Source organism: Medicago truncatula, chromosome 2 (assembly GCF_003473485.1).
Source record: "Medicago truncatula cultivar Jemalong A17 chromosome 2, MtrunA17r5.0-ANR, whole genome shotgun sequence".
Taxonomy (NCBI): Eukaryota; Viridiplantae; Streptophyta; class Magnoliopsida; order Fabales; family Fabaceae; genus Medicago; species Medicago truncatula.
This window is the reverse complement of record NC_053043.1, coordinates 50,802,280-50,862,729: the sequence shown is the minus strand read 5'-3', so window position 1 is coordinate 50,862,729 and position 60,450 is coordinate 50,802,280. Positions and strand designations below refer to the sequence as shown.

General features: G+C 32.2%; 7 protein-coding genes and 1 pseudogene across 8 annotated transcripts; 5 read left to right on the top strand and 3 right to left on the bottom strand.

The window, feature by feature from the left end:
• The first annotated feature begins 1,321 nt into the window (after positions 1-1,321).
• Positions 1,322-4,656, top strand: LOC11427205 (signal peptidase complex catalytic subunit SEC11A). Its single transcript, XM_003597831.4, has 8 exons — positions 1,322-1,534; positions 2,267-2,379; positions 2,547-2,618; positions 2,765-2,800; positions 3,400-3,445; positions 3,666-3,753; positions 4,044-4,101; positions 4,447-4,656. Exons 1-8 carry the CDS (start codon positions 1,456-1,458, stop codon positions 4,495-4,497), a joined length of 543 nt encoding a protein of 180 aa, XP_003597879.1. The 5' UTR covers positions 1,322-1,455; the 3' UTR covers positions 4,498-4,656.
• Positions 4,657-5,930: 1,274 nt separating this feature from the next.
• Positions 5,931-13,169, bottom strand: LOC11433081 (protein MAK16 homolog B). The gene is made up of 11 exons (XM_003597830.3): positions 13,031-13,169; positions 12,854-12,939; positions 12,122-12,231; positions 11,539-11,657; positions 11,338-11,435; positions 9,731-9,818; positions 9,552-9,644; positions 9,328-9,465; positions 9,098-9,212; positions 6,980-7,113; positions 5,931-6,291 (listed from the first exon to the last, which is right to left on the bottom strand). Exons 2-11 carry the CDS (start codon positions 12,913-12,915, stop codon positions 6,247-6,249), a joined length of 1,002 nt encoding a protein of 333 aa, XP_003597878.1. The 5' UTR covers positions 12,916-12,939; positions 13,031-13,169; the 3' UTR covers positions 5,931-6,246.
• Positions 13,170-19,294: 6,125 nt separating this feature from the next.
• LOC11421506 (pentatricopeptide repeat-containing protein At1g80150, mitochondrial) lies at positions 19,295-22,683 on the top strand. Of its 2 annotated transcripts, none has more exons than XM_024777399.2 (2): positions 19,295-21,004; positions 21,839-22,683. In XM_024777399.2, exon 1 carries the CDS (start codon positions 19,440-19,442, stop codon positions 20,757-20,759), a length of 1,320 nt encoding a protein of 439 aa, XP_024633167.1. In that variant the 5' UTR covers positions 19,295-19,439; the 3' UTR covers positions 20,760-21,004; positions 21,839-22,683. The 2 variants fall into 2 exon arrangements, with proteins under 2 accessions (XP_024633167.1, XP_003597877.1); XM_003597829.4 differs by having other exon boundaries at positions 21,711-22,683.
• Positions 22,684-29,014: 6,331 nt separating this feature from the next.
• On the top strand, positions 29,015-32,769 carry LOC11433580 (pentatricopeptide repeat-containing protein At1g52620). Its single transcript, XM_003597826.4, has 2 exons — positions 29,015-31,937; positions 32,270-32,769. The coding sequence occupies exon 1, from the start codon at positions 29,177-29,179 to the stop codon at positions 31,643-31,645; it is 2,469 nt and encodes an 822-aa protein (XP_003597874.1). The 5' UTR covers positions 29,015-29,176; the 3' UTR covers positions 31,646-31,937; positions 32,270-32,769.
• Positions 32,770-33,906: 1,137 nt separating this feature from the next.
• Positions 33,907-38,508, bottom strand: LOC11433579 (nucleobase-ascorbate transporter 12-like; annotated as a pseudogene).
• A 2,323-nt stretch (positions 38,509-40,831) lies between these two features.
• Positions 40,832-43,039, bottom strand: LOC11425894 (uncharacterized protein At2g34160). The gene is made up of 5 exons (XM_003597824.4): positions 42,822-43,039; positions 42,687-42,735; positions 41,484-41,546; positions 41,325-41,389; positions 40,832-41,109 (listed from the first exon to the last, which is right to left on the bottom strand). Exons 1-5 carry the CDS (start codon positions 42,951-42,953, stop codon positions 41,008-41,010), a joined length of 411 nt encoding a protein of 136 aa, XP_003597872.1. The 5' UTR covers positions 42,954-43,039; the 3' UTR covers positions 40,832-41,007.
• Positions 43,040-46,306: 3,267 nt separating this feature from the next.
• LOC11433080 (metallothiol transferase FosB) lies at positions 46,307-47,533 on the top strand. Its single transcript, XM_003597823.4, has 3 exons — positions 46,307-46,590; positions 46,728-46,833; positions 46,999-47,533. Exons 1-3 carry the CDS (start codon positions 46,436-46,438, stop codon positions 47,251-47,253), a joined length of 516 nt encoding a protein of 171 aa, XP_003597871.1. The 5' UTR covers positions 46,307-46,435; the 3' UTR covers positions 47,254-47,533.
• An 8,497-nt stretch (positions 47,534-56,030) lies between these two features.
• LOC11433079 (metallothiol transferase FosB) lies at positions 56,031-58,150 on the top strand. Its single transcript, XM_003597821.4, has 3 exons — positions 56,031-56,233; positions 56,343-56,448; positions 57,641-58,150. The coding sequence occupies exons 1-3, from the start codon at positions 56,079-56,081 to the stop codon at positions 57,893-57,895; spliced, it is 516 nt and encodes a 171-aa protein (XP_003597869.1). The 5' UTR covers positions 56,031-56,078; the 3' UTR covers positions 57,896-58,150.
• The last annotated feature ends 2,300 nt before the right edge of the window (positions 58,151-60,450 follow it).

The window sequence follows — 60,450 nt, the reverse complement described above, 5'->3', positions numbered from 1 at the left end:
CAAGGTAAAAAAGGCAGGGAAATTTTAATCTCAAAGGCATTTCCCTCAACCAGCTATCGTACCAAAACAAAATGTTAAGCCCATTACCAACTACCATACGAAGGTTGTCATCAAACCAACTCCCCACGCCCTCTCCCACCCCCTCCCGGACACGGCAAATCATCCTCCACCAATGGGATGCACGCCTCCCACACTCCTGCAACCGCCTCCCAACTCACCATAGCGAGCTTTCAGCACACGATACCACGACCCCTCCTTCTCATTCACCATTCTCCAACACCACTTCCCCAACAAAGAGACATTAAAAGCTCCCACCTTTCTAACCCCCAACCCCCCATCATCCTTTGGTGAACAAATCGATTCCCATTTTATTCAAGATATTTTCCTATTTTTCTCACCACCCCAAAAAAATCTTTTAAAGTTTTTGAAAGATGTGACTAGAAAAAATTAAAATAAAAGTATATTAGATGGACAAAATAAATACAAATTCATATATTAATGATTTCCTATTATTTGAAAATAAAAATTATGTCTATCAAACCCAAGTTAAATGAGAATGTGTGTTATTATTAGGTTAAATATCTTTGTTCGAGTTTAAACATAGAATTTTAAAATTGTATATGAATCTTGTCGTAGTTTTTGTTACTTCATATATTGAAAAAAAAAAAAAAAACTACTTTTTATGGTATTAATTATCTAAATTAAAATAATTTGATCATGCTTCATAATAACATCAAAATGTTTATTACATCCGATTATAAAAAAAAATTATTTATTTATCCTCATATCCTTTTTTTTCTTTAAAGAATTTATCTTCATATAAGAAAAATAACGAAAATGCGGATAGGTTGAAAGTGGGGTTCGAACAACGATCCTTCCACTTTGCATGTGAGTTTTAATGATTATTTGTTCTATTTAACAAAAAATTATTATCTCAATGTGTATAACTAATTAGTAAAGACACTTCACTTATTCCATTTTTTTTTTGGTTACCACTTATTTCATTTAAAAGTGAATATCATTAGATTACGTGCAAAAAATATATATTTATTACGTTTAAAAGATAAAAATATAATTAATATTAATATTTGGTACAAAGATAGTATTGTTTTTATAAAACGGTAGAAGATATTCTTTAACCGTAACTGCCTACACCATTAACATAATTATATCCAATGAGAAAACAGAGCTACTGCAAAATTAAGTAACACTGACACCCTTAACCCAATTACATCCAATCAGAAAACAGATAATAAAATTAGACATTTTTTTTCACTCTATGGTAAGAAATTAATACTAATATATATATAATAAAAAAAAGTGCGCTTTCTCTTGTTTTGTTTGGTCTTTGGGTTTCTCTATTTGTTGGTAGCAGAGAAATTTCTTGAGTCTCTCACTCACTCAAGAAATTTGTAGCAAAATAGAAGCAACAATTTTCTCAAAGAAAGAAACGCAATGGGTTTCGTTGGTGACACTGTCGATTCCATCAAATCTCTTCAGATCCGTCAGGTCCTCACTCAGGCCGTTAGCCTTGGTCAGTTCTCTCTTTCCCCAATTCAATTCAACAAAAAAAAACTGTCTTTACGCTATACAATTTCTATTTGGTACCTACATTGATCTGGGTCGACTTTGAAACCATCCAATTTTGAAGTTTTTGATGAAAAATCTTCACTTTTTTATTTTTGTATTTTTAGGGTTTATGTCAAGAATTCCAATTTTAATGAATTATTATATGGGGTATCATTTTTTTCAATTTTAGATGTGGGTTTATCATCAATTTAGGTTATAATTCAAGGTTTTTTGTGTTTTGGTTTCCGGGGTTATGGAGTAAACAAGAAATTAGAAGCTGAATTTGATCTCAGTATTACCTTCTTTAAGGATTTTGATGAGGGAAATTGTGAGGAATTCTAACGTTAAAGGGCATGTTTGGATTGGCTTATTTGAGTTTATGCACTCACATAAGTTTTGTGAGGCTGTTTGAAAACAGCTTATGACATTGTTCATAAGCTGTTTTTGACTTGTTTTTCGTAAGTTCTCGAAGATTGCTTTTTAAAACAGCTTATATGAAAACTATTTAACTTTATTTTATCTTTTTGGCTATAGAAATAGCTTATACATAAGCACTTATCACGATAAGTGTCTATGCTATATAATGTAAATAAACTGTTAATCCAAACAGGGCCTACATAGATTATATGAACGCCGTAGAATTGCTTCCAGATCATTGTTTATTCATAGAACTTATTTTCCTTGTGTTCTGCTTCAGGCATGATTGTTACGTCTGCACTGATAATATGGAAGGCATTGATGTGCATCACTGGCAGTGAATCTCCTGTTGTCGTTGTTCTTTCTGGAAGTATGGAACCTGGCTTCAAACGGGTAAGCAAATCTTATCATCGAAGCCTCGGTAATTCTGTATCTAATATTTTTCTACAACAACAGTACAGTGTCGTCAAGAAGAGACAAGCTGCATATATAGATTCAAATCATTTGTCAATATAAACTGTCTGTTTCTTTTTGTTGCTAATGAATGTTGGTTTTTGAAGGGGGACATCTTGTTTTTACACATGAGTAAGGATCCAATTCGCGCAGGAGAGATTGTTGTATTTAATATAGATGTAAGTTCACCTCGCTGTTTTATATCCTTTATGTTTTGCTTACTTCGATTCATATCTATATATCAGCCGATTCCAATTCTTTGTATTTTGCTTGATACTTTCCGTACTGACAAAGTTTGTTGGAATGTACCCTTTTTTTTCTCTAGGGACGAGAGATTCCAATCGTGCATCGTGTAATTAAGGTAAGCTCAATATTTTGGTTGAATTAGTACGTTCTTTCATCAGTTGCATCATTACTGAATGTGACTTTGAGACAAAGTGTTTTGCACCTTCTCATGTTAGAGCCTCAGACCATGAGTGATCAACTCACATAGTTGTCTCCTGGATGGAATATTAGGAAAAGTTGTTCACGGTGCTGGATGGAGGGATACATTTCATTTCTCGAATGTGTAGGATACCTATTCAAACTGTAACTGCATAACTTACATATCAGATTAAGCTTACCAAGCTTGATTTTGTATCTGGGTCCTATCAACATGGTCACTACCTGCTTTTAGTTCTTATTTATCATAGCTGAATAAAAAAAATATAAGGATCGATACATTGTGAACTGAAACCATTGAAAGTTCCGCCTTCACTTTTTGAACCTCTGGTATTGTTTGAACTACTTTCATCAATATCCTGTCATTTGCAAGTGACAACTTGTGGAAACTGGAGAGTGGAGAGTATCACTAATCTGAGGATAGTGGATAAGATTGATATTACCTGGACCGATCTTCATGTGTTGAATGATAGTTAAGATTGTCCTGTTTGAGACTCTAAATGCTTGATCATTTTGTAGGTACATGAAAGAGGAGATACTGGGGAGGTTGATGTTCTCACAAAAGGTAGTGACTATAACTGAAATATTGAGAGTGCTGAATTTACACTCTACATATACAAAACCCAATCTCAGTAGTGAATTTGATTTTCATAATCTCAGTAGTGAATTTGGTTTTCATTCTTTTATCCAATATTATATTTCCTTATTCTCGTTTAGTTGTCAATTTATATAGTGGTTCTCTGACAATGTAACACCCTTCCGTTGTATTTTGCTGTTTTTGGCAGGTGATAACAACTACGGGGATGACAGGCTACTGTATGCTCATGGCCAGCTTTGGCTGCAAAGGCACCACATTATGGGTAGAGCTGTTGGGTATGTATAGCATTTCTTGTAGAATTGTAACATAAAGATTAAGGTTATGTGCTTTTAAGTATTAAGTCTCAAACTATAATAAGAATGAAATTTGTGACATTAAGGTATTATGCATGGTTTATGCTTGAAGACACCTTGTGGAATATCTAACACTTGTTGAACCTTTGAACATACCAAGGGTTTATCCAAATTTATCCAACTCTACAGTTTGCATTCCTATAGAACAAAGCATGTTTGGAAATCATTTTATGACATTCTGTGTTAATATTGCTTGTATTTGTCAATGGCAGGTTCTTACCTTATGTTGGCTGGGTGACAATTATCATGACTGAAAAACCTATCATCAAGGTTTGTTTGCTCCACCAACCTATTGTGTTATCATTTAGCTGAAGTTGGTTGTTTACATTTATGTATGTTTATGGTGAAACATAATTATCAGGATCTTTTACTGAGGTAAATGATGACAGGTTTAAAGGTGTATGGCATAGATTTTAGGATTTGTGACCCCTTAAAAGTGAGGGATACTCATTAGTTAGAAAAGTTAGCAGTTACATCTCATGGTTTTTAAACCAATGGGCTATGATTTATCACTTTTCTCTTTCAAGTCAACTCCTTACATTAGAGCAAGTAGATCCTATAATTTGAATTGCAGCAAGTATGAAGTGTGCTAAAGCTGTCTCTTATGTTTTGCAGTATATTCTCATTGGTGCTTTGGGGTTGCTCGTGATAACTTCAAAAGAGTAAAGGAAGAATCTCAAATCAAATTATGGTCTGACCTCGAAGAGTACTTATGAGCAAATGTCATGCTTTTTTTTAACTTGAAGGTGTCCTTTTGTACCATTAACAGCATAATATTAAGAATTAATACAAAGTAGTTGAATTTTATAATTTATTTTGGTTGTTTGTTGGTTGATTGAAACCCCCCTTCCTTTAGTATCTTGGTGCAGTTTTTTGACCATGCATATATTATGCATTGTCTAAACCAATTGAGTTAAGCTCACGAGGACATCTTGGTGCAGTTTTAGTTGTGCATGTTTGGTTTCACTTTTGGAGGAGACAATTGATTTAAAGCCCCTCAAAAAAAATTGATTTTAGAGGTAAAAGTGATTTTGATATTTTTGGATGTTTTAGAGTAGAATTTATTTTAACTAAAGCTCTTCAAAAAAAAAAAAAAAAACTTATGCTAAAATTTAGTTTTTATCTCCAATTAATAGTTTTTAGATTGGAACTTATATTTCAACCCACTTTTATATGAAGATATCTAATCATAAATCGCTTGATAGTGAGTGAAATAAACACAAAAAGGAGTTGAATATTCTCTTGAAAACGTTAATTTATCAAACAAAATATCATTTTGAAAGTTTTAGTGGTTCGAAATGTATAGGTGGTTCGAAATTCCATTTCATTCATACTCGTAATTATTGAAAAAAAAATCCCGAATGCCATAGGATTAAGATGTACTTTTGCACGGAAACAATGGAAGGAAGCAGTTTTAGTCACTCCAAATTTGGAAGAAAAAAAATAACTCAGATAATTCTTGGAATCCATCAAAGATTTATAGTTTGAAACATTATAGGATATACCCGTAGCCAAATTAACTAGTTGAACTTAATTATTGTTATAGCCTGATGCATGCATGTAATGTCGATGTTGACTTTAAAAAAATATATTTTGTATTTTTAATCTATCGGAGAATATGTAGTAAGATTGTATGTATGGCCACATATAAAATAAACTCTCCGGATTGTAGTTCATGTTCTGATTAAAATTTTCAGGATTTGAAAGATATGTAAATGATGGTATGTTAAGACTCCAATGAACAATATTAATTGAAAGATGTAAATGAATAAGACTGTATGGCCAGACATATTAAAATATGAAACGAGTTTTCTTTATTACATTGGTCCCATTTTATGGCTGACCCTATTTTTCAAAAAATCAATTAACACAAAGATAGGGACCAATATGACATTATCAATTTTTTAAAATGTTCATACTAGGTGCAAAAGTGTAAAAGGTGATACTCCTCTAAAAATATGACATTAATAAGTAATAACTCACATTTACCTTACCAATCAGTTGAATCATTTGATTCAATTGTGCAAGTGCAAGACAGCAAGAGTGTCAAGCATACAGTAAAGAAGACATGCATATATGATGCATAACTCACCGCTAGGTTTGTAATAAAACATTTGAGTAAAAACTATTATAATGAACTCCAAAATCCTGATGATCCACATAAAACAAAATTTGATCAATCACAATCCCCAAACAAAGTCGGATTGAGATGCTCTGGCTCAATCAAACCAACAAAGCTACATTGTCATTCTTCCAAACAAAGGTAAAATAAATTGAAATAAACAGTTTATATTTTAAAATGCTTTCAGATATTTTTTCTTCCAGGGTACAAACTAATTTGAAGAAATGATAGTCAAAATCTAGTTTCTCGTATAGCAACTTTCCTCTCCTATCAGTAACCAACAGACAATGTAACTACCGTACCAATCTTTGTCTTTCGTAAGCATCGTCGTGCTCCACCTGAAAACAATGAAAATCAAGATTGTGATATCAGGTTTGGAAACTAAGGTTTTAGGCATCTCTAATACATCTATAAACTACATTACTGTGAGACAATGAAGAAAGTTACTCCAAGCAGTTACTTCAGCATTGCTTTTGCTTTTTAAAAGTTAAACCTGAAACTAAGGTTGGAATCAATTGCTGCCTCTTATTTATTTTTTCAAACAAGAGAACACTGCCCACAATATTACAACAAAGTGTGTGGCATGATTATCTGTTGCAACTTTCAGAATGTAATTTTGATAAGCCAGACACAGAACCAAAACTATGCAATACATCAAGCAAAAGAAAGGGAAGTCATAAGGGATTGGCTTTGTGGTCAACATACAAAACTGGAGGCATCAGCTCTATTTTCAAACTCAAACAAAATATGCACTTTACCAACATCATCTATCTCAACAGTTCAGAGCAATGCAATTCCAGTTTGTAGCATCATTTATTTAAAATCAGTAACAGGAGCCTTCAAATTATAACAGAACATTGACATCTGTATATATAAGAATTCTGATACGCCCAAAATTCCCTAAAGAAATGGTTGAGTTGTCGTACACAGAAACTGATTCATAGCAGTGCAAGACAAAATACCCAATAGCAATTAAAAGAACAGATAGTTTTTTGTAGTTTATACAAGGAAACAGTATTAAATTACCTCAATGAGGACCTTCGTTTTCTTTGATTTAGTATCAAGGGCATCCTTTTCAAGTTTCTTTGAAGCTAAAGTCATTTTCCTTTTGGCTTTCCTCTGATTACGTGCTTCAGTTTCTTCGTCTTCACTGCTTCCAGCTGCATTAGTAGATGTCAAGATGTTATTACTTCTTTAATGTGTTTCAAATTTTTAGCCATCAACATTTGTAGACTGAGCATTTGAATTATTAGCCATGCACAAAGCAGCACTCTAACGGTCTGGTAATATGCATTTGGGGGGTAGAGGGGACCATAGCCTTTTTATCATTTGAATTGCTTGTATGAATAATAACTTGAAACTACCAGAAGAGATGTGATATTAAAGCTAGAATTAAGTACAAAGAATAAAAAGATCTGACTGCAGCGGTATCTAGAAGATGTGGAGAATATGACAAGTAACTAGAGGATAAATTATGCAGCAAAATAAAATTCTAATCCAAAATTTGCAGCGGTTACTTTGAAGTTCAAAATAAACTATGATAATATCACTCATTATGTCTACCCACCAGCTCAATGGAAGTCACATAACACACTTAATCATCATACCATGTGTATCTTGTTCAGAATACATTGTATCTTGGCTTCAATTATTTAAAACCAAATAGCTTGATGAGGAAGAAATATTTTGCAAAGTATTTTCATACCTATTTCACTGTTTCACATACTTTAGCTTTAAAAAAATACTCCATATGCATATTGCTGCAACTATTTTAGACAGATTAATCATAAGACCTTTTACAAACTTTTCTTTGTCCCTTAATCTAAGACCATTTTCAAAATTCAACACGCATTAATGATTTCTTTACAAAAATATTGGAAAAATGTATACTATGTTTCTCTCTTATGATATCTTGTAAGGATAAATAAAAGAAGGAAAATGATTTATAGCACGACACATTTGTCGCACAGCATACTCGAAGCATTTGCCTCACGCATTTTGGTTAATCCTTAATTAGTTAATGGCTTTCTTTCTTCATAAGTTGCAGTAGTATTTTATAGTCTTATTCAATCACCCGGTCCTTTAATTTAATTGATTGTCTCAATTTGGTCCCCTAACTATAATTTGTATCAATTTGGTCCATTATGTTTTGCTTCGTTACTAGTTTTAGTCATTTCTGGTAGTTTCTCTCAAAAAAACGTAAACTTATGTACCAATTTAGTCCCCTATGTTTTGCTCCGTTCCTAGTTTTAGTCCTTTCTGTTCACGTTTTTTGAGAGAAAGAACTAAAACTAGTAACAGAGCAAAACATAGAGGACCAAATTGATACAAATTATAGTTAGGGACACCAAATTGAGACAATCAATTAAGTTAAGGGACCGGGTGATTGAATAAGCCTATTTTATATTAGTCTTTTCAAGAAATGAAAATGATTCCTAGTGTTTTGGTTTAAAAAAAAACGTGATTTTTTTTTTTACAAATAAAAAAAGTATCATTGTTGGGTTTTTTTTTTTAACAACAAATTTTAATAAAAACCAGATCCCTACTCAAAACGAACATAGACTGATAATTCAGAGAATACAAACAAAAGGCGTCGTGTATAGATGGAATATCCGAAAATAAACACCAAAAAAGACCCCCCTACACATAACACCTAGCCACACCCTACCTTCAACATCCTTGACTCTGGATCTCAAATTTAAAACGATAATATTCGGCTTTATGTAGTTTTTAATTCTTTTAGATTGACTTGCGGTTTTAATTTATATCATTTTATATTTTTTCTTGTTACAGTATTCAAAAAAAAAAGTATTGATTTAGATTTGAACATCAATCATCACTGCTTTATGGATAGAAACATATAAAATATTAAAAATTGTTTTTTTAATCATTTTTAGTTAAAACAAAATACTAGAATTAAAAAACAAAACGCTAGAAATCATGAAGGAGTCACTAATTAGGAAACAAAATGCAAGTAGTAAATGTCTCGTGCATATGGTGCGACAATTGTGTCGTGCTATATAGCACAACTCTAAAAGAAACACAGCTTTTAGACAGATTAATTATTGCAATTATTTTTCTAATATTCGTGATTTATGTTCAAATGGGGTTCTTATAATAAAGGACGGAGGGAGTAAATGTTACCATTTTCATGATCAGCATCATTTCCCCGTGACTCATGAATTGCAAACGCACCAAAATCTTCCATGTCATCTTCCTCTTCAAGTTCATAACCTTCTACATATTCTACTTCTGCTTCCTGTTCAATTTGTAAAGAAAAAAAGACCCAGGGTCAACATTACCAAGTTAAGTTTCTAATAACTTTGTTTTCAACACAATCCACATCAGAGTAAAATGAATTATAAAATATGTACCTCTTCATCCTCTTCATCAGCAGGTTGAAGCTTCTCCATATCTAGAACTTTATAGTACGCTTCAGTAGGATAGTTGAATATTTCACCTGGTTGCGAACCTACATTTTGGAGGCGTCCCACTATCTCCAGCTCAATTTGCTAAGTAATATTCAAAAGCAACAATGAGGACAGCGAAGATAACATATAATTTAACATGCGTGGGTAACATTAGGATTAACTATAACCTTTTCTGTCTCAACCTCCGCTTCAGTGCGCACTTCTCTTTTATCAGCATAAACTCCTTCTTCAAGGCGTTTAGTTAGCTCATTCTCAATAGCCTAAGTGAAATTCAAAAGCAACAATGAGGAAAGCGAATACAACATATAATTTCATATGCATGGGTAACATTAGGATTAACTATAACCTTCTCTATAGCAGCCGCTGTTTGAGCCTTCGCTTCTCTTCTAGATTCTCTCTTTGTCTCTTTCCTTGGTAGTGTTATTATTTGTTCCCTGTAAAACAACATACCAACATGATCAAACAGGCTGTTTTTATGGCGAAACTGCTATGAACTTTCACTGAAGACAACAACCTAAAATATAGTAGATCAAGGAGATGAAGAATTCTCACACAAATGTACATTTATAATAGTATTAGGGAAAAATAATATACAGATATATTTCGGTTGTAATACACCGAATGTGAGATCGTAAATTTCCTATACAAAATCAAATACAAAAGTTCGAAAAAAAACAAGGGAAAAATACCAATAAAATCATAACATTCACATGAAATTTAATTAAAATACTGGACAAGGTAATTCACCCTAAAATTAAATGGGGTGAAAATGATTTGGTGGAATAATACACCCAATGTGAGATCATAAACATGATATATAAAATCGGGAAGAAAAAAATAACAAAGGAAAAATACCTATAAAATCGTAACACTCATAAAATTTAATTCAAATACTTGACAAGGTAATTCGTCCTAAAATTAAATGGGGTGAAAATGATTTGGTGGAATAATAATATTAATAATATTTTTTAAAAGAGTGTTGAGGAGTTGAGATAGAAAGAGGCATGCTTAAAAACCAAGGATGATTCAATATACTACAAACAGATCCTTTAGGAGTCTTATTATTCCATATACTCCTTTGGGTGCACCATTACAGTACACTGCTTTGGGTGAACTATTACAAGTAACGAAATTCTAAATATCTAATGGTTCCTAAATAAACAAATATGGTACAAAAAGTAGACAAAAATATGCAGGAGCAGGATAGACTTTGGCAACAAAAAAAAATCAATCAGATATAGGAAAAGGGAAGCAATATCTTTCCAATGTAATTTTCCCTTTGATTAAGCAAATCCTTCATTTAAAATTACTTATCAGCATGAAAAAAGTTGTATATTTTGGAAAGCATTTAAGCATCAAATGCAAAATACCTAGTACAAAAGTTATTTAAAATATTGGGTGAATATTAAAAGTGAGGCAAACATTGCATAATTACATCTAACGATTGGGAGAACAGATTCTTCCCAAACTGAATCGAAAAAAAGGTATATCCCCTAAAATGGATGTTTTAACACCGGATTTAAGCATGGTAATACCAACAAAATATCTATTTGGGTTGTCGAGCTACCAAAAATGATAACAAAAATCAAACAGCGATCTAAATATGTGTGCACTTAATTCTTTTTTCCCTGCAATCAATTACTCATGAGGGTTCGAGGTTAGGCATCTACTGTCCACCCCACTTTTTTCATGTTCAAAAACAAGTAGGAAAAAAGTGAAAACAATATGGCATTTTTGAAATTATTAGTGAAAACAGGAAATAAAAATATAAAAAGGGTTTTCTTTTAATTGGCTTATATATTCCCCTCACACTCAGACATAATTGCCTTTTCAAATGTTCAGAATCAACATGCAGAAATTAAATAATATACAGCATGGAGCATCAGTTTCACAAGCTTCTTGCAGAATGATAAGGCACTGCTTAACAAGATGGAAATATAATTCAGTTCAAACCTTGTTTTCAAAGCAAGTTTCCTCATACGAATTCGCATCTGGGTCATTTTGGTCAATCGTTGTTTTATCTTGTGTACGAGAAGCTTTGGCCAATACATCTGTTAATGCAGAAAGGTAAGGCAATCAACCAATCTCGACAATTACTTTCACGTAAAATGTCAAACATTTAAATGTTGCAAAGAGTACATAGATATGCAGTACCAGATGTTTGTCGATGACTCCAAGTGCCTGTTCGTAATTCCTAGGCAGCTTAACTCTTTCCCACAAATCCTTTGGCGTATGAGCCCTTTCAATAGTCTTCATGTAAAGGTAAAACACTCCTACAACAGACATTGCAATTGTATCATTGCTTGCATTCTTTATCACAAATTTTCCACTTATTACATTTTCCACTCACAAGGATACAAATACAAAATTATTACATAAGGATACATGAAGAATCAAAAAGCATAAATAAAGTGAGATATCAAAATTAATATCCAACAGGGCCTCAATGTGTCCTTTTCTTCTCGTGGGTTCTCCAAAGAACTAAGCTTTAACCTCAGCTCAGGAAAAGCATGCAGATTCTTATAGACAAACGTTAGTTGTTAGTATAAGTAATCAAAATTTGAACTTGGGACCTTCTTCTCTTAACTCCTTTGGATGTCTGAGCTCAACTACTTGAGCTATGACATAGAGACCAAAAACATGGAGTTTCCATCACATCACAGAAGCATTTCATAACTACGTCCTAATTTCTAGCTGAAATCTAACACAATAAAAATAGATGTGTAAGCAAAAGCACCTTTGTCTTCACGAATGGTGGCATAGCGACTATTAGCTAAAGGGCAAGAGCTTCGGTTACAAATTCCAGTGACATTGTAAGGGTTTCTACAAAAATTCCCCGTCGTAATTCTACAAACACAAAAGAAGGGAGAAAGAAAGAGGTGTTAAATAACTTGAAAAATAAACCATCAATTTAGTCCATAAACTTCTCACTCTCTCCAATGTAGTCCCTAAACTATGTAGATATAATAAGTAATTCCTAAAGTATATAAAATCATTCAATTCAGTCCCTACTATTAAAACCTTAGGGTCTAATAGCCTCTTTGGATTGGCTTATTTGAGTTTATCTATAGACATAAGTTTTGTGAGACCGTTTGAAAGAACTTATGAAAACAGCTTTCGTAAATTGTTTTCAGCTTATTCTCACAAGTTCTTCAAGATAGCTTATGAAAACAACTTATAACTTATCTGTAAAAAATTGAACTTATCTTATCATTTGCTATAGAAACAACTTATACATAAGCACTTATCATGATAAGCGCTTATACTATAAGCTCCAAATATGTTGTTTATCAGAACAGAGGCTAAATCGATGGATTTTCAAATACAGTAGTGACGGAATTCATATACTTTAGAAACTACTTATTGTATTTAAATAGTTTAAGACTAAATTGACGAGACAGTGATAGTTTAGAGACCAAATTGATAAATTATTCTAATTTGAAACAAGGAAAGTGTAGAATTGATATACTTGGTCATGAAACTGCAATGATTGTGTCTGATAACTTGCCATATAACCTCATCGTGCTGCATCTTTGGAATCAAACTTTAAGGGTTCTGCAGAAAAAGTTATGAATGGAACAATTAGACATATAGAATACATTGATTCAACAAATACATAGCATTGAAAAGCAGCTTGTTTCGTTACCTGTGGAAACTGTTCTCCGGCAACCGTGTAGGTGTGACGGCGGCGAGGGATGAAGTGTTTGTTGATTTGAGTTTAAACGAAAAACCTCGCACTAGGTCACGGGGTCGATTAAATGAAAATACACAATTGGCCTTTTACAATTTTATCGTGAGTGGTATAGTTATCATTTTAATTTATTTATTTTTACAATAATAAAAGATATTCATTCGAAAGATATTATTTTTTTTTACAATAATATTTTTTAAATTCATTCAAATTGATAGAATAAATCGATACAATACAAATTCAAATTCGCTAAAAACAAAAAGGATAAATTTGTGAACAAACTCACATCATCCATGTTAATAGCATAAAACGACAAAATATCATTTCGTTGTGAGAGGTTAGATTGAGTTTATGTTATTTAGTTAAAATTTTATTGTATATCATTTTAAAATTGTACATAGTCATATTTTCTTTTAGGATGAGTTGGTGAGAGTGTGTGCATAGATTGTCTAACATTATTTTGTAGGTTGAGATAGAGGATCGATGAGTTTCGAAGCTTCATGAGTCCAAACGATACACAATCAAAATTGCTAATGAAAAACTGACTTTAGTTCATGTTGATTTTAATGTAGGCTACAACCATGTATTGTGGCTTAAAATGATTCCGCTTAAATTTAATATTTTTGTTTGGAAATTGATGTTGAATCGGCTTTCCACTAAAGATCTCTTGGTTTGGCGTCATATTTTGCCTACTTCTTATGACATTTGTTCGACTGATTGTGGTTCTGCTGAAGATATAGACCATCTTTTTATTACTTTCAAGGTGTTTGGTAATTTGTGGTTAGCGATCTTTGGTTGGCTAGGTGTTTCGACAACTTTTCATGGAAACATTCAGGATCACCTTATGCAGTATGGCGGGCTAGGTGGGTTTTCTGAAAATTATCAACTGACTTTTAATATTATTTGAATTTCAATTCTTTGTGTCATTTGGAAGGAACAGAATGAAAGGATTTTTCATAAAAAGGATGCTTGTATTCATGCTTTAAGTGAAAAGGTTAAATTGGTGGTCAAAAGCGTACTATGTGTTTTTTTATTTTCAACCAATTGGTTCTAGTAGACACATAACCTCAAAAGCATCATGCACAACCTCTGGTCAAAAACTATCAGCCTCAACCGAGAATTGGTTTCGTCTTCCATGCACACTTGTTATGGAAACACCTAACCTCAAAAGCATCCATCCACACTTGTTATGGAAACAAAAAATAGTAAGTTTGTATTAAATTCAACAATTTTTTAACATTTAAAAAAGACAAATATATCACTTTTCATACAATATTTATAAGTTTGTCCTCTTAATCAATGTCGTAAGAGCGCTCTTTAACATTCTCCATAAATAAAACCGAACTTGTTCCATCCAAAAATCGAATTCGAGTTACCACAAACACTTTGGTGAAGAACCACCAAAACCCAATCATTTGTTCATTAAAAAAAATGGGGTCCTGCTAACCGGTACCCCCGGGGCACTTGTTAAGCATACCATAAAAGGGAATTATTACCATAAAAGGAAACTGTTTTTTACTTTATTATAAATTAATTACACAATTTCAATGTATTAACTACTATATAATTTCCTTTTTTATATCCTTAACCGGTGCCCCGGGGGCACCGGTTAGCATTTCCCAAAAAAATGTCATGCTAAGGTGTGTTTTGTGTTAAGAAACCCCAAAAGAGCAACTTTGCATTTAAAAACATAATATTATAACTTTTAGAAAGTCAAATACACGACTATATATATATATATTAAGGTCACTATTATAAGCAAAAAACTACTTTTTAGATTCATTGAATGAGTGATGTATGTGGTCATCAATATAGACCACATACATCATTTATTCAATGAACCTAAAAAATAGTATTTTGCTTATAATAATGACCGGAGGGAGTATTTCTATCTCCAATGGAAGGGTCATAACTTTAACACCCTATTTTCCAATGATAATTATTAAATAATAAGAATATAATTAATAGTGATGATGTTGCAAAACTCGGCATTATATCACAGAATAACAATAAAATGTTTTCTTTTAAAATAAATCCACTAGAGAATAAGAAAATTATTCAATGATCTCATTAATAAATTCATACTTGTGATTCAATAATCATAAATAGGGAAATAACAAAATTTCCAAGATTCAACTCAAACTGCAATTAAAAATTAAATCGTCATCATCAACCCTAGTGTTACAATATCAGAGCTCGTAGCGACTACTTGTTTATTCAACTACTAATTAACAGAACTAAACGGAGGGCATCTCCTCATCTCCACCTTCTAAAACGTCCCATAGCTACTCCTTGTTAACCTGAGTATCTGTACTCAAGGTACAACCACCATACATAATATAACACAACAAAATAAGGGGTGATAAATCCTGCCATAACAAAATAATAGGGAAAAACACACATATTAAATAATTATCAAAATAATATAATCTCCACCATATCATCACTCTCAATGGGTATTATGCTTAATCTCTTCTTTTCACAAATCACTACAGCACATCATTTTCACACTTACAACCACCAAGCACAAAACATCATCATATATATGCATATGGACTCTCCTATCAACCTATATGAATGTGGTACCACACCTACTCATCATTTTGCCAGAGTTATGTTACTGGACTTTCACCTACATAATTTGTCAGAAGTATGTTACTGGACTTTCACCTGCATAATTTGCCAGAGGTATATTACTGGACTTTTCTCGACATCAATGCACGACACCATGCTCTAGACTCTATATGAACGTAAAGAATTAAATTCGACAAGTATTACACATATCCACTTAATCACGTAACCCACATATTAATGCACGACTCTAATGCAAGCACTCAAACACCATCACCACTCTCATCATCATAGATAAACATCATCACTCTCATCATCGTTATAGATTAACCATCAACATCATCATCATCACAACAACACAGACACCGTCATTCTCATCATTATTATTATAATTTAACATCATCATTTCATATCGTAGTAATTTCTTTACATATATATAATACTAATCGTCATCACTCTTTGTTACAGTATGGATTCCTCATCATTACTCTCTATCAACCGTTTATATCACCACCTTATCTCTTTATTAATCCAACCCTTACGCATGACTCATTTCTATGTCAACATCCCTCTATTTTATTTCATTATTCATTTTATGGAAATACTCTATTCTCTCCTTTATTATAGACTCTCTAAAAACTTTATCTCTGACATCATATCCTATTCCTCATTCTTAGGCTCAAGATGTTTTCTTATTCATTAACATTACATACAACTTACCCTCCCTACATAACTAGGTTCTTCCTCACCATTGCCATTAACTCTTTCATACTTATTCTCTTAAATAAAACTATTTTATATCTTATTAATTTGTTGTGATGTTCGTAGTCATCTATTCATCATCCATTCCCCTAATCTTAACTTCATTCTAATTTAAAGTTATTATCTCACCTCATCATTAATTTCAACTTCGATACTAGTCGTTATTATTATCGTCAACCATTATAACTATTACCTCTTATCCTATTTCCTATTCATCTTTCCCTCTTCTAATTGATCCCCATTTTATTCATCGTGATCATCATTTCTATTATCTTTCGTTACTTAATATACAACTCCTTATCTTCCCTTACATTTCATCTTAATGACCCTCTCATCGTTTACAATCATCTACATTAGACTACTATATTCTCTATTCATTTTTACACCTTATACGTTACTATCTAACATTCATCTTAAGTTCTTTAACTACATTGGCTCTTTTACTCTTCACTTAACGGTATTGCTAAACTCATTATTAGTTTATAGATATTATGAATAACCTAATCAGTTATTCGGAAGAGCACCTACTTCATATCCACTTTTATCATTGTCTTATATTCCTTTTACTATATCATGTGTTTTTAGACTCACCACGTACCCACACTATTTGCTCTATTGAATTCTCGTTTCATAACCTTAGTTAATTTGATATATTTTCTCACTGTTATTACCACCACCGACCTTGCCCAATGTTTTAACTCCTACTCGCAACTTAACCCACTTTATCAATTACTCGTCACCCTAAAAAAGATATGTCATCATCATTGCTCGTCATTCACAAACATCGTTTATTACATCATTTATCATCACCATTAAACAATTATCATATCAACATAGATCTTCATCTTGCGACAGTAACCTCTCATCATTAAACATCTTACACAAGCATATGTACACATCACATTCCTTTGTTATTCATTACTACATTTGGAATCTACTCGTTCTCTCCATCACCACATCTTTCATTCTAATAGTATACCCCATTCTCCATTCTAATTTAAGTTTTTACCCCTCTACTAATATTCCTCGTAGCGTCATCCATATTATCTTTCACTTCCTATTTTCAAGTCATCTTGACATTCTTAATTTCTCATAGACTATTATCTTCGGTTCATATTTAAGCTTGTTATTATCTTGAGGTAATCACTTCTACTTATGCTCAAACACACCCCCTCATCTATATATGTAATTTAGGGGTCCTTACATTTACTTTACACACTAATATATTTCTTAAAATCACTACTACTTTTATAGATGTTGAAGAGTCCACTAAAAGGATTGTACTAAAATTTCATTCACAACGCATCATGACCCAGGTGAGGTGTTTAAATCATAACTCAAGTTCTAGAGGGACTAGTGGATTCCATCCAATGGGAAATTAAAGCTAACACCTTTATCTACATCTTTCATGAATAAACCTAAATCCAATTCGGTACAGAGAAGGGTGGAAAGATTGATTTTCCCGAACTTAGGCAGATCACATGACCGTGATGACCCATGTGTAGTATTTCGACTACAACTCACGTTGTGGATGTCTCCTTGAGGTGAGACCAAATCCATTGGAAAGCTAACATACATACCTACAACTTTTGTGTTTACACCAAAACTCAATTCAAAACGGAAAATGGTTAAAAAAAACAATTTTTATTTGCTAAGTTGGGCTAACAAAATCGGGGGCCGAATTTCCAAAATCGGGGCCCGATTTTCGTCGAATCAAAACACTCAAATTTTAAACCAAAATCGGTGGCCAATTTCCTAAATCGGGGCCGATTTTGGCTGACAGACAATCTACCAAAAATAGTCCAAAATTGCATTTTATTCCAATTAAATCACTTTTAACTCACTTAACTCAATCCCAACACACCCCAATTGTCCCTAATCATCACTCTAGGTTTACCCTACTGTTTAGGCATTAATTCCCTCTTAACCTATCCAATTTTACACTTGTTCAGGGTCATGTTCTTAACTCTAATATCTAAACTAGGTTCCCTTAACAAAACTCTTTCAACAACAATTTTACACCCGCTCATCATAATTTTTAGTGAAGCTTTTCCTCATAACAACAATCATAACTTTAAAATTAATTAACCCCAACAACATCCTCATCACCATCATAACAACACTGCTACTATAACTCATTTACATCCCCACAACAGAATATTAAACCCTAGAGACGGAGAGATTCTCCCCCTTACCTCAAATCCGTAGAAACCTTTGGTTTGACTTGATGTTGCTGCACTAGGATTCCGCTTCTCTCCATCTGCTTTTCCTCTCCCTTTAGCAAAACTGATTTCTAATCCCTAATATTCCTATTTATATTTGGGCTCATTATTCGCTATAATTGTCTTGCTTTCCTACACACTACTCTTTTACTTCTCCCCACCCCTTTTTGTTATAATCTTACTTTCTACACCCACGACTCTTTATTTATTTTGTTAGGACACTCCTCCTCGTTCCTTTTAATTTTCTCAAACCACCTCACACTCCACCTCATTATTTCTATTTTCTCAACAATAAAATAATACCTAAGCACAAACAACATCACCAATAATATTAATGAAAACTCCATCTATTAAACATCATTGAATTAATTAAAAATAGAAAATTAGGGTGTTACACTAAACATTTAAGAGTCGGTACCTATTAGGTACTCCATTGGGGTGAATCTTTTTCGGGGTCTTACTTAAGACCCTCACTTTTTAATATTAAAAAATTGAAATGTGATGATATAAATTTATGGATATTTGATTAGTAAATTTCATTTAAGAAATTTTCGTGAAATGTTAGATTGGAAAGATTGAATTCTTATTAAATACTTATAAATAAGTGATATATACATGTGAGCTTGGTTTACGGGAAAAAGGTTGAATATCCTATAGTGTCACTATCCTATCCTATGTTGGTTGGCTTGGTTGATGGGTCATAATAGTAATTTAATAGAAGAATCCACGAATGAGAGAAATTGGGGCAAAACCCCCTTCAATCGAATTCGAATGGTGGCGTTGTTGAATGCTCTTAAACCCAAATCCAAATGTTCTTCACCATTGTCGAAGAATTTGAGCATGATCCTCTCACTCTTTCCCTGATCATGCTAATTACCTCTCTGCGATCCACTCGCACTCTCTTGAAAATTTTCGCACCTTCTTCCACCGCCATTAAAACCCTAAAACCTTCAAAACCCGCTCTTGAAGTCCTCAAATCGGATTTGGAACCTTCAAAACCCGCTCTTGAAGTCCTCAAATCGGAGTGGGTACCTTCAAAACCCGCTCTTGAAGCCCTTAAATCGGAGTGGGACCCACACAAACTCTTCCACATCTTCAAATCCAATGCCACCAATCCCATCGTCGTTGAAAACCGTTTTGCCTTTTACGACACCGTTTCGCGTCTCGCCGGTGCTAAACGATTTGATTACATTGAACAATTACTCGAACAGCAGAAGAAGTTACCGCAATCGCGCCGTGAAGGGTTTGTTGTAAGAATTATTACATTGTATGGTAATGCTGGTATGATTCAACATGCTTTGAATACTTTTTATCAAATGGGTGATTTTAGATGTGTTAGAACTGTTAAATCTTTCAATGCTACGCTTAATGTTTTGGCGAAAAGTCGAGATTTTGATGAAATTTCAAGGTTTTTAAATGAGGTTCCTAGAAGATTTGATATTAGGTTAGATGTTTATTCGGTTAATATTGCTGTTAAGGCTTTTTGTGAAGCTGAAAAGCTGAAAGAGGCTTATTTGTTTATGTTGGATTGTGTGAATAATAAGGGTGTTAAGCCTGATGTTGTTACTTACACGACTCTTATTTCGGCATTTTATGATCATAAGAGATGGGAGATTGGTAATGGATTATGGAACCAGATGGTTTTGAAGGGTGTTATGCCGAATCTTCATACGTTTAATGTTAGGATTCAGTTTTTGGTAACGGTTAGGCGAGTTTGGGATGCCAATAAATTGATGGCTTTGATGCAGAGAAATGGGGTTACGCCTGACGAGGTTACCTTAGTTTTGGTTATCAAGGGTTTTTTTCGGGCGGGTTATCCTGAGATGGCGATGAGGGTTTATTCCGCATTGCACGATAAGGGTTATAAGATTAGTGCTAATATTTATCAGACCATGATTCATAATTTGTGTAAGAGAGGTGATTTTAGTCAGGCATACACTTTATGCAAAGATAGTATGCGGAAAAATTGGTTTCCGAATGTAGATACCATCTTTATGTTGCTGGAAGGACTAAAGAAATCTGGGAAGATTAATAAAGCAAAGGTGATTGTTGCGTTGGCTGAGGGCAGAAAACCTCCCTTCTCTTTCAGTTATTTGGCTTCAATGCAGTCCATATTGTCTGGGAACTAACGTTAGTGGAACAGGGAAATTCGCTCAGTTTGGCAGCGCAGCGGTCCAAATGGATCTCATATTCTTTGTATTCTATTCATTTGTACATCTTGAATATTTAAGTAACAAGCCGGAAAATTTGACGGCATCTCATTTATACAAGCTGTCAAACACTAGTTATTTCAACTCAGTTAGCTCATTGTACCACCCTGAATAATATTCCGACCAAGGTGGTATTTCAGAAGGCAAATACCCTATAAACTCTTGTAAGTTGTGAAGCACTCCTCCCTTCAACATTCCTTCCCTCTGCCACACACATAGAGCGTTTTTCCATTGCAGGCAAATCTTGCATGGTTATGAATGTTCTAGATGCACATGTACATTCTATTCTGTTCTGTTTTTATTGAAGAAAGTATTTCTGTGGGGTGATTTATTAATGGATAATCTAATCAAATATTCATTACATTTGCAATGATAGAAAATTTTTGGGGTGGATTTTTGGTGTTTGAGGCCCTTACATATCTTGTAAAATCACTTCCCTTTTGATGTATGCATATGCACGAATAAATGCCATTATATGAATGCCAATATAGTCAAAGTTGGTTGTCTTACGATACTTATGGTATAGGTATAGTAAATGATTTCAGAATCACGGTGGTGAACACAATACTCATTTTTAACAAGCTTGTTACTTTTGGATATTAATAATCAGATATAAACCTTTGAAACATTTTGTTATTCATTTTCTTCATACAAACAAATCACATTTTTGTTATCAATGCGTCGGCTGGTTTCATGTTCTTTTATATTCTCATTCTAGATATGTCACCCATATGTTTAAACCGTTTGATATGAATAATTATAATTCTAAATTAGTTGTTGGATGATGTATAGATTTTAGGGTTGGTGTTTTCTGACTTGGTAGAATATGAATTTAAATTAGAACTGACCCCAGATTCCTTGTCATTGAAGTGAAAAGGGAAAAAGTATTCTTGACATGATCTGGAAATTTCTGGAAGTATTTTGATTTGCATTCCGGACTTTGTGTAGTGGAGAGTAGATGTCTAATGTCTTGATGTACAATGGGCACTCTTATCCAGGTTCTGATGCTGTCGGGAGAGCGTCTTTCAGCACTGTATAGAAGTCGCACCGGCCTTCTGCTATGAAAACTATTCTGAACTGTGTATGAGGGACAAATGAACGGGAAGGGAGAGAGCATTATTGCATTGGAAGGCAAAATTGAGCTTAAATTTTGTGATTATTCATAGACATGAAACGTTCGGTACACGACCATGGTGACATTGCTCCCGTTGATTATTTTCAGTCCTCAGCTAACAGCGTGGACAATTTTTGACTGAACAACTACACAGATAAAGAGCATGTACAGAAAGAGTAATGCTACACAGGTAGAAAAATATAATCAGAATGTTAACAGAATACTGGTGAGGTTGCTGGGTGTAGTAGAGAGCGGTAAGGGACATGCCTACCGGGTAAAGATTCCGACAGTATTTTTTCTTTCTAGCATTTTTTTTTTTACGTAGAAGATATATGAGAAGCTTCATTCATTTTTGAAGAAGCTTCATTCTTAATTCCTCTTTCTTTTTAAATAAATATTATCATTCTTGATTAAGAAAGAGGAGTATGTAGAAGATACATGAAAAAATAAGTTGAACAGTTATTCTTATTAATACTAAGTTTTGAAAATCATCAAAGTTACTTATCATTTAAACTATACTCTTCTCACCATATCTACTCCTTTTAGTTTAGTGAAGTCCTTTGAGTTTTTAGAAAGTTTCACAAGTGAAGCGGTTTTATGTATTGAATACAAGCTTATTTTTTACTCATCCGATGATTAATCTCTGTTTTGTTTACTCTGAACTCATATCATATGTATAATGAAAGTTGAACGGCTGTGCCACATGTAACGTGTTTTTTTGTTAGCAAACATATTCGTTAAACGTTGAGCCTCTCAAGCTTCGTCGATGGTTGAGATGATTTTTTTTTTTTTTTTATCTAAGTTCTGATGTCAAATACAATGTCTTTTTTTTGCTTTTATACGGCTGTTAAAATAAAAATAAAAATGACATGCATGTAAATTATAGAATATAAAACGTAAGAGGGGTAAAGATAAACATATGCAATGTCACATACACCATATGTGTTTTGATGTGCAAATAATCAACATGAAATTAAGTTTTTTACACAACGTATAAAACTTTTGAATATAATTTGTATTGTGTAAATAATCAGATTTTTATGGAGATGATAAAGAAATTAACATAGGTATAAAAAATGGGCAACCTACTCTCCCAAGAGTTTTAAGGGTGATTTATGCTTAAACTTTAGGTTCAAATCAAAGACCTTATTTAAGTTAGAATAGATTTCTGGCATCTCATCTAAACAAAATAGGTATAAGATAGACAAAACTTTGCACTTAAACATTACTCCTCCGGTCATATTATTTATAAACAAAAAACCATTTCTAAAGTTCATCAAATATTTAATGTAGTTTGTCTATATTATAGATAAAATACATTAGATATTGGGTTAATATGTCTTTATTTCCCTGTAATTTGGGCGAGTTCCAGTTTACTCCTTCTAAAAAAATTTGTTTAGATTCAAACCTTGAAAAATGAAGATTCTCTTAAATAGGTATAATAAGTCATGTTATTCGAAAAAACTTTTTAATTTTGAAAGAAAAATCTGAACTTTTTTTAAAATATTTTGAAATATATTTTCTTATTATATTAACAAATTTCAAAATATTTTAAGTTCCTGAATTTTTCATTTTTTTATAAAATAAAACTTCTTACTTTCGAAAAAAAAATATGGTCTTTTTTCATTTTTCCAAAAATTTTCTATGAAAAATACCATTGATAGGTATTTCAATTTGGACGGGGACTTCCAAATACATCGTAAGCTAAACCCATGCTAACAAATAACCAACCCGCAATGAATAGGGAGGTATATCGAATTCAGAATTCTATTTTTTCTTTTTTATACTTTATACAAAATACAAATAGAATTCGTTTTCAAGAATGATTCTCGAATCCTATTGAATCTAAGGACATATGTATAAAAAGAACATATTTCATCTAGTTTCCTTATGCCCACTATAACCAATTATTTCGGTTTTCTACTAGCAGTTTTAACAATAACCGCGGGTCTTTTTATTAGTCACAAATATTTTATTGGATCTCTAATCTTTGTCACCCCTTTCCCGTGAGGTTTTATTAACTCCTAAGTTATGTCGAGTAGACCTTGTTGTTGCTAGAATTCTTAACTCATGAGTTGTAGCGACGGGTTTTGTTATGACTTTTTATTATCGTCCGACTGTTACGAAGGCTTTTGCTTTTGTTCAATATATAATGACCAATTTTTTTAAATTTTTCCGGTATTTAAAAAAATCTAGAAATATATTAATTTTTTCATTTTTTGAAATTTTTCCATATTTTTTTCATTATTTTTAATTTTACCTGATTTTTTTTCATTTTTATTAATTTTTTCAGATTTTTAAAAAATTTTCAGAATATTTCTCATATTTAAGATTTCTTTTTATTTTCAATAAAAAAATCATAAATGCCACGTGTACCCCATAAAAAAAATGAAAAATAAAAATAATTATACAATCAGCGTGCCACATCATCCAAAAAAGGTGACGCAGTGTGCCACATCAGCAAAAATGTACAGTCAGTTGGCGCCAATGATATTTTTTTTTAGAGAATCTTCATTTTTCAAGGTTGGAATCTAAACAAATTTTTTTACAGGGGGGATACATACATATTAACCCTTAGATATTTAATGAACCCAATAAGTTATTTTTTTGCTAACTGCAGAGAGTATTATCTAAATTGCACAAAAGAGAAATAAATATGAAGATACAATTATGATTCAAGTAAAACTCTTGTCCGGTATATATACAATTTGAATAAACTCCCTTAACCAATTATCAACCTTAACCTTAATCCTCTCAAAAAAGAAAATCTTAATCTTAATATCGCCAAAGGTATTAATATTCCATGTTTTGAATTTTTAAGGGATTTCAATTTTTGGAAAATAAATAAATAAAATAGGTCAACCTATTATAGGAGTATTCAAAGTCTCTTTAACTAAGTAGACACGGTCTAGATGATTAGTACACATGCTAAAGTGCTTAAAGGAGAAAGTCTTCATTGAATTTTGAAGCGTGAGTAACAAGGGATAGTGATCAATATAATGGGCTCCTAGGATCAGAGTGCGACATGAAACTTTATTCCAAATCAAGGTCCAACCCAGTTTGTGAAATTTGATGAAGCAAGCATTCTAGTTCACCATTGAAGTGGATGAGGTCTATCTATGAGTTTGAGCCTTAAAAACCTCATGAGTATGTAGTGTTAGAGAAAATGAGAAGACTAAGCATTCTAGTTTGTAATGTAAACGAATTGCTTGCAGACAATATATTGAAACAAACTCCAAATCATGTCTTTGTCTAAGGAATTTGAAGACTGATTCCTAGCATTCTTCAGGAAAAAAATTTCACTAACATATTGATGCGATAAATATTTGATCTAACAAGTAGAGAGAAACAAGACTCCTAGAAAGAAAAAGTTATTGTAAAGAAGTTGAAGAAATGGGAGCCTTGTATTGTATTTGACTAGCACCTTTTCAAAGCATGAAATCTTTGATCAGTCTTTTGCTTGTTAGGTAAGGCACCATCATATGTTAAGGTGGTCTTTATTCAAGTTGGTCTAAGGATACCTATATAGTATATACCAAACAACATTTAGATGAAATCATCTATTTTATCTTTCCATTGATGAATGTTTCTTAGGTGTTGACAGGATCTCATGCAACCTAGAATTTAAAAGCTACCAGAAATTGTTCTGAACAATGAATAACAAAGTTTGGATATGATTTCAGAAAGTTAATTTAGTCAATAACCAAACTAGGGGAGTTTGAAATGCATAAATAAAAAGCACCAAACATTAAAAGTTTCAAAAAACTAAATACTAGAAGGAAACATCAAACATGAGAAACCAAGTTAGATCCAACAAATGCTAATTTTAGCTGCCTGCCAAACTCATTGACATCCACACCAACAGGATTCCCCTAATGCATCACAAATCACAATGCCACAAAACCAAACCAAGGTTGCATTTACATCTTTAATTTCCTTTAGGTCCTTCAAATGTCTTCTAATGGAAACTAAACACAATAAGTTCTAAAACATAACACAATGCAGTACGGATTATAGATAGGGACGCAAAGGGCAGTTTGCAACCTTTATTCTAAAATTTCGACTCGTTGATCCATAGAAGGCCTCATTCATGTATCCCCTTTCTCTAGTACAAGACATTCACAAAATATCCCAACATTACAATTGCAAAGGGACTACACTATCATGTTCCAGGCACATAAACTGTCAAAAACAAATACAAGGACAAGAGTTCTCAAAAACTCATACCATAGAGCTCCATACATAATTCAACCTACACTGAAGATAATTACTAAAGGATGAATATTAATGCTCACAGAACCAAGCTCCTATACAGAAAACAAAAATTCTCCACCGAAGATAAAAAATAGTTCTCACAATGATCCCTCCTTCCTCCCTCCCCATATCCCTACAACTGAATACCCTCACACACATCGCCTCACTCTCTATCTACCGTGTGAGCATGATATTAGGCAGCTGATGTGCTAAGCCCAATTGACTGATTGTAAGTTTTTTCCAAAAAGAAGTAACATAATTAAATTGATTCTTCAAAGTTGGTAGGAACTATAGGAAAGGAGAAAAGTGTGCTACAGTTATGTATATAAAACCCATGCTGCTGGGTAGACAAGGAAAAGTGATGAAAAGCAATACAATTTGAAACTGCTAGCATTACTTAGGGAATTATGAAGCTCAAATTGATGAGTAAATAAACATTTGTAAGTTTACATTTAAAACAAAGTAATATCTCATAGAAGTAAATTTAAAGTAAAAAAACATCTTACATTTAAGAGTTCAAACTACAATGAAGCAATTTTCGAATACTAGCAAACAATGCATCCCTTGACGTTGACGCGATAAGAGTTCCATCTCTTGGTCACTGAAATCATCACGATATGGAATTGTTAACTTTCTCAATGATGGCCTTGAAAGTATCAACGAGGCAAGAACATCACGATGCACATTATCACAATTTCTCAAATTGAGCTCTCTCGGTTGTGTGCAGTTTTCTACCACATGATTCAAGCCTTTATCGGTAACATAATGACAATGTGCAAGATCCAGTTGCAAAAGCTTAGGACAACTCTTTGAGATCACATACAATGTGTCATCATCAACTCTTGTTTTTGACAAATTCACAAATATCTTCTATGGATATGTAATAGCAAAAGCTCAAATCAAGTAATTGCAAATTGGGAAAAATGGAAGAGAACATTTTGAAGTGTTGAGTTCTTAACCAATAATTGCCAGACAAATGGAGATACTTTATTTTTAAGTTAGGACATACAACAAAATCCATCAAAGAAATAGAATTATTATTGGTTTGTGTTAATTGCAAGAAGCAATGATAGCTCATGAGGGTGAGGTTTGGGGAACCTTTGGAAGAGTTGACCGAGGAAAGGGAGTGTGGTGTCACGGATCATGAGTGATAGTTTGAGACGATTGGTGATTGAGAGAAACTGTTTTGAGACGATGGAGAGAGACTTCAAGTAGCTGTTGTAGTAGTTGTCGCTGTAGCCGTAACAGTTGAAGAATTTGAAGATGTGTTCCCAACACTCATCAGGTAAATATAAATCTGTTGCTGCAGCCATTGAAAGAATTTCTCTACGTACGACGATTGGTGAATGATAAGAGTGACGGCGTTGGTTGCAAAAGGGAGTGACTGAGTAGACTTGCGGGTTAGGTTAGGTCAGAATCATGCGATGTCCTATCAACGTAATATATTAATCAATCGAATTTTTTATTTTATTTTTTAAAGCAAGATATGATGAACATATAATAGATTGGTCTAAATGTTAAGAAATTTAGACTTCTTAAATAAGTGATCTGAAGTTTGATCTTTGACTATGGAAAAAATTTGATTGAGAGGGGAGAGTTTAACTTGTTTGCTCTACAAATTTCTTTATGAAGATTGATCACACTATTAAAGAGTGATTGGAACAAGTTAGATGGTATGAGTTAAGCTATTGCAATGTGTTTGAACTAAAATTTGAAACTCAAATGTTTAAGGTATATTTTACTGTGCGATATGGCTCAAATAAAGATCTTTTTTGTATTTACATTATACAAACACGACTCTAAACTATAAAACGACGAGCTAGGGTAATTGTTCTGAACTGATCAAAGGACCAAAATTCTATGCTTATTGAGCTCAAAGACACATTGGCCTAATATAACGGACAAAACATAGGTCCAAGCACTAGAAAGGCCTATTCACAAAGGAATCTGACCCATTAATCTTAAATTTCTTTTGTCTTGTCTCAACGGGTAAACCATCAAATTCCTCCATTTTGTAATGTTTCAACAACTCCTAACTAACACCGAAGTTCTTTTTTGATGGAGCGTCAGTCATAACAATTTTTCACCAATCCCGCAACGACACTTTGTCAATGCCCATAAAAGACACCTTTCACCCTAAAGTTATGGTACACAACTTTTATCATTTCAATACCTCTCACTTTTGCTCCCTTACTAATTTGATTGTTAGAGTGCTTGTCATTTAACTTATTCTTATGAGTAGCATCTCAACAATGATGTTTCTACAAGTGACATGCATAATAATCCTCATCCAAATCTAGCATCATACCTACAAAGGAGAGCAAAATTTAAGATAGAAAAACTCATCTTTAAACTTCAACAAAATCTCGTGGACCATATTCGTCAACATTTTCCTCACACACTAGTCAACAAAGTTACGTAAGTTTGTCACCATTTCAAATAATCTGTATTTAGTTCATCTATAGACAATACTACCTCCGTCCTTAATTATAAGACCCTTTTGAGAATTTTTTTGTCCCTTTTTATAAGACCTCTTTGCTATTTCCAACTACATTAATTATTTCTTTACATACATGCCCCTATTAATTATACATCTTTTTCTTCAATTAACAATAAATAACATGTTAAAACATAAACCATCCATCTCTTAAAGGATAAAATTGTAAAAACAATACTAATTACAAACATATTTACAAATATTCAGTATCTTAATTTCCGTTATTTTTTCAAAAGGTCCTCTAATTATGGACGAAAGTAGTACATAATATACAATGTATAGTTTTGAACTCTGGCCACCACAAAAAAATTATAAAATTTCAACATCTTCACTATATCGGTTCCATGGCCATGGCTCTTTCCTACCAAAAGAATGAACAGGAGAAGAATGCTAGTTCTTCTTCTTCTTCTTCATCAACTTTCTGCTTTCATATAAAAACCCTATGACCCATTTCATCCCTTGAAAAATCCAATGTCAAAGTCCATTCTTTCTCTCATCAAACCTCATCACCACCCAAAACCTTCATCATCTTCCTCTCTTCCCCCACACATCAAAACCCTAATCCACGACGTAATCCAAATCCTCAAAACCAATCAATCTCACCATTCTCTCCAATCCCGTTTTGCCGAATCCCAAATCATCGTTTCCAACGTAGCCCATTTCGTCATTGATCGAATTCATAACCCTCAACATGGTTTATACTTCTTTCACTGGGCTTCCACATTACCCTTTTCTTCTCCTCTCAATAATGTTGCTTATTCTTCACTTCTCAAGCTTATGGTAAAGTATAGATTGTTTTCCGAGATTGAAATTGTGTTGGAGGATATGAAAAATCGAAACTTTAAACCTACGCTTGAAGCATTGAATAGTGTTATTTGTGTTTATGCTGAATATGGGTTTGTTGATAAAGCAGTGAAGATGTTTTATATGGTTTGTGAATTGTATAATTGTTTTCCATGTGTTGTTGCTAATAATTCTTTGCTTAATTGTTTGGTGAAAAATGGGAAAGTTGATGTTGCCTGCGAACTGTATGATAAAATGCTTGAGCGGGGTGGTGATCATGGTTTGGATTTGGTTGTTGATAATTATAGTATTGTGATTGTGGTGAAGGGTTTGTGTGATGTTGGGAAGGTTGAAGAAGGTAGGAAGTTGATTGATGATAGATGGGGGAATGGTTGTGTTCCGAATGTAGTGTTTTATAATGTGATTATTGATGGGTATTGTAAGAAGGGTGATTTGAAACGTGCTACTAGAGTTTTTGAGGAACTGAAATTGAAGGGTTTTTTGCCGACGCTAGAAACTTATGGGGCTTTGATCGATGGGTTTTGTAAGGCGGGAAAGTTTCAAGTAGTTGATCAACTTTTGAATGAAATGAATGTGATGGGATTGAATGTGAATGTAAAAGTGTTTAATAGTATTATTGATGCGAAATACAAGTATGGTTTGGTGGACAAAGCTGCCGAGATGATGAGAATGATGACAGAGATGGGCTGTGAGCCAGATATCACGACTTACAATATTTTGATTAACTTTTCATGTAGCGGTGGAAGGATTAAAGAAGCTGAAGAGTTCTTAGAGAGAGCAAAAGAAAGGACGTTGTTGCCAAATAAGTTTAGTTATACACCCCTCATGCATGCTTACTGTAAACAAGGGGATTATGTAATGGCATCCGATATGCTTTTTAAGATTGCTGAAACAGGAGATAAACCGGACTTGGTTTCTTATGGAGCTTTTATCCATGGAAGTGTAGCTGGTGGGGAAATCGATGTTGCACTGATGGTCCGAGAGAAAATGATGGAGAAGGGTGTATTTCCTGATGCTCAGATTTACAATGTTCTGATGAGTGGTCTCTGCAAGAAAGGAAGATTTCCTGCTGCCAAACTACTACTTTCAGAAATGCTTGATCTAAACTTACAACCTGATGCGTATATGTATGCCACCTTGGTAGACGGGTTTATTAGAAACAATGAACTTGACAAGGCAACAGAGCTTTTTGAAGTCGTAATGAGTAAGGGTATAGACCCTGGCGTTGTGGGATATAATGTCATGATTAAGGGTTTATGTAAATGTGGAAAGATGACTGATGCTGTGTCATATGTAAATAAGATGAAAATTGCAAATCACGCTCCAGATGAATACACTCACTCCACAGTTATAGATGGATATGTAAAGCAGCATGACTTAGATAGTGCACTCAAGATGTTTGGACAGATGATGAAACAGAAATACAAACCAAATGTAGTTGCCTACACCTCCTTGATCAATGGATTCTGCAAGATAGCAGATATGAGCAGAGCTGAAAAAGTTTTCAGAGCGATGCAATCTTTTAATTTGGAGCCTAATGTTGTCACATACACTATACTTATTGGTGGTTTTAGTAAGACCGGTAAACCTGAAAAGGCAGCATCTTTTTTTGAGCTAATGCTGATGAACAACTGTCTTCCAAATGATACTACATTCCATTACCTGATAAATGGTTTAACAAATATTACAAACACTACACTTCTTATTGAGAAAAATGAGGAAAATGACAGGTCCTTGATTTTGGATTTCTTTGCAACGATGATATCAGAGGGATGGAGTCAAGTGATTGCCACGTATAATTCTATTATCGTTTGTCTATGTAAGCATGGAATGGTCGACACTGCCCAGTTGTTGCAAACTAAGATGCTAAGGAAGGGGTTTCTTATGGATTCTGTATGTTTCAGTGCCTTACTGCATGGCTTATGTCAAACAGGAAAATCAAAAGAATGGAGAAATATTATATCTGGCGATCTCACTAAGATTGATTTCCAAACTGCATTCGAGTACTCCCTGAAATTAGACAAATACCTGTATGACGGAAAGCCATCAGAGGCTTCATATATTTTACTAAACTTGATTGAAGATTCCAAGCTTTCTGATCAACAAGGCGAAGTTCAAAGAGTTACAAGCACATAGTAAAGAAATTCCCATACTTCATTTGGAAATTCTACAAAGATATAGGCTGATCGACTCAACAGTCTCATACATCTCATATATGAATGCGTACAAAAGGAGGTTTACAAACGTCCATTTTTCGTTATGCTTGGTGAAAGCACTTGGCGAAGAGACAATGCAAGTTATCTTCTGCTAAGCATTTTGTGTGAAGAGGCTATGAGTGATTAATTTATAGTGCAACTGCCAACTGCCAACTTTTTGCTTGCAGCGTAACTGGCATGCCTTATGTTGTGCTTCCAAGAACAGGAGAAAGGTACTTGCTATAACAATATAAATGTTCTGAATCGATATGAATTGCACAGATGCGATGCATATATACCAGAATGGTATGCATGACAGTACACTTTCCTCCAAGTGAAACATCAGGGGATGCTCTGTATTATGTTATGTACAATTTGTTTGAAATTTAAAATTCAACGGAGAAGCTCCTTCCCATTTGTCACAAATATGGAAGGAATTTTTCCTTAATGTTATATCATAAGTTTTTAGCAGTTCCTTGGTTAAACAAGGGAGATCCCTTCAACATGATAACAGTTCCCTTAATGTACCTACACAGTAATATACTAACATCAACTAATTTTACAGCCATGGCTTGGAATTGGATGTGCTATGAAGTCTAGTAAAAGGGGTACTGGATTCAACTCCACGTTGACAGATAATTTGATGGTCATGCATGGATTCTCATTCTGATATGGAAAGCTAGCTGAAAAGGAACCTGTCAAGTTATTTGACAGCAAGAACTGAGCTAAGGGCAGAGAAGACAAGTTGGTTCTGCCTGGGGTCTGCTAGTCTTTGAGCTCCAACGAATACTTTGATGTTGTGGAGGCATGCGTGCAAATGGTTCTGCTATTCTTTGGTTAGTAGAGATTAGCTCTTGATCTAAACAATAGAGTTAGCTTAGTTGGATTACATAATCAATTATTCTACTTTGATTGCAAACATGAAGCATAGTATACATACTCATTGAGCTATATTTATCAATTTTTTGTAGTTCTAAAGAATAAGTTGTGTATGAGCACGCACAATCTCTATTAAGCATTGCGAATCAAAAGTATAAGATATATATAACTTTGAAATAGTTTGAATACGAACTGTGATATCTATTTTGTTATTATGATTATTATTTTAATGTATTTTTTAGTTTAAATTGATTGTATCTGTATACATATTATATTCAAGCTAGAATTGTACCAGTAAAAACAATTTTTCTGAAAGCACGCGATAAACAACTATTATTGGTAATTTTTTAAGTGAAAAACTACATAACTAGCCAAATAGAAAACCCTTTATTTTTTAACATCAGGCTTAGGCTATAGGTTTCTATCAATTAATCTGTGACTTATTCCCACCCCTGACTTGTTATTAAGCTCAAATCAGGCGTTAGAGTAATATAATTGGTGTCTTTAATTTGGATGGGTTAATTGAACTTCAAAAACTAAATTGGTGTCTTCAACTCCGCCTATAAAAGTTTCATTTTTCACAAGTTAATTTTTCAGACAAGCAAAATATCATAAATGATTTATCAGAAAAGGATTTCAAATGGATTAATAATATTCTTTCATTTTATCACTTGAAACAAATTAGTAAAATAAATTAATCATTTGAACCCCACAAAATTTGTAAAACTGCAAAACAACAAACCAAAATTTTATTTTTAAAAATACACTATAAAATCTGAAAAAATCAAATTGAGTAGCAATTATTTTATTTATTTTACCATATATTAGAATTATCAAAGCTTAAAAACTTCATTTTTGCATTAAACTTATAAGGTGAATCCATGTTTGATCCTTAGTTTGATGCTTGAGAGACTGCATACATCTTCCCAACCAAACTCAACTGCCAAGCTTGATCATACTCGATTCAGACATGGGAAAACCTTTGGAATCTACATTCTGATCAGCCCATACTCTCACACACAGCTACCTTTTGGATAAGATTTAAATATTCTAATGCAAACTTACAATTCATTGTTGGAGAAGACAAACATGTCATGCTCCCTTAGGTTTAAAGTTCTACATCAGATTTAACATGTCAATTTTGGCATCAACATAACTAAAATCACACTTGACAGAAGATGAATTTTTTTACACTGAATCCAACACATGCTTGGTGTGAGTAATTTCTTACAGAGCTTTTCGCAAATCAAACAATACTAGTTTTCAAGTGTTCATGTAACACATCAACTACGTACGATGGAATAATAGGTTGATCAGAATAAATATGACAAACAAAAATTTTACGGTCCCTGTTGAGCAGGTACAGTAATGTTCGTATATACATAACCAGGTAGAATAAAAAACACTCCAACAGGAGATTATGAATGAATCAGAATAGATAAATCGATAATCTAAGAAATTATAACGCAAGTAGACGCCTCTGAAAGTTTAATGTACACAAATTAATAACTCGGAACTATGACCTACCGGTCATATTCTACTAAAAAGCACGGTAAAGCCCTACAAAGAGACCTAGAACTAGTTATAACTAACTAGTAACTATATTAATCAATATCAAACTAGTTCCAATAAATCTCTAACTATATGAAAAATAGTCTACCCATGAAACAATACGAGACCTAAACTGAGGCGGTACCTCGGACAGTTGAAAAACATTCATATACTGAACATGATCAACTAACGAGAGCACTGTCACTCAGAAGCCAACCCACTTCACCCATCGGAAACACCGACCAACTCTCGCCGGCAACCCATATTCACTAACAATGAAAGGATCTTCTCTGGCATCATTAGGTTTGGACCAACCGTATAGCTCACGTTCTTGTTTACTGCCCGGTACAGTATTATCCAAGATAAGAGCAACGAGAAAAGCTATCACCATATGCAGCGAAAATATCATGTTCAGTACATAGTTCAACTGCAAAAGGAACATATTCACAAGTGTTTTTTAGAAAGGAAAAATAAAACAAAACTGACATCAACCTACAACACATATATTTCTAGTTGAGAATGGAACTAAGGAGTGTTATAGTAAATTAACAAATTTCAATCACAGAATTAGACAACATCAAAATCAAGCATTAGAATCACAATAGTAAAGGAACGTGACAAAACATAGAGGCATACCTCTTCATATTTGCTTCGGAAAGGCCCGTGAGAAGTCACGATGTAAGGTTGAAAATAACTTGGTACTGAAAAGTTGGACTCTGGAGAGCTCTCATACTGTTGAAAGTATGCAGGTATGGAAAGAGAGAAGAACAATGACAGTCCAACTATAATGATATTTCGAGAGCTTCCGGTCTCAGTATAGCGTAGATTGGACAAGCCTAATGCTGTAAGCATCGCCCACATAATGCAGAGGAGACCAGCAACCATGGCTTCAGGAATTGAAGCAATGAACCCTCCGACCTTCCCTGTTATATAGTAAAAGTAAAATTAGACATGGTATATTTGTGATATAAAAAAAATCTACAAACGAACGAGAGAATGAAAAAATATAAATCTGCATCTCAAAAGACAAAATATGAAGCAATGAAGTACTACTAGGAGGAAGGAAAAGGCGTCCTTCAAGATTAACAAATAAACTAAATAAAGAACAAAAAAACAAATAAGCTCAAGGGTGTATCAAGGTAGCTAATGTTTCTAATTCTGTTGAACGGCTGTTCGTCACAATATGGAGTAACAAAGGTAGATGCAAATGCAACAACAGAATGATAATAGATACTTACCAAATAGAGATAATACTATGAGAAGACACGCACCCAATTGAACTGGTCTGCGGCTTCCCATTTTTGTCCCAGCAATTGTGTGAACATTTTCGGTTAGAGTTGTTGATCCCATTCCAGTACCCCAGAGACCAGCCAACAAACTAGAAAAACCTTCTAGACCAATACCGCGACTAAGAACCCCAGGAGTTGGAGGTCCAGATGCTGCTAAAAGTGAAGAAGTGTGATATGTGCCAACCTACAAGGTTAAAACAAATGAACCTCAACAACAAAGTACAATGATTATATATATCATTTCAATTTTGACTTAGCATACTGTAAACATTTCATAGATCAATAAAAACACAAGTTTCATTCTGCGGTGCTAAAATTTCAAATCTTATTTTAGGGATAGAAAATCGAGTCATGCACTGTGTTGTTCCATTGAACGAGATCAAGTTAGACTATCAACGTATTCAGAGTCAATATAAATAAATTAAGTCCAGGAAACAAAATAGAAAGAAATAAAAAAGATAAGAATCTAACCGAATCCACAGAAGAGATTAAGGAAACGACACACATCACAATAGCCATTTTCCAATTGAACACAGGAGTACCCCATTGCAGTGGATAGGGAAATCTAAACCATGGGGGTGATGTCATTGTATCAGAAGTATTAACTTGACAATGTTTCATCCGGCCGTTTTCAGTCAGCAAAAAAGCAAATGTCCATGTGACTGCCAAACCCAAAGGCACCTGTAAATTAGGTAAAGAAAATAATATCACTTAACAAAAATCATTTTTTACACCACAGAAATTTATTTTCTCTTCTGAAGAGCAACTCAGAAGAATAATGTGGCATTAGACTTACTGCATATATCTGAAATATGTGATGTCCAAAAACAGATATCTTACGAAGATACTGCAAAAAGCAATATATAATAAAATATATCAGCACACTGCAACGATTAATACCATAGACAAAGTAGGAATCTGAATTCAACAAACTTACAAGACAAAAAACAATAAACACTAATATCTGTACTGCACCGATCTCAAGACACGTGCCAACTAGAGGAAAAGTCCAACTGCAGCAATGGTTGAGGATACAACCACGGGATTGATAAACCTGAAAATTGAGATGTCAAACATATTACTTTTATTACAGACACTAAAGTGATCATATCATGGTGAAAGGAAAATTGTATAGGCCCGCAATATTCGTCCGGTTGATACCATCATATCACAATGCACGTGAGAAATTGCCAGGTCAACCCCAAAAATACTTAAAGGCACTATGTAAAACTATTTTTCCATGTTGTATTTACTAACATTATTCTTCTTTTCAGCATTATCTGCTATGATTCTACTTGAATTTTTCAACCATTAGCAGTTACCTACATTATGTATTGCCTCAATCCACAGGAATAAATGTTTTTGATGAAACAATGAAGCCTGCGTTAAAGGCAACTAAAAAGCCAGGAAAAAAAAAATCCCCAAAACCATACCTTACTAACAGAGACATAAGACCAGTATAACCAAGGAGAGTTTGAAAAGCTGATCCAATAATTATAGCCCCTTGCAGCTCCTTCATTATATGTTTGAATTTCTGAAAATTGATATAGAAACATTATCAGCAACCTTAGTTCCAATTATTCCATCAAAGAAGTTTATAACGCACAATAGAAAGCCTGTTACATTTCACGAATAACCAACAACAAAACCGGTATAAGACCAAAAATGCCGGTTAGTTTGAACTTGGAACAGTGATGTGAACAACAATCATCAACTAAAACATAAAAATGAAAATACACACACATTCCATATAATCCTTGAAACTTCAAGGAACAATTTTGGTTACAAAATAGAACAATGATGTAGACAACAATTAAAATGAAGTAAAACATAGAAATTTTTTTAAGAAAATACATACATTTTCATTCAACTCTTGAAACTCAGGTGAGTTGATGATAGCCAAAACCGGAGCCAGATAGACAAAAGAAGGCCCTTGTATCAACGGCAGCCGAGACCCAAAAATAGTGTGCAGGAGTGTAGTCACTCCAGACACTAAGAGCACAGTACATACCATTGCTGCAGTTTCATCCTATAGCCACCAACACATCAGATAACAGAAAATAGTATTCACAAAATATATTTGCCAAAAGCAAAAACATAACCAAAATAATTGAAAAACTGAAATGACTACTCACATGAGAAGCTCCCATAGCAGGAGCTATGACAAGTGGAGTGAGAATCAGTGAACCTATTATCGAGAGGTAATGCTGAATCCCATATACAGCAAGGAAAACTGAAACATACATGCAAAAAAATTATCAGCATGAATAAACATTTTCAAACTAAGTGAAAGCATAAGTATGTATTATCAAGGTTGTCACACTCGAGGGTCTAAGTTAACTCGTTTAGGCTATGTAAACTCGACTCATAGACTTGAGTCACAAACCGCTACGAGTTTACCTAATATTAAAATAACATATATAGATAATATAATATCATTATAATAATAGTAATTTAACATTTCATCTCTAATAAAGTATAAATATGGAAGTGTAATTAATAGTTGTTCCTCACAACAATACTACAAACTACTTAAAATAGAGATATTACAATACATAAATAATTAAATCAAATATTGGCTAGTAATTACCAAAAGTTTATGTTTCAAAACAAAAAAATGTAGAAGCCTAAACCAACCATCAAATGAGTTTACCGATGGAACTAGTAGGAGTTCACTAAAAATAGAGTCAGTTTCATGACCTAAATTGTAAATCTGCAAGAGTTTAGAGTTTACTTGGATTTTAACAACCTTGTGTATTATTATAGTATTACCTAATGCTGGCGAATCCGTTAGTTCGTAGTTCAAAGGCGAAGGCCTCCGCCTCAACACCAAGTCATCATGATCAACCATCACCGGCAACCTTGTCGTTCTCTCCTCCACCCGAGCATTGTTGGTTGGAACTCCATCAGAAGGAGATGGAGGAACCTTATCACCATGCGGCACATCATTTACCGCCTGCGAAGGAGTGCTAACAACAGGACTTGCTTCAAGGTCAGGTTGTCTGGACAAAGACTGACCGGCTTTGGTCTCGGCGGAGAATACTGGCTTGAAACCAGTTTTCTGGGCCCATGAAGAAGAAGCCATTTGTGTAATGAAGGTTTTTTTGAGAGAATGAAGGTAGTGAGCTGTGAAGGAATGAAGGTTGTGAGTAGCATGATAAGGTATATAGAGAAATCTGAGGAAACAAATATAGAAATCTACCGCAAATTTGTGCAGTGACTGTGACAATGATGAGACTCAGGAAAATAGAAATGGCAATGAACGATACTATACAAGTATACAACACAGCATAATCTTTTTTGAACGCGTTATTTCATTAATTTGAATTTATTACACTTTTACATGTTTATTTATTCTAAACTCCCGTATTACACTTTTACATGTTTATTTATTCTAAACTTTTGTTTATTTTTTGAAATGTCTCTGCACAAAGTAACTCTAGAGAATGCGGTCATAGTATATCAGCATATAAACTACACATCTTACATTAGATAATATAATTGCGTAAAAAAAAAAATTAGATAATAGTATAAATTATTATTTGATTTAATTCAATTTAATTTCATCTTTCCGGAGCTTATCCTACCAACTAAGTTAACCTCACGATAACATATGTATTATCCTATTATTGTATTATTTTTTTTAACCTCATATTAGATTATATTGTTGACTGATATATCGGATGAATGTGGCGAATTGTGGACAACATGCAATTGTTGTCCAAGATTTTTTTTTTAGGGGATCCAAGAAATCTATTTGTTAAAAATTAAATAAAAAAATTCATCCAAAGTCTCTCACTCTTGGCCGTCCTCACAAAATTAATGGTAGTTTTTCATAGTCTTTCACTAATTAATAAATTCCCTAATTAGTTCACAACATAATTGACTACATTAAATACATCAAATCAAATGTTACTCCATCCGTTTTAAATTACATGTCGCAATTTTATAATATGCACTATTCATATAACTTACTTTGATCATATTTTTTTAATTAATATATAAATACATATGTTAGCATGTAGAATGTGTTTGATTTTTCTCAATAAATATTTTCAAAATATCAAATTTTTATAATTTTTTATTATATATAATCAAATATATTAATGGTCAAAATTGTGTATTGTGATGTATGGTTGACTACAACATGTTTTTTGAAATCAACCGAATAACTATATTAGCATAAATCATAATCTTCGGAAATAAACAAACGTGTGCATTATCATCTCTATAATATGATTAGCCTCAATATTAATGAGTATATTACCTGCATCTCTCAATATTAATGAGTAGCATCATATCCCCCCCCGATTGAAGGGCATGTTAAGCTACCGCAAATTTTTGCAGTCACAGTGAGACTGAGAAGAACAAAAATGGTAAATAATGATACTACTTCCGATCATTTTTATAAGAAATGAACCCCTACATTTTGTAAAAATAAAATAAAAAATAAACCCCTACCTCATCAAGATTAAAGAAACATTTTGAAAATAATTATTTCCATTTCTATTTCGTTTTTTTTTTATTTTGTGATTTCGTAGTCTGTGTGATGTTGGTTTGTTCGTCGTCTTTGTGCGGTGTTGTTTATCTTTCTTATTTCGTTTAGGGATTTGCAAGGTTATTGTCAGAACAGTTTCGATCCCATACAGTCCAATCAATGACTTTGGACTTTGGTGTCGTCAGATTCGGAGACATAGGTATTCAGGAGACTAGGATAATCATTTGTACTTAATGAATAGGTTTTTTTTTCATGGTTAAACAAAACGTCTTAATACAATATATATCAAATGCGGAAAAAAGGGTATAGAAGTGCATGTGCTACAAATCCTTTTTTTAATGAGTGAAAAATTATTTTGATCCTTCATAATTTTCTCGTAATCTATAATTTAGTTCCTTAAAAATCAAGAGCTACTTTAAAAACATTACACCAACTTTTCTTCCCAACATTCAATGTATCATGTAACACTAAAATCTTGTTCACTTCCAACATTTTTTTTTATTTAAAGATGTTCATTTCCAAATTGAAAACCACGAAATTTACCCTAACACGTGTGACATTTTTATCCAAATGGTAAAAAACTAAAACAACTAACTTTATATATATCTCCACATTTTCTTCTCCCTATTATTTCCAAAATAGTGAAAGGTAAAAATATTGAGAAGACCAATGAACGTATAGTACTGTTACAGTGTCTTTACTTCGATGCCATCCACAACACATTTTATTAAGCAGCTGCTTCCCAAGGTAAAGGACAATATTGCAAAATAGGAAAATCTATTTTGAAACATTAGCACCTCATTTGGTTTAGTAATGTTTGCCAAAATTATGTTAACAACTTGATATTTATGATCTATTGTTGAAGACAATTGAGTGCTTAGTCTCCCAATCAATCAAGAAAAGAATAAACTAAATCCAGGAAGAATGAAAAGCCTATTTTATACCAATAAGAAATCAGGGAATTTTGTAGATCAATATTGCAGGTCAATTTATAAATGAGATGTCTTCTACATGGCAACAACAAAAATGCAAATCATTAAAGATTACATATCTTCAAAAGATTCAGATGTAGCTTTCACTTGAATTTCATGCGGTCTGTTCTTCAACATCTCCATTTTCGCCTTCTTCAGCAGCTGCAGCTGCCATCAGCTCATCGAAATTTGCTGTCTTCCCAAGTACTATTTCAATCTAAAACATGATTCATCAAATGTAGAACTCAGAGACCAATCATAAAGAATGCTAAATCGTCAAAAGAGATTTTGGCCTGACTATAAATTCAACATAAATCCTTTAAACAATAACCCTATGACTGTGCGAATGTGTGACCCGCACAAACCAAGGCGAAACAGGTCTTGGCCTAAGGCAAATATTATAGAGTAAAAGGAAACTGCTTGCACCCTTACCTTGGCCTTTTGGACTGGTCTACCTCTAGAATCATCCTTTATGTCGACAGTTGATGTCATGACTTCTGTAATAATGACATCAGATAATTAAACCACTGGAGAACTAGAGAGTGTAATTGAGGAAACAGAAAACACAGAAAAGAAAAGAAAAAGACTCACTCTTTTCAACAGCGAGGCCGTTATTTTTCAAAATTTCAGCAACAGTTACCACTGTGGCAATTGCTGTAACAAAGACAGAAAAAAAAAATCAGATATCATATCAAAACTCTAAGCATGAAAAGAGAAAAGAAAGACAGAACCAGAAAGTTATATAAATCACAAAACACACTGCACTTTCTTCCTCATTTTATGTTTGTATAATATGAGTGTCTGGATAATCCACATCTCAAAAGTTATTTCCTTCTAGTTCAAATTTTTAAAATCATAAACCATTTTTCTAGTCTTCAATTCATCATTACAAACATACTTATAGGCATTAAAACTTGAAGCATATAAGGTTGTAATTTTGTAAGTAGTAACCAATTTGTCCCTGTATTTTCGTCTTCAATCAAATAGACTAGTTCAATACCCTTAAATCCTAAAGTGGAAGAAATGCCCCATTGGGTGGAATTTTAGTGTAGTCAATATGGTTACAGTAGTTCCAAACTACCATATGGTTACAAATACAGTTCATCCAATAAATCTTCATTCATCAAATTTTCCACTTTAAGTTTTACACCTGTAACTAAAGCCTATGAAGCACCGATACAACACAGACACCAACATAACATAGACACTAACAAGTCACACCTATAAAATATGAGAAAATTAAATAATTCAATCTAAATACATGTGTCAGTGTCATGTTGGACACTTACACGTGTTAGACACTGGGACACATCTTCAAATAGAAGTGTTGATGCTACAAAGACTAAGGGTGCGTTTGATTCACAAAATAGTAAGTACTGGACAGAACAATGCAAGACAAAACAGAACTGTACTCTGAATAAAAAGTTGTCTCATGGTTTAGTGTGGACAAGAATTCATGTTCTTGTTAAGTCCCTTCCATCTATTTTGTCCAATCATGACTAATGTACAAAAAAAAAGTTGTCGATTCCAATCCCCTGTTTTTTAGCAAGTCAAACGCACCTTAAACCACACAACGCGACCGCAAAACAAACCTATGCAGTCTACCAACAGTTAATTTGAAGTTTCATAAGTGGTTGGAGACAAAAAAAAAACATTAATCAATCATTCATTCATCCAAATAAACCTAACCATTAGTAGACATTCACAAAAAAGCAACAAAAGCAAAGTTCAATTAATTTAAAAAAAAATAATAATAAATAGTGAGAAGGATTTGAATAATAATAATAATAATACCCATTCCAAGTGCTGAGAGTTCAACCTCATTATGTTGTTGCATGTATCTCTGAAATAAATAAATGAAGAAAATTGAAAACAAAATAGGACATAGTAATAAGAATAAGAATTGAAGAAAGAAAAGGGTTATGTTACTTTGGCGAGATTAACGTAGAAGAAGAGGGGTTTTTTGGTATTAGAGACTTGAATGCGATTCTTCTTATACGAATCGGAGTTGTTGTTGTTATTAATGTTGATGTTGTTCACTCCTTCTGTTATTCCTTCCATTTCGGATGATGATACGATACGATCGATTCAACTTCAGTACTATATGATATGATATGATCAAACCCTAACTCTAACTAAACTATGTTTTTGTTTTAGGAAACGAAAGTACGTACAGTACAGTACAGTGTTCTTGCGGTTTTTTTTTTTTATTGTGCCGAGGCCCAATAGTGCTTATTGGATTGGACTAGACCCACACACGAAATAAGTTTTTGTTCTCTATCAATATATAAAAAACCCTAAAATATGGTTTTGGTCCCTGCAAATATGTCTCGTTTTGGTTTTAGTCTCTGTAAAATTCTTTTGTTGTTTTTGGTCCCTGCAAATATGTCTCATTTTGGTTTTGATCCCTGACTCCACTTTTCTGATGATTTGCACACGTGACACATGATGACTGAACCCATTTATTAGAGAAATAGTCCCCGCAAAATCTTTTGATTTTGAAAAAGGTCCCTGCAAAATATTTTGTTTTTGAAAATAGTCTCTCATGGACTATTTTGTAGGGACCAAAAACAACAAAAAAATTTTACAGGGACTAAAACCAAAACGAGACATATTTGCAGGGACCAAAACCATATTTTAGCCTATAAAAAAATTGTTTTTAATCTTTATAAAGAAAAATGTGTGGTTTAGTCTATATGTATTATTTCATTATAAATGAATAGACCATATCGTGAAAAAAGACTAAAAATGAGGTGAGAGACAAAATTCCAAAAATGAAAATGGAATAGAAGAATCTAAAACCGATTTTTTAAGTAGGTGTCAAAATTTCATTTCATCAAAATGAATTTAAGTCTAATGTAAATAAATGTCTTTTATAACTCACGAATGTGAAACGTGCTATTCAAAAGAAAGAAAAAAAATTGATGAATGAATATCACATGCATTTATCTCTTTGTACAATCAAACGCAATGTTAGTGTTTTACTACATTTGTGAAAAGCAGACTAATTATAAGCATTGGAGGTAAATTAAAATGTGGAAATAGTTTAAGATTAGTTTCTCATATACTACTCTCTCATATCACTATTATAAACAAAACAAAAAATCAACATTTAGATTTCACTAAAATAAGTAAAACTAAACCAAACTTATTTAACATGTTTTAATAGTTGAGTTTGCTTTTTGAACAAGTAATTTTCTTCAAGATAAACAGGCAGACAATGAAAATTAGTCTAATATGTATTAGGGTTCATGCCACTAAAAGAAGTAAAACTAAACCAAACTTATTTAACATGTTTTAATAGCTGCTTTTCTTAACAAGCGATTTTCTTCGAGATAAACAAACACTTTTTTTTTTTAAATCTCAAAAGATTAATCAACAAATTATTAAAATAAACATTAACTTTTTTAATAATTCACAATAAACAAGTTTATAGATTCTTTTTTTCCTTGCGGTTCTATTTACTAAATAAGTCAATAGAATTGCGAGGTGTAAATGTATATATGATCCAAGGTGGTGATTTTAGGAATTGCTTGTGTCATTTGAAGCAGATTGTTTGTAACACTTTGTTTTTTTTATGTACAAAGCACAACAATTTTTTTTTTCACACAATTAAATGTGGAGAAGTGGGGTGTCCGGGGTTCGAACCCCAGCCCCTGCATAAATTATGCAATGTCCTACCAACTGAGTTAAACTCACAGGAGGGACCAAAGCACACCAATTTAATGGATAAGACAGGTCGATTTCTTAGCTCAAATATTGATAATATTAACTTTAATTAAATCACGACTGGACTGGGTCATATACATTATTATTATTTATGCGTTACGTAATTAATTATAATTTGATAAATGCAAGTAGATAAGTTGAGTGTTAAAATCCTAAATGTTGAGGCATGTGCTGTAGATGGAGGAGCTGCAACCAAATTAATGTTTTTATTATGACTAAGTTTAGACAGAGAGGTTATAATTTTTTGGCATGTTTTTATTATGCCTTGGTGAAATGAACTTCCTTATTTTAATTTTAGATGATGATTATAACTTATAAGACCAGTTATTTCATAACCTCAGTCCACGTTCAGTCAATGAAAATAAGGGAAATTGTTCAAGTACACGAAAAAGGTCTTATCTGTAGGGTATATGCTAATGAACACCTCTTTTTGAGAGAGGTAGGTAAGTCTCTTTAAAACACTCGTTAAAAATAAAAAATAATAATAAAAAAATTATATATGTAGTAAATAATTACTAGCGAATTCATCACAAATATGTGTATTATGACCTTCAAGAAATTTAATTGGCTAACCATTTACCCCATCCAACATGTATTCCGACCAAAAAGAACTTTGATAGTTAAATTAATTTCGATGATCAATCGTGAGGCAATTCATCGAGATGAATATCACCCTACATAATAATAAAATTATTTTTGAACCAGCTCCCTTTAAAAAATTAAAAAATATTCTTTCAAATACAACTTTTTATTTTGTATTCTGAACAATGAACATGACATTAGTTAACACTATCTTATTTCAAATGTGTCAAAAATCCATTTCTTTAACGTTTTTAAATATAGTTGGGTCCTATATCATTATTATTGTTCTTTCTTTCTACCAAATCATTACTATTATATCCAGAAATTGGTGTGATATTGTAGATGGATGGGAAGGATTTAATCAATCCTATTCAGCATGGAGCACGTGGGAATGACGTGTAAAGAAAATCATCTAATGCTTACGAAGTACAATGACAAGTGGCAATATGTACTTGAAATATTAATTAGGAAAATTATTTAATATTCTAGAAGAATTTTGTTGGAGGTTTTTTTTATACTTTGTGGACAAAATTTTAATTCTATTTGAATTTATTTATTTGTATAAATTTTGTGAGACTAATCGAGAGACTTATAAAAATAAAGAAGAATGTTAAATAGTGTCATTGTGACATTGGTTAAACATATAAAATAATTAAATTTTAACAAACGTTTTAAATTTAGTCCTTAGGACACATCATCGTTTTGGTTAATAGAAGAACTAAATTGAAAACGTATGTAAACTTAAAGGACTTATGTGTGATCAAAATAAGTTAAAGGATCAATTTATTACAAACCTCAAACTTAAAGGACTTATGTGTGACAAAAAAAACTTAAATGACCAATCTATTACAAACCTTAAACTTAAAGGACCTCTGATATAATTTTAAAAAAAAAAAACAAATTATGATGATAAATCTGTTAACAACTCATGAAAACAACCTACTTTCCCAATAATTTTTATAAAAATCAATTGGCGTTTTATATATCTCGAATAATTTATGTATTTAGTTTTGATTATCTAATCAAAATATTATATCCTCAATTCTCTCTCTATATATAGATTGATATTACATGTTACGCTTCTATATGTTACTTGACTTTGTCTATCTTCTCTCCTCCTTATTCTTGATTCTTGACCTCTAATATTCTACATTCTTTCTTTCCTCTTCATTTTTTTAACTTCATTTTCTAGGGTTGATATTATTCTATTAATTCTCCTAAGAATTAGAAAAATGAAGGAGATCGTTGGAAACCCTTTGCGATTAAAATCAGTGAATCACATCTCCCTTATTTGCAAATCAGTGAATGAATCTGTTTCCTTCTATGAAAAAGTTCTTGGATTCATTTCCATTGTTAGACCTGGATCATTTGATTTTGAAGGAGCATGGTACGTAATTAATTATTTGATACCACATATTAATGAAGCATGCATGATGAAAATATATATAGCTTTATCTAAATTAATCATCTTCATCTTGTTAGTTTTCTTGATTAATTAATTTTCCTATGTCATCAATGTTGCAGGCTATTTGGCTATGGAATTGGAATTCACTTGCTACAGGCAGAAGACCCTGAAAATATTCCAAGGAAGAACGAAATTAATCCAAAGGATAATCATATATCATTTCAGGCAAGATTAATTGATTTCAATTCAATATAATAGATTAATAATTAATTAACTTATATCATATATATATAATACAAATGTATATATATTTGATGATGACATGACAAAGTGGTTGAATTATATTTATATAAATTAATTAACATATGTTTTGTCCTTGTGAATGAACAGTGTGATGAAAGCATGGATACAGTAGAAAAATATCTGAATGATAAGAAAATTGGCTGTAAACGTGCAATGGTGGAAGAAAATGGAATTCAAGTGGATCAATTGTTTTTTCATGACCCAGATGGATTTATGATTGAAATATGCAATTGTGATAGTCTTCCTGTTATTCCCTTAGCTGGTGAAATGGTTAGATCATGCTCTAGACTCAACCTTGAGATTATGCCACAACAGATACACCAAGTTGTAAAGCAAATTTGATCATGATGAGGCCAAGCTTCTTATTTTATCTTAATTTTGTGGTGGTGGTGGTGAATAAAAAAAATTACAAGTTAATTGAATATCAATGTCATGATTCATGAGGAACTCTTTTTTTTAACTTATGTTTTCTACTTGTCAATGCCTAGTATCTTGAGATATCTACTAAGATTCCTTAGCAAAAGTAATGAATTATATATCAAGTTAAGTATGTGTATTATATATATGTGTGTGGTCTTTTTGCCACTATATGTTTTTTAAAGTGAATTTTCTTTGTCAGCCATTTCTTACATTATTAATTTGCTATGTTAAGGTCACTCACATATATAAGATAATTAATTAAGATAGATTGGAATTATTGAACTGGTAAGCATCAATATATAGTTGGTTTTAGTAAAATATTCATTGATTTAAAGTTGTAGAATACATCAAAAACAACATAAATTTATCGTCGCTTAAACCGTAAATGAGCAATCAACAAACCATATACCTCACCTGAGTTAGGTAAAAGTGGTGGTGAATCAACAAACTCATTTCAATATTGGTTTTGTCTTTTGAAGGAGCCCAAGATTATATCCTTTTCTTTTTGTGTAAATCGATTAGGTTAGGCTAAGAAAAAAGGTTATTTTTTAATTTATTAGATAAATTAAGTAAAAGTTATGAAAATGATTTAGAAGTTTATATAAATATGATGTTAAATAAGAGTTATCTATATATGTCATATTGTAAATCAATCAAAGATAAATTACTAGTTTATTAATTATTTATTTGATTTCACTTTGTCTCTTAACTAGTTTTGATTACGAATGTGTTAAGCGACCATACATTACAGATGATTTACCAAAGAGTTCATTAACTAATAGAATATTATTGTCATTAATCAATAGTATATTTGTAATTATTGTCCACATGGTTTAGTGATCCTTCTACATCTCAAGCAGAAAGGAATGATGTTTTTTATGTTGGTGACGGCAAGGGCCAGATGACAGTCTGATTTTTGCCGAACCAGAAGCGGAGGCCGTTAAAGATGCGGCGGCCGAGAATGACATGGCAGGAGTAGAAGACATGTTGACACCGCTGAACAGAATTACAAAAGAATTGGAATCTGCAACAACAATAAAACATCCGGAAGTGAGCAGAGATGTGATTGAATTGCAGCGGATTTTTCAGAATCGCGCGGAGAACGGTGGAAGGGGTCGGAATTGCACGGTGAAGAGTGCATACCGAAAAACATAAGGCAGCGGCGGCGACCTGTTGTTGAAGAAGAAACAAGCACGGCGGTTTGTTGAGAAAGGAAAGGCAGCGGCGGTTTGTGTGTCACGCTGGAAAGAAGGCAAATGATACAATGAAAGAGGAGAACAGTAATCGTTTGCTCTATTGTAAAATTGCTTTCTTGTCTTATTTATGTTTGTAAGTTACATATATATACCACTCAATAAGAGAAATGCTAGGGTCAAATCCTCTAACACACTCTTTGACACACTCTAGTAATATTATGCCACATCACCCACTCTTATTATTCCTTTAATCGGCTAAACATTAAAAAAAAAATTGGCAATATTTTTTTCTTCTCAATTCGTAGAAACCATACGGTCGTGATAGTCTGTCATCCTCACCACACCATTCATTGTCTTTCATTTCTTTTCCATTCTCAATTTCAATACCATCCAACTATTCTATTTCACTTTCATTTTCAATCTCAATTTCTAACAACCACCCCCTTTTTCAATTTGTGAAATTCCAATGCAAAAGAAAGACGGGTGATGGTAAATCTGGTGATGTGCTTCGAAGCAGGTACTGGACCAAATTGGGGATGATGAGATTTTTCTAATCTAACAAAGAAATGTTTCGTCTTCGAGGTTACCACGCCACTGATGGTTTCAACGTCGTCCACCATTGGCAAGGGTTTTCAAGATCTCTCTATTTCTTTGAAAAAAATCAGAAATAAAAAAAATCAGGGAAAAAAGACGGTGGAAGCAAAAATTAGTGTTTTTTTTTTTTTAACTTGTACAACCGGTTGCTGGTTAATGAAATAAAAAGAGTGTATGAGATGGTAAATTATGATTGGAGTGTGTCAAAAGAGTGTGTTAGAGAGTGTGACCATAGCATTCCTCATACCAATAATAATAGGTTTAGTCAAACCTATGAATAATGATATACATAAATAAAATTAAATATAAATAATTACAAATATACTATTGATTAATGACAATAATATTCTATCATTAACTTTAAATTTTTTAACTATTTGATCTTCTATAAAAAGAAAAACATTAAATCTCGAATGTCTATTGTGCTAAGTGCAGTGCTATCCTAAGCGAAATTTAATTTCACGAGTTTATCTAGAATTCAATGCCACTTTTCGATCATATTTAGCATAAAACATAAATGTTTGGATAAAATGATGATGTCATGCTACAATCACACGCCAAAAAGATACAAGGGTCGTGATGTTTTCGCTAAAAGAAAATTCGCTAGATTCTTCTAAAAAAAAATAAAAGAAAATTTGCTAGAAGGAGCATTACCCATTGTGCTAACTAGTGAACCATCCACACTAAAAAAAAAAAAAAAAATCTCCATTTTTTCATCTTATTCCATCTCTTATTGTTCATCTTGATGATCATGTTCATCAATCTTCTTCAAAGAACCCCAGGTAAAAACACTTACACCTTCTTCGTAATTTATTTCCACAACTTATCACATAAGGCTCAATTTCCTTATCATTTCTTTCCACAACTACCCACAATCTTATATCCTCCCTTCCTCACAAAATGCAGCCATCAATAAACTATAGCTAACAATCCATTTCACCCAAAATTTCCTTAACCTTCTCAACCAACCCATTTTAATTACAAATATAGGGCACCAAGTTATCCCGATAGCGGTCATAACTACACACATTATCCGCGAGTCTAACCAAATAACGAAAGACACAACTAGTTTTTGTAGGTCACGTTCATGGTCAATAGAATTACGAGTTATGTCACATTATCTAAATATCACTTGTAATTATTTTTAAACGCACCCTTAATCACTGCAAAAGAAGATACTTAATTTAAAACGTAGTAGGTTTCATTTCAGTAAACGAAGTAAAACTAATTAAACCAAACTTAATTAAATAATAATCCCAAGGTAAAGTATTTTGGTTATGTTTGAAATTTTGGATCAAGTGACTGACGATATGATTTTATGAAAAACTTACGTCACAATTGCAATCTACAGCTCTTATCACATAAAAGAAACAATTCTCATGAATCACGATGTTTTTTTTTATTTTTTATTTTTTTATAATATATTTCTTTTATAGAACACGATGGACCTTTCTTATCTATATGATATGATGATTCATGATGGTGATTTTGGGCATTGCTCGTGTCATTTAAAGCACACTGTTTGTCACACTTCACTTTCTATATAATAATAAAGCACACCAAATTTGATGTATAAGACAAAAGAAGCTCAATTTTTTATTTTTTTTATACATATTAACATTAATTATAAAGCACACTTCATTTTTTATATATATATAAAAAAAAACATTAATTAAATCACGACTAGGTCATACATTATTATTTATGCGTTACGTAAATAATTATATTTTTTTACCAAATAATTAATCATAAAAGTTGAGTGTTGAAGTCCTAAATGTTGAGGTGGGAGAGCTGCACCCATATTAATGTTTTTATGGCAAAATTTAGATAGAGATATTATAATTTTATGACATATTTTGTGTTACCATCATTTTTTTAGCAACTAATATTTTTTTTGAACAAGTCAAAAAATTATTGGTGATTCATCTCACACAAAACGTGCAAAAGAAAATCATCAAAAAAGAATGCAAACAGTAGTTAATGATGCATAAAAAAACAAACATCGAAGAAAGGAAACAGAAAAACAAGATGATTACAGCTCGACGTCCATACAAAATAAATGGTGCTGCTACCAATCATGATAGCTAAAAACAAAACGAAACATATTTAACTTTGAAAAATAACAATTTAACCGAGCTATCAGTATTAATACATCTACATCGATGGAGTATTCTTTTTCCAATCATACCAATAAAATTAGTTTGAACAAATTAATTCTATTATTAATACAACTGCACCCTTAATTATGAACCGACAATTTTAGATATAGTGATTATTTTGTTCACAAACTGTAGTCACATTTCTCCTCAGCTTACAGAGTTACAGCTATACTCACAAGTTTATTATCGATCACATCTGATTATAACTGGTTTGCCATTTCAGAAATATAATTAATTGATCTATTCTATGTCTTGATGGAATAGACTTCCTTATTTTAATTTTACATAATGATTATAAGACAAGTTACTTCATAACTTCAGTCCACTCTCGGTCAGTGAAAATAAGGGAAAAATAAGTGTATGTTATTGCCAGCTATACTAACTATTCTACTATTAATTAATTCATTCAAATAATCAATCAATCATTTCTTTCGAATAATAAATAAATCATTTTTTTTTTTGAGCAAATATATGTAACATTGAACTATATATTTTTTCATATGTAAAATCAACTTGTCCTAAAAGACCTCTAATTTAATTTTAAAACCTCTCATTTTAAATTTTGTTTTATTAGACCTAGACATTTGTTGGACTGACACTACTATATTTAAAACAATAACATATAATTTTTAATCAAAATACTTTTTAAAATAAGTAATATGCCAATAAAAATAATAAGCACATTCACACATATAAGGAGAATAACTCCAAAAACTTGATCTAGTTGTAAACAACAAACCTTAGGCATGAAAGGTACGGGTTTTAGTCTCGGTATAGTGTTTTTAGAGGAAGTTAAATGTAAATATATTTGTATGGTTTCTATGAGTTCAAAAATCTTCTCTACTTTAAAACGGGGGCATCATCCTCTCATCTTAAATTTCTCTAACGATATATATATTTGCAATATGAAGTTTGGTTGAATATCAGTACTTTGTAGATAAAAGCAATTCAAGAGTTAAATTTATTTTAAATTATTTAAATATAAAAAATGATATGTCATTGTATGATTAGATGATAAGTATTAGGGGTGGGCAAACTCGGGCTAACCCATATGAACCCGACCAACCCAATGCAATCGGGTCCAATCGGTTCGGATTAATACGGGTCACGGGTTGTATGTATGCAATTTTCAGGTTACGATGGGTTTATTCGGTTCGGGTGGACAGTTTGAACCCTTATGTACCCTAACCCGAACTGAATCATTATTATTATTAATTTTATTTATTTATTTATTAATTGTTTGTGTGAAGCTCTGTTCTTCTCTCCCTCACATGTTATTGTTTGTAATTGCAAACCTGCCATTCACAGCATATTACATTCATCTTCAGAATAAGAAAACACAACAACATATCAAGACAAATACATATCACAACAATAAGCGTACAACCCAGAAGGTGAAATAAATCGGAGACAGAACAACTACAACGAATTTGCAAAGCAAATTTAACAAATCTGAAGATTGAAAATGGTGGATCCATTTTCTTTCACGTTCTTCCTCTGTTCGATCCCTTTCCTTTCCATCTCTAGTTCTTCTCCTTTTCTTTCACAATTTTTTTTCTGGGGCTTTTCAGATCTAAGACTTTGATGATTTTTTTTGGAACCCGCCAACCCGAAAAACCGAACCCGGAAGACTTGAAGTCTAAATTTGCTATGTTTGGGTTTCTATCTCTAACTTGTGGGTTGGTTTGGATTGGGGGTTTGGACCCGAACCGAACCGACCCGATGTTCAGCCCTAATAAGTATATACATCCAACCAAACATATGAATACAACAATATTTATCTATATATAAACGGTGTACATTTTTTTAACACACATTTTTGACAACATAGTATTTCATTAGTTATAAACATCAATCTTGAGAAAATCCCAAAAAAAAGAAATCAATCTATAGAAAAAGAATAATAATTTAAAACTCAAACCTTGTATAAATATACAATTTTTTATTATGTGTGAATCAAATATCTTTATTTTTTAATGTAGAATTCGAATTCAAAATCTTTATTTAAAATGAAGAAGAATTCTTATTATCTCATCTAATTGCTTTTAAATGTATAAATATACCGTTTATTAATTTAAATGTGTCAAAAATTCATTTCTTCACCTTTTAGAAATAGTTGGACCATTCCCTAAAAAAAAGAATATATATACAGTTGAACCATATATCATTATTTTTTATTTTTTTTACCAAATCATTAACTATCGTTTTAGTACAAGTATCCATTAATTAACTATCCTATTCAGCATAGAACACGTGTAAGGGCAATCCATCTAATTCTCACGAACTTATACAGTGACAAATGGCATACATGTACACGTAATATTAACCAGGAAAAATATTTCATATCCTAGTTCTAGAATTTTGTCGGTGACCATTAGTTTTTTATTTTATAGACTATTTATTTTAAAATAGTGAAATATAAACCAAGTTGCTTGGACTTCAATGGTAAGAAGCTCATTCCAAGGACGTATTCGGGGAATATCAAGTTCAATTCTCGGTAAGAACAATGCTTAACCAGTGCGTATGCCTCTACGCATGAGGCCATGAGCCAGATTAGTCGTCCACCTTTGATGGATCGGAAACTGGTGCGAAAGCCAAAAATAAAATAAAATAATAAAACATAAAAAATATTAACTCTAATAACCTATTTGAAATGATTTAAAAGGATTTATGAAAACAACTTTACCATTATTTATTTTTTGTTTGTAAACCCTTCGATTTTAAGTGGGATAGAGCCCTGATAATTTAGAGTTCTGCCATGAGGCAAGTAAGGTCATGTTCCAACCAGAAATCGAACTCAGGTTCTTTTAAGTAATTTTATTTTTTTGAACAAGTCAAAATGAGAATAAATTAACATCAGAATAATAATCCCTCTAGCACAAGATGTACCAAAGAGACCCCTAGAAGTTTACAACATTACAAGCAATAACAATCGACAAAAATCAACTAATGCCAAAACAAACAAAGGACTTCGCTACCACATATGATAACAAAAAAGGAAGTTAGCATACTTAGCCTTCAGCCACAAAAAAGAGAGCAATTTCACTTTATCTAACGGTTGCATAATTGACATTTCTTTGAATTTAGATAGCATGTTATTTCTTTCTTTCTGTCCACACAACCAAAATTGTGCGATCCATATTAATAATAAAAACTTACGGCAGGCACGATAACCTCACATGGAATGAGAGAACTGAATAAAATGATCCATAGTATGTAGTGGACCAACCGAATAAATACCAGTCCAAAGGCCGAACTAACTGCCATCAAGCTGATTCAACTTTACTGCACCCACTCACACAATAATGAGCTTCGTGAGAAATGATGTAGCGTCTGACCAAATTATCCTTTGTCGACAACCTATTGAGAAAAAGACGCTAGACACAAATAGACACCTTCAAAGGAATTTGTTTATATATTAAACATTGTCCAAAGTCGCATCCAGGGTATGACACTCATGATTTGTAAGCACCTGATAGACGCCTCGAACAGTGTAACCATCTCCTTGATTAGTAAGCCACTTCTATTCCTCTGGAATATTAACTTGAAAAGAGACATCAAGTAATAAAGTCATACACTCCTCTACCAACTCCTCCTCCCATGCCAACAACTGGCGCCGCCATTTCCAATTGCTTCTCCCCCTTCACCCCACCCTAAAGAAAACGTCTATGTCGCCGACTTCCCTTTAAAATCAGACAAAAGGTGAAGCCGACTAAATCTCTCACATAATGGAACCGCCCCTACCCAACATATTTTGAATAATTTGTTGTTTGACATAGCTCATTAATTACTTAAGCTCAATTGTTTGGTTAACTTATCACTTATTTTGATAAGTCTTCTAAAATAGTTTATGGAAACAACTTATTATTTATAAAAAAAAAACAATTTAGTTATATCTTTTGAAAAATAATGATAAATTTATATGCAAATCTTTATCATTATAAACGGATCCTACCGAGCTAAAGTTAGACGAATAAGTCGCTACATTATTTAACATATAGTAACAAATAGATGTCATATGATAAAATTTAAAAATGTTTACTTGTACAACAATGATAACATATAAATAATAAGGTAGTCTAACCATTGATTGAGTTAAACTTTAATCATCATCATACATTACGAAATACTTCATGATATACAACATTTTAGGTCATAGTTAAAAAAATAAATTGAGGTTGTAGTGGTATTGTCGCTATCTTCATTAGTTATTAGTGAGTAATTAAAAGAAGCTATTGGTTGAAGGATTAATGAAAGGTCATGTTTAATGTGTTTGAGGTGTAGTGGGTGGTTAGCAGTTTAGAACCGAAATTAATGCTCACTTAGGAGGGAGAATTTGGAGTGTTTGGGGCTAACTGCCAGCATGGCAAGTTTAGCTTTTATAATAAGGGATAAGGTATAAAAATGTTATAAGCAAAGCTGTAAATAAAATATCCAACAAAAAGTATCACAACCTAAATGAGTTAGTTTTATTTAAACTATGCCTAAATGATTGGATGTTGCTAACCTATCCGACAAAAACCTTGTGAAACATCTACCTATAAAAAGTATCACAGCCTAACATATACTAATATATCCTCAATCCTCTATTTATAGATTGATCTCACCTGTCATGTTATTTGATTTGTCTATCTTTTCTCCTATTTATTCTTGATTCTTCACCTCTAATCTACATTCTTTCTTTTCCTCTTCATTTTTTGTTTTGTTTTGACTTCATTTTCATCTTTCTTGGTTTTGTTTTGGGGTCTAGGATAGATATTATTCAATTGAATTGATTCTTCTAATAAGAATTAGAAAAATGGACGCCATTGTTGGAAACCCTTTGCGTCTAAAATCAGTGAATCATATCTCCCTTATCTGCAGATCAGTGGATGTAACCGTTGCCTTCTATGAAAATGTTCTTGGATTCGTTTCCATTGTGAGACCTGGATCATTTAATTTTGAAGGAGCATGGTACGTAACATATATTAATGAAGCATGCATAATGAAAATATAGCTTCATCTAAATTAATTTATTATCTTCATGTTGTTAATTAATTTTCCTATTTCATCAATGTTGCAGGTTATTTGGCCATGGCATTGGTATTCACTTGCTGAAGGCAGAAGACCCTGAAAAAATTCCAAGGAAGAAGGAAATTAATACAAAGGATAATCATATCTCATTCCAGGCAAGATTAATTGATTTCAATTCAATTCATTGCCGTGTTTGTTCATTTAATTAAACCACAAATTCATACTCCTTCGTCTCAAATTATAAACAAAAAATAATAATAATTTACACTTTTTAAAAAAACTTAAACATAGTAATAATTTAAGGTATAACTTTTTGCGTTATTCGAAATAAGTTTTATGAAAAGATGTAAAAACAATTTTTATTTATTAGTACATGTTATGGAGAAAATAGAAGGGATAGCAAATTGAATGCAATCAGTGGCGGAGCCCTTCATGGGTTGGGGTGGGCCACGGTCCACCCGGAAAAATAAAAAAATCAACGATTATAGGTCTATTTTGCGATATTTTATACAATTTTGTGTCGGTTTTATATTTTGGTTGATCCAAATTCTTGCAAAGTGGTGTAATGGCCCACTCGAAAATTTAAATAATTCAATTATAGGTCTATTTTGCGAGATTTTATACAATTTTATGTTGGTTTTAAGTTTCGGTTGATCCAAATTCCCGCAAATTGGTGTAGTGGTCCACCTGAAAAATTTAAATAATTCAATTATAGGTCTAATTTGCGAGACTTTAAACAATTTTTCAATAGTTAATTTTAGTGGTCCACCCTTACATTTTTTTCTGACTCCGTCACTGAATGCATGCATTTAATTTCATTTTGGAAAATATGATTTTTTGAAACAATATCATTCCATAGAATAAAAGTTGGTTTTTTTTACTTATAATTTTGAACAAAGAAAATGATCTTTTTTACTTATAATTTTGAAACAAATTCATTTTGTTCATTTGAAACAATATATATATGAAAACACTTTAGCATAGCTCAAACTTCCTTGTCCTCTAACCAGCTCTTACAATATGAATAGTATATATCAAAAGTTCAAAAAGTAGACGAAATTATGATGTCTTTTTGATGCAATATTTAAACTGTTTGTATTTTTCTTTAAAAAAAAAAAAAAAAAAACTAAACTACTTCTCTGTCCCTATTCTTGCTAAGGAAAAAGGACAAAAACAACAATCTCATAATACAAACGTTTTGTTTACTCTAACTTATATTGTACACTTCTATGTACATGTTTTATTGATGACATGACCTAGTGGTTGAATTATATTTATATAATTAATTAAAGAGTGTAAATATGAATAATCGGTAACATATGTTTTATCTTTGTAAATCATGAACAGTGTGATGGAAGCATTGATGCAGTAGAGAAATATCTGAATGATAAAAAAATTGTTTGTAAGCGTGCATTGGTGGAAGAAAATGGAATTCAAGTGGATCAATTGTTTTTTCATGACCCAGATGGATTTATGATTGAAATATGCAATTGTGATAGTCTCCCAGTTATTCCTCTAGCTGGTGAGATTGTTAATTCATGCTCTAGAATCAACCTTGAGACTATGCCACAAAAGATACACCAACCTGTAGAAAAAATTTAAACATGATGAGGCCAAACTTCTTATTTTATCTTAATTTTGTGGTGATGGTGGTGAATAAAAAAATAAAATAATAAGAAGAAGTTAATTCAGTATCAATGTTATGATTAATTCATGAGGAACTTTTTTCTTTAAATTATGTTTTCTACTTGTCAATGCCTCACATTTGGTAATATGTACTAGATTCCTTTGCAAATCTAATGAAGTGTATATTAAATAAAGTTGTTCTACTAATAAGGAGAATATATTATAGGGAATTTCTACGATACATCCTTCAATTAAGGTGTATCAGTACACCTATTTTATAAATCTATAAGTTAACGATAATTTTAATGTGATAAAGAGATATTTATCGACTTTTGTATCTTAGAAAATATTATCTCATAAGAAAAAACATCATTTCATTTTTTATAAGAATTATACTAAAAAATTTTAACATTTTATTGAAAAAAATAATCAATATTCACTATTATGAGTAATAAAAATTAAAAAAAATTGAATTTTGCTTTGCCGACACTTTTGAAAAATAAAATATAATTATTATAATTATAAATGATAGAAAATATTTTTTTCTAAAGAAAATAAATCATTAAACTATTCATTTAAATACACTGGTGTACCGGTACACTCAAAATTATCGAGTGTACCATAGAAATTGCCTATATTATATCCTTATTTATTAATTTTGTTACGTCCGCAACAATTTAACATAATTTTTTCCCACTCATTTGCATTATTAAGTTTGTAATTATTTAACCTAATAAATTCCATCTAAAAGAAATTATTTAACCTAACAAATTACATCTAAGAGAATGCATCGCAATAAATTTTATTTTTATCCTCTTGCCTTTTTTTTTGAAGAAAATATTTTCTACACTTAACCTTATTTATTAATTTTGTTACGTCCGCAACAATTTAACCTAATTTTTCCCCGCTCATTTGCTTTATTTGGTTTGCAATTATTTAACCTAAAAAATTCTATCTAAAAGAAATTATTTAACCTAACAAATTTCATCTAAAAGAATGCATCACACCAATTTCATTCCTATCCTCTTGCTTTTTTTTTTTTGAAGAAAATATTTTCTACACTTATCCTTATTTATTAATTTTGTTAGGTCTGCAGCAATTTAAACTTGGTTATATATACCTGAATTATTGATATGATTACCGAATTTTCTTTTATAATATTTTCAGATTTCATACATTTTATGAAGTGTTTTATTTTGACTACTATAGATTATCACGTATTATTTTTTCACCGTTACCTATTATATATTGCATTTTATTATTCGTATGTCAATCCATTTACAATAAACCCGAGCGGAGCACGGGTCAAAAATCTAGTTATACATATTTGTCTTTTTGCCACTATATATTTTTTTACACTGAAATTTCTATTTGTTAAAAAAAGTTTGAATTTTTATGTCATTCATTTCTACATCATTAATATGCTAAGTTAAGGTGACTCACAAATACAAGATAGTAATTGATTAAGATAGATTGGAATTATTGAATTGGTAAGAATCAACATATATACAGCTGTTTTTAGTAAAATATTCATTATTTCATGTTTGTAAAATACATTGAAAACAAGACAAATATATATATGGGATTTGCTAGAGCACACCCACTAGTTTTTATGTGGGAGTGTTTTAGCAAGTTATAACTAAAAAGTTAATAAATACACCTTAAGGTGTATGTTGCTATAACACACCTTCTAAAAAAACAAGTGGGTGTGTTCTAGCAAATCCTATAGGCATTTGCTAGAATACACCCACTTATTTTTTAGAAGGAGTATTTTAGCAAGTAAATAACTAAAAAGTGGTTAAATACACCTTAAGGTGTAGCTTTGCTAAAACACTCCCACATAAAAACTAGTGGGTGTGTTCTAGCAAACCCATATATATATATATATATATATCCTCTGATTTAGCACCGCTAAAAAGAAAAGGATGTATGTGAGAAATACAGCTCAAGAGCAAAGTTAATAGTATAAAATGATAAAATAAAGTGATTAGAATACAAAATCAAAGTGATTAGAAAACAAATTAAAAATTTGTCTCTTTCAATTTTTTTTGTTGAAATTCGACAAAATTAAAGTGATTAGAATACACATGTATCTTAATCTACATCATTGACGTTTAAGTTAATGATTAAATTTCTAATTTATTGAAACTGATACGTAATCAAACAACCGTACACCGCGAGGAAGAGGAAAAGAACGTCCAAATTGACGACCAAAACATCCATGACAATGAAGTTATGAATTGAAGTAATTGAGGATTCATTAAATTCCATCATTAAAAAAATTATAAATAAATAATTGTAGTACACATAAAATCTATTTAAGTATTCAAAATGAGTTTCTCCCTTAAAAGAGTAACTAAGGGGTGATAATTTATATATCTATCAATACCAATCAATCAAATATCAATCGATGTATATAACTAAAGAAGCTACCAAGTACGTACAAACAAGTCGCAAACATTTGAGTGTTGACACTAAGCTATGCTTACATTTTCTCCTAAGAAATAGTGTATAATCTTAAATAGAAGTTT

What these genes read in the sequence shown, in the direction of transcription:
- LOC11427205 (XM_003597831.4), top strand. Translation starts at nt 1,456, where the DNA reads ATGGGTTTCGTTGGTGACACTGTCGATTCCATCAAATCTCTTCAGATC. An exon ending in TTGTTGTATTTAATATAGAT is followed by an intron (nt 2,619 to 2,764) that starts GTAAGTTCACCT and finishes TTTTTTCTCTAG; the next exon opens with GGACGAGAGATTCCAATCGT. An exon ending in TCGTGCATCGTGTAATTAAG is followed by an intron (nt 2,801 to 3,399) that starts GTAAGCTCAATA and finishes ATCATTTTGTAG; the next exon opens with GTACATGAAAGAGGAGATAC.
- LOC11433081 (XM_003597830.3), bottom strand. Translation starts at nt 12,915, where the DNA reads ATGCAGCACGATGAGGTTATATGGCAAGTTATCAGACACAATCATTGC. An exon ending in CAGCGGCTGCTATAGAGAAG is followed by an intron (nt 9,645 to 9,730) that starts GTTATAGTTAAT and finishes AATTTCACTTAG; the next exon opens with GCTATTGAGAATGAGCTAAC. An exon ending in CGGAGGTTGAGACAGAAAAG is followed by an intron (nt 9,466 to 9,551) that starts GTTATAGTTAAT and finishes AATATTACTTAG; the next exon opens with CAAATTGAGCTGGAGATAGT.
- LOC11421506 (XM_024777399.2), top strand. Translation starts at nt 19,440, where the DNA reads ATGTTCTTCACCATTGTCGAAGAATTTGAGCATGATCCTCTCACTCTT.
- LOC11433580 (XM_003597826.4), top strand. Translation starts at nt 29,177, where the DNA reads ATGTCAAAGTCCATTCTTTCTCTCATCAAACCTCATCACCACCCAAAA.
- LOC11425894 (XM_003597824.4), bottom strand. Translation starts at nt 42,953, where the DNA reads ATGGAAGGAATAACAGAAGGAGTGAACAACATCAACATTAATAACAAC. An exon ending in ACTCTCAGCACTTGGAATGG is followed by an intron (nt 41,547 to 42,686) that starts GTATTATTATTA and finishes TCTTTGTTACAG; the next exon opens with CAATTGCCACAGTGGTAACT. An exon ending in GACCAGTCCAAAAGGCCAAG is followed by an intron (nt 41,110 to 41,324) that starts GTAAGGGTGCAA and finishes ATCATGTTTTAG; the next exon opens with ATTGAAATAGTACTTGGGAA.
- LOC11433080 (XM_003597823.4), top strand. Translation starts at nt 46,436, where the DNA reads ATGAAGGAGATCGTTGGAAACCCTTTGCGATTAAAATCAGTGAATCAC. An exon ending in TTTGATTTTGAAGGAGCATG is followed by an intron (nt 46,591 to 46,727) that starts GTACGTAATTAA and finishes TCAATGTTGCAG; the next exon opens with GCTATTTGGCTATGGAATTG. An exon ending in ATAATCATATATCATTTCAG is followed by an intron (nt 46,834 to 46,998) that starts GCAAGATTAATT and finishes GTGAATGAACAG; the next exon opens with TGTGATGAAAGCATGGATAC.
- LOC11433079 (XM_003597821.4), top strand. Translation starts at nt 56,079, where the DNA reads ATGGACGCCATTGTTGGAAACCCTTTGCGTCTAAAATCAGTGAATCAT. An exon ending in TTTAATTTTGAAGGAGCATG is followed by an intron (nt 56,234 to 56,342) that starts GTACGTAACATA and finishes TCAATGTTGCAG; the next exon opens with GTTATTTGGCCATGGCATTG. An exon ending in ATAATCATATCTCATTCCAG is followed by an intron (nt 56,449 to 57,640) that starts GCAAGATTAATT and finishes AATCATGAACAG; the next exon opens with TGTGATGGAAGCATTGATGC.